This window comes from Cetorhinus maximus, unplaced genomic scaffold (genome assembly GCF_964194155.1).
Source record: "Cetorhinus maximus unplaced genomic scaffold, sCetMax3.hap1.1 HAP1_SCAFFOLD_123, whole genome shotgun sequence".
Classification (NCBI taxonomy): domain Eukaryota; kingdom Metazoa; phylum Chordata; class Chondrichthyes; order Lamniformes; family Cetorhinidae; genus Cetorhinus; species Cetorhinus maximus.
The window spans coordinates 26,113-98,201 of NW_027596126.1; the positions used below are offsets into that span (position 1 = coordinate 26,113).

Sequence of the window (72,089 nt, forward strand, 5' to 3'; positions counted from 1 at the left end):
TGGGGAGATGGTTATTGCCTAGGCACTTAAGTAGCAAATGACATTCGTGCCACACAGACCAAACCTGAATGTTGTCCCGGTCTTGCTGCATTTGGACATGGGCTGCTTCAGTATCTGAGGTGTTACGAGTGGTGCTGAACATTGTGCAATCATCAGTGAACATCCCCACTTCTAACCTTATGATGGAGGGAAGGTCATTGAAGCAGCTGAAGATAGTTGAGCCTAGTACACTACACTGAGGAACTCCTGCAGTAATGTCCTGGGGCTGAGATGATTGGCCTTGAGCAACCATCTTCCTTTGTGCTGGGTATGACTTCAACCAGTTGTTATGGACAGGTGGAGAGTTAATTTAAACAGCACTAATTCCTCCTCTCACCACCTGCTTGTAAACAGGTGTTTTGATTTGTTTCCCTCTTTATAAGCAGTAGCATATTCGCTAACCCCTTCGTCTTGCTGTGGCCCAATTTTCTATGAATAACCGCACAGTAAGCTTGAGTACTTAAAGGGTTAATTTATTTGCACACGTTCAAAATGTGGGAGGAGGGTCACAGTGTTGTCCCCTTTACACTCATACAGTAAAAGAGGGATAGAGAAAAGAAAGATTTACAGTGCAGAGACCACAGAGAAAATAAATATCGTTTCATTTGGTTTTCAGAGCCCAGAATCAAAGTCCAATGAGGCATTCCATCATGGAGGTCAGTGAGCTGAAAACTGATGCTGTGTAATTCACATTTCCGGCGGTGTTGACTTCACATGATGAGATAGGCACATAGAGATGCATCAGTATTGTAGGCTATGACACAGAATTTCCAGCAGAAGCAGTGCAGATGGGGCCAGGTGTCCAATTTGGGCCAGAGCTCCTTGTCTGTTAATCAGATGGTAAAACAGCAGACTGAGACTTTGCAGTTCAGCAAGGCAATATTACTAGTTCCACAAGCCAGAGGCCCATTTCACATGACTCCCACCTCCCCATACTGTCTTTGACAGTATCCCTCGACTGGATCCTTGAGATTGTTGAATGTCTAAACCATTAAGAATTGAAAGGAAGGTTTCAGGGTTCTTAGTCTTAGCAGACGAGTAGACTCCTGTTGACCAACCTGGGTTATGAAATGCAGGTGGCCTTTGTATAGCTCTCTTTGAATTTGGTCTGTGCAGCCCACAGAGGATCATTAGTGACCCTTCAGGTATAATAATGTGTGAGTTTCCCTGACGCTGCCAAGTAGATTTTTTGCGGGGGTGGTCACAGACAGACATAGGTTCAGTCCTTTTTAGGTCTTTGTCCAGTTTGGCATTCTTAGAGATAACAATGAGCATATCTCTACATATTTTACATATAAAAAAAACAGGGTGAGGTCTTAGTCCTTTACACAGTGAAGAGTTTCCCCCTCCCTGATTCCCATGGACTTCTATTTTGCTAGGGCTTCTTGATGTCATACTCTGTCAAATGTAGCCTTGATGTGAGGAGCAGTCAGTCTCACTTCCCCTTGAGTGGAGGTACTAGAGCAGATGCAGATAGATTTACAAGGATGATGACAGACTGAAATGTTATACTTACCCTGAAAGGTTAACCAGGGTGAGACTCTTTTCACTAAAAAGCAACACACTGGGATGCGACTTGATAAAGATCTTTAAAATTATGAAGGGTGTGGAGGGACAGACCCTGGAGAAGATGTTCCCGAATGTGGGTGACCCCAAACAAAAGTGGTCATAACTATTAAACAGTCACTAACAAATCCAATAGGGAATTCACAAGGAGCCTTTTTACCCAGAGAGTGATTAAAATATGAAGCTCGCTACAGTGGGTGGTTGAGTGAAATGCGGAGATGTGTTTAAGGGAAGTTATCTAAACACTAAATAAATACAAAACAAAAACAGAATTACCTGGAAAAACTCAGCAGGTCTGGCAGCATCGGCGGAGAAGAAAAGAGTTGACGTAGGAAAAAGAGTTGACGTTTTGAGTCCTCATGACCCTTATGAAGGGTCATGAGGACTGAAAACGTCAACTCTTTTCTTCTCCGCCGATGCTGCCAGACCTGCTGAGTTTTTCCAGGTAATTCTGTTTTTGTTTTGGATTTCCAGCATCCGCAGTAGTTTTTTGTTTTTAACTAAATAAATACATGAAGGAGAAAGGAATAGAAGGTTATACTGATAACGAAGAGAAGTGGGAGGAAGCTTATGTGGATCACAAATGCCGTAAATTACCTGCGTGAATATGAGCTATGCATCTTTTATCTTTAGATCAATGTATATGTGAAAGGTATTGAATGCTGTACAAAACGTACTTGTCAGTTCCTGCTTGCTGTCTCACGATCGTTGCAGTCACTGCTATTGTCTAAACAAGATAGTTGTGACGTGCCAGATTTGCCAGGGTCACATGAAGTGCGCCAGTGAGGAATGGCTCCACCCTCGTTACTCACAAGATAGAAGAGCAGCGAAAGCCTTAACGGAACCCATCCAGGCCCAGTTGACTATTTCTAAGCATGCATCAACCCTAAGAAAACATTGGCAGCAGATGGAGCCAAGGATTGGACAACTTCAGTCAATGCTGTGACACTTGGTGAGGGGGTGAGATATGTCTTAAAGGCAATGCCAGAACCCATTTATAACCACTTGTCAATAGTTTGCTAAAGAAGGACTTGCGTTTATAAAATACCTTTCACCACCTCAGGGCGTCCCAAAGCATTTTATAACTAATAAGGGACTTCTGAAATGTTGTAATGTTGGAAATGTGGCAGCCGATTTGTGCACAGCAAGATCCCCACCACCAGCATTGTGGTGACGACCAGACTTTGATGTTGATTGAGGGACAAATGTTGTTGAGGATTCTGGGGAGCTCTGCCCTGCTGCTCTTCGCATAGTGCTGTGGGATCATTTAGATCACCTGATGATGGGGCCTCGGGTTCACCTCTCACCTGAAAGATGACACCCCTGACAGTGCACGTTCCTGCAACGCCACCTCAAATTTTGTGCAGAAGTCACTGGAGTGGGACTCAAAGCCACTGCCTCTGATCCGAGGTGAGTTGCGACCAACTGAGCCAAATTCAAGTTGTGGCCAACTGAAGCAGCAGACTGAAACCTCAAAGTCAGCACAGAGACCCACTGTCCTCCTCTATTGTGTCCCTCTTTATGTGAAGGCGACTGGAATAGGCCTTGCCAAAGAAGATGTTGGTGAATCTTCCTACTGGACATGTGTTTTATCACAAGCCATCCAAAATCTTAACGTACTGAATCAGGGGATCCAGTAGATCCATTCTACTGGATCTCTTATAAAACACTGTAGCCCGTCTTGCCTAGCTGTGGGTTAGTTAGCAGCGTTGTTGCCTGAGTCACAAAGTTCTGAGTTCAGGACCCACTCCAGAACTTCAGCTAAAAAAAAAATCAAGGCTGACACTTCAGTGCAGTACACTGTAGGAGTGCTGCACTGTAGGAGGTACCGTCTTTCAGATGAGATGTTAAACTGAGGCCCCGTTTGCTCCCTGGGGTGGATCCCAGAGCACTATTTTGAAGGAGAGCCAGGGGAGTTCTCCCCTCTGTAATGGGCAATATTAATCGCTCAATTAACATCACTAAAACAGATTATCTGGTCATTGTCACGTTGCTGTTTGTGGGAGCTTGCTGTGTGCAAATTGGGTGCCACATTACTTACATTTCAGCAGTGCACTTCACGATGTACTTCACTGGCTGTAAAGAACTTTACAATGTACTGAAAATATTAATATTTTAAAATTCTGAAGCATTATTGACAACAGAAGAAACCTTGTTCTACACAAAGACCATAGCAACTGTATTCTAATCTATTATATGTAACATGTGGCTCTTCCCTCTGCTGTGCCTACCAAAGTCATGGGTTTTTCTGTTTTGTGTCAAGCTTGGTGGTACCTTGTCCCAGCACTTCTGTTACTTAGAAGCAGGATCAGGAAAGATATGTCTATTTACCAGTGGAAATAGTTGGTGTGTCGACCATGTGATGGCCGAAAAAACTTGTATTTTGCTGTAAATTTTGGGACATTCTTAGAGATCGTATCTCTTAAACTGATGCGATGTTATACGATTTATTCCTTCTAGATGGTTGGCGTAACGAGTGGGACTATAATAGTTGAAGAGCTGGCGGCTGGCCTATAAAAGCTGCTGTCGATGAACAACTTTTGCGCCCAACGTTAAGTCAGATAGTCCCGGGAACTATGGCAGCCCAGAGAATTCGCTCCACCACCACGAGTGGACTTCCCCGGTGTAAATCCGAAGGGACATTGATCGACTTGAGCGACGGTTTCACTGATCTCGGGATGAGCGATGTCAAAGGTGAGCATTTGCGATTCAGGTTTCGTTAATTGTCACGATGTGATCCCTCGCTGTAGGACAAGTCCGTAGGTTTCTCAGGTTTCTGTGGGTCGCTTGGTTTATTAAAGTATCGTCCTTTTACTCTTGTGGAGTAGGAGTTTGTTTTAATCCTGGTCTCCTTGGCAGCTGTCAGTCTCTGATGGTTAAACCCGATGCCCTGGACAAGTTCGGCTTCAGGGTTTGAGTTGAAAAGGCTTCTTCGTGGGCTTGAATCATAGAGATCGACTTGGCAACAGTGGAAGAACTATGATGACCACCTCCCTTGCTTAGTAACCACACGATTAACGCCAAGAGAGTGGTTTAGCTTTCCGCTACATCCTAAAAGGTTAGCTTTTCACCAACGGCAGTGGTCTCCACCTTCAACACGCCACACGGAAGAAGCTGCTGTAAAGTAGCTGTAGTTTCTTCCGCTTGTTCAGCGATTAACCCATGAGTAATTGTTCTTAAAAACAAATACTGACTGCACCAAGAAAGCCCCACATTTGACCTGCTGACTTGGCTGGTCGGAGGCAGCAAAAACTTCAAGACAAGTGGTCGCTGTGACCTCAGGTTAGGGAGGGACAAGCATATTCTCTCCCCACCTGCCCTATTCTGTCATCGCTTGTGGTTCAGAATCTTTCTAGTTGTTGTCGGATGAGCTCCTATAGGGTGACCCGTACCTCAGAATCACAGAATTGTTACAGCACAGGAGGAGGCCATTTGGCCCGTCCTGTCTGTGCCGGCTCTCCAAAGGAGCAATTCACCGAGTGCCACTCCCCCGCCCTCCCCCATTAGCTCTGCACATTCTTCCTTTTCAGGTAATAATCCATTTCTTGTTTGAAAGCCTCAATTGATCCTGCCTCCACCACACTCTCAGGTGGTGCATTCCAGATCTTAACCACTTGCTGTATGAAAAAGCTTTTCCTTATGCCTCCATTGCACGTTCTTCCAATTACCTTAAGCCTGTGCCCCCTGGTTCTTGATCCTTCCACCAGTGGGGACAGTTTCCCTCTATCTGCTGTGCCCAGACCCCTCATACTTTTGAACACCTCTATCAAATCTCCTCTCAATCTTCTCTTCTCCGAGGAAAACAGTCCCAGCTTCTCCAATCTATCGATGTAACTGAAGTTCCTCACTCCTGGGACCATTCTTGTGAAATTATCTGCACCCTTCACATCTTTCCTAAAGTGCAGTGCCCAGAATTGGACACACTACTCCAGTAGAGGTCAAATCTGTAGGTCCTCCTTTGACAGCACCTTCCAAACCTGTGACCTCTACCACCTAGAAGGACAAGAGCAGCAGATAGATGGGAGCACCACCACCTGGACGTTCCCCTCCAAGTCACTCACCATCCTGACTTGGAAACATATCGGCCGTTCCTTCACTGTCACTGGGTCAAAATCCTGGAACTCCCTCCCTAACAGCGCTGTGGGTGTACCTACACCACATGGGACTGTAACGGTTCAAGAAGGCAGCTCACCACCACCTTCTCAAGGGCAACTAGGCTTGGGCAATAAATGCTGGGCCCAGCCAGCGGCGCCCACACCCCATGAAAGAATAAAAAGCAACTTTTCAGTACCTTCTGGAGAAGAGAAATAATTGGAGGACAGGGAAGGAAAAGCTTCAGTTATTTTTTTCTCTGAACAGCCAAACGGGTTAATGTGGAATGAGTGAGTACTGGTCGTCTTAAAATAAACATGGAGAGGCCCGAAATGGTTCATAAGTTACTCGCTGCTGAAAAGCAGTTCTTTTTTTAATACGTAATGAATCACCTTCAGGTATTGAAAGCAGGCATTCAGCAACCAATAAATGTTTAACCAGTTTAGTTATAATGGTTTTGTCACCCACTGAACTAATTTAGGCAGGCTCAAATATTGCAGTGCCCCAGGCTTGCATGTCATAGCCTGTTCTGCCTTGGAACAGCGTGCCAAGAAAGATCAAGATGCAGAAATCAGGAAGGCTCTCATTAAATAGATGGAAAGAATGAATTCCCTGTAGGTTGGTTGACGTGCAAACAGTGCTGTAATCGACCTAGGACATCTCCTCTGTCTGAAAAGGCAGTCGATCTCTGTTTCTTAATTTGTTCCCTGGCAGTTCATTAATTTAACAATTTTATTTTTGTACACAGGAATGAGGGTCAGAGTTGAATTGCAGACGTCTGGAGAGTGTCTCGTTGGCTTTGGGCCAGCACGTTGTTCATGCGTTCGCGATACCAGACTGAAGCCAGCTCTGCAATTCACCTCTTTTATCTTTGACAAGCATTATTGTTGATAGCTAATAACGCACTCTCCTGCTTGAATGCATGAGCTCGTTCAGGTGATCAGCCCTTGCTTTAATGGTATGGCAGACTGAAAAAAAAATCAACAGTTCCGGGGACAAAACCTGAAAACACCAGGTGATTTGTCACACTTGACTCATGTTACGTGTGTGGCTCTTCTACACGTTTTATTGTCTTTCAGTGATGATTCTCACTAATCCGCCCAGTGTTCTTTCTCTTTGTTCACCCCCCCTGCCCCCCCCGGGGCTGGTTGTTATTTTTGGCTCCTTACTCCCCTTTTAATTGCAGGTGAAGCCGGGACCTTGCGTCTCACAAAAGATGACTTTTTTTTTCTGGCTGCCTCCTCCCCAGTTGATGGCTTGTGGTCCCCGGTCATGGGACTTGGAATGACTCCTGTTGTAAGGCCTTATCTCTGAGAACACATTGTATGTTGGGTTGTGGCTGGCTAAGAAACGAATGCAGACGCATCTATACGTCTGAGCAATAGCTGGTTTATTGGGTGAACACAACTGTGTACAAGATTAGATATTACTCAATCCAAGCCATGAGCTTTTTCCTTTCTCCTCGACTCTCAGTCATGTGTCTCTCTCTCTCTTACAACATCATGGGGGCGATACTGGTTCTCCAGCCCCACACATTAACCCTTTCGGCCCTGAACACCCTAATACTACCCTCCCGACTGGGTCTGACATTGCGGCCCCATTGAAACGATATGAATGGGGAGGCAGCTCTCTGAAGCAGATAGCATCATAGAGTGGCTTTGACTGGGCCATCAAGCCATATATCTCTTCAGGAACATAGGAAAAGGAGGAAGCCATTCGGCACACCGAGCCTGTTCCGCCATTCACTTTGATCATGGCTGCCCTGTATTTTGACTTGGCCTGCCTTGATTCTGTAAGCTCTAACACTCTTGCCTGGCAAAAATTTGGAAATTGGCAGTTGACGTCCAGCTTCTACTGCTCGTTGGGCGGAGAGAGTTCCGGATCTCCACTCCCCTTTGCGTGAAGAAGTACTTGCTGATGTCACCCCTGAACGGCCTGGCTGTTTTAATGTTCTGCCTCCTTGCTCTGGACTCCCCTCCTCCAAAAGGAAACCGCTTCACTCTGTGGACCCTATCAAGTCCTTTAATCATCTTAAACACTTCAGTGGGTTGACTCTTTAATCTTCTACGATCAGAGGAACACAAGCTTATCGCAAAACTTAAAATATACGTTGAAAATATAAAGCCCCCTGCTGTTTCCTGTTGAGTGAATTTGTGAGGAAATTTTGTTTGACACATATGTGCACTGTTTTACAAAATAGATAAAAGGGTTGAACAAGAACATTTTTCAGCATAGATTTTGGAGGAACGCTTCAGTTCTTCAAGTTAAAAGCTCCCTCCTTAGACTTCTCTCCAAACTGAAACCAGTTGCATCGCCTGTTACCCAAGTTGCAGGCTCAGGAGATACCCAAAGTTGCTTCCAGTCAGTGACAGCTGTAAGCTTTAGCAAACAGCCTAGTTTTAGGTGAGAAAGGAAGGTGCAGGAACCGTTTCCATGCTCGAGGCTCTTCAGGTTTGTACGGCCCAGCTTGCTAGGACATAGAGACGTGAGAGAATCGCTGGACAAAAGGTCAATCCAGATTGCCATCTATCACCCTGGTAGTTGTGTGATACCGAATAATGGAGTTGTTGACTAATCATAGCAATCAATCTCTTATCAATTAATCAATAATAGAGCCAGACAATGTCAGAAGAAGAATGTCAGTGGTGGAGGGGAGAGGGGCTACTCGGTGATTACGTTTGCTGAGCCTCTCTGGTAGCGCACCGTTCGCTACACATGGACGCTGGCTCACTCGCACACACCCGAAAATTGGGTGTTGCTCTTGCCTGAGTTGAAAAAGATCCCATCCTTGAGTTTCTCTTGTTGCAATCAACAATATTGGAGAAGGTGAAGTTATTTATTGATGCTGATATCGTACGGTTGTCATTTGTAGAGTTGGTAAATTGGTTACAGCACAGTAACAGAAACAAGGAATAATATCTAGAAACCATTAACAAAGTTTGTGTAACAATTTGAATCAAGTTTCGATTTTAGGACAATCGTCTATTCAGAATGCACAGCTTTTGTTCTCTATTTCCCAGCATTTTTGATAAGTACAACACCAAATATCTGTATGCTGGGCAGATGCATAATTGCTAATATGTTTGTCTATATTTTAGCTCCTTGAAAGAGCCGGCATAGTAATGATGGGCAGAATGGCCTCATCCTATTTGCAACACTATTGCTGCAAATTAATCAGTTTGCAAAAGCCTCAGTGTTCATGATATGTTATAGCTTATTGAACTGTTGTTAAATTTGGGGAAGATGTTTGTTTGAAATGATTAAAAGAATTCTAATGTCAAAAGGCATAATCCTGGTCTGTGAACTAAACCTGCTTGAATTAATGTTCCTCTTCTCTAAAATCTGCAGGGCCTTCTCCTAGCACCTTGAGGCTGAATACATCTACATCTTTTGGCGATGCACGTGAAGTCGTGGCTATCAAGGATTACTGTCCTACTAATTTTACCACACTCAAATTTAACAAGGGGGATCTTCTGTATGTCCTGGACACCTCTGGAGCTGAATGGTGGTATGCCCACAACAACACTGAAATGGGTTACATCCCTGCTTCCTACGTTCAACCTGTTGGCAGAAGTTCCTCCCTTCGGGATAGTGGAATGGTGGACAACATTGGGGACAGTTCTGATGAAGGTGCCAAAGAGATGGACTTACTTGGAGAGTGGGGAGATACCTTTGAAAAAATGTCTGCAAAGCCCCAGCATAATAACCCATTTTTGAACGGCTTTGCATCCTCCAATCCATTCTTAGATGGAAACGTACAGAGCCTCAGTTCCAACAGTGAACAGGCAGCCAAATCGGAGGTGGATCTACTTCTATTTGACCCCGTAACGCCACCTTTCACAGGTTCCAAAACACTAACAGCCAACAGCGTAAGCAATGGTGCTTTTGAGGAAGACCCGTTAATTGGCTCAAAGGCTGAATTTGATCCACTCCTGGGTAGGAACAATCCGTTCTTCAGGAGCAAGCGATCGTACAGTATGTCTGAGCTTTCGGTCTTGCAAGCCAAGTCTGATGGACCTCCCTTATCTGGATTTTTCAGCGGTATGCAGTCTCCAGACCCTGAACAGTTCAAGAGCAGGGAGGACTTCCGAACGGCATGGCTCAACCACAGGAAAATGGCACGCTCATGCCACGATCTAAATTCTCTTGGGCAAAACCCTGGCTGGGGTCAGACCCAACCTGTGGAGACGAATATTGCGTGCAAGCTGGACAGCACAGGCGGGGCAGTTCAACTTCCAGACACCAGCATCAGTATTCACGTGCCGGAAGGACATGTCTCTCCCGGGGAAACCCAGCAAATCTCAATGAAAGCCTTGCTGGACCCTCCCATCGAGTTGAACAATGACAAATGTACCACCATTAGCCCCGTGGTTGAGATCAAATTAAGCAACATGGAAGTCAAGACCTTCCTTACCCTGGAAATGAAGATCTCTGCTGAGCTAAAGGACGACGTAGCAAGCAAGAAGGACGCCGAGATCACCTGCTTGTGTAGCGACAGCAAAGACGGGCCATTCTCACCAATGCCTCAGGTTTATCACTATGGCGATACAGTACAGGTGCAGCTGGACAACCTGGAGCCTTGCATGTACGTTGTCGTGGTGTCTCAGGCCAGGGCTCTGCAATACCCTGACACCGTGTGGGATTGCATTAACAAAAACGTCACGGTCGGGGTTTATGGGCCCAAACATATCCACCCTTCATTCAAGGCAGTGGTGGCCGTTTTTGGCCATAACAGCGCGCCCAAGTCTTTGCTGGTCAGCGAGGTAGGCCGAGAAGTTTTGGCCGCACCCCCAGTGGCATTACAGCTGTGGGGTAAGCACCAGTTTGTGTTAGCCAAGCCCCAGGACCTGAAGATCAGCATCCATCCCAATATTTCTAACTACGAGGTCAAACCTCCCGACCAAGTCAAGGTCGTCCGCGGGTTTCAGGTGAAGCTGGGGAAGGTCAGCCGCCTCATCTTCCCCGTCCACTCGCGCATCCCGGATGAGCTTTCCGACTTCACGCTCCGGATCCAGGTGAAGAATGACCAGGAGGCGATGATCACCCAGTTCTGCGTGAGGACACCGCAGCCGCCCCCAAAGCCCGGGGCCCGAAACAGCGGGCAGCGGAGGTTCCTGAAGAAGAAAGAGGTCGGCAAGATCGTCCTCTCCCCCTTGGCCGTCACTAGCAAATACCCCATTTTTCACGACCGCAGAGTAAACAACCTCAAGTATGGCAAACTGCTGAAGACTGTGGTAAGGCAGAGCAAAAACTATTATCTCCTGGAGTATAAGAAGGGAGATGTGATTGCATTGCTGAGTGAAGAGAAGATTAAGTTGAAAGGGCAGCTGCGAACAAAGGAATGGTACACGGGCTATTACCAAGGGAAAATCGGCCTCGTGCACGCCAAAAATGTGCTCGTGGTCGGAAAAATTAAGCCGAGCTTCTTCCTTGGGCCTGACCTCACCACCTCCGCGCTCTTGGACCAGATCCTGCGTCCCAGCAAGTTTCTGACCTACATCTACGCCTCTGTAAGGATGACACTGATGGAAAATATCAGCAGCTGGCGGGCGTTTGCCGATGCCCTGGGTTACAAAAACATGCCGCTGGTGCACTTTTGCCGGACAGAGATAGACAGCGAGCCGGAGCGGGTGGCGTCGGTGCTGGAGAAGCTCAAGGAGGACTGCAACGACTCTGAGAACACGGAGAAGAAGTCCTTTCAGAAGGAGCTGATGGCTGTGAGTACCCCATTGGCCGGAACTGCGTCATCCCTGCCGTGTCTTTAAGTTGCTAAGTTACATATCTGGCTTTGTGGTACAGGGGTTGAAAAGTTGCTGCCCCTTTAATAAGCTGCAGTCTTAATATTCTTCGTGGGTGTGAGCCAGGGTGAGACAGGGTCCCCTCTGAACCTTGCCAAAAAAATAAGCGTGCTTTGCGATATAGTTTATAACGAGCCCCTGACTTTAATGACCTCAATGGCAGGAGATTTTTTTTTATGTTTTCACTAGCAATCAGACCAACTACAATGTATTTCAAAGCAGCAGTGACCTGTATTTTTCAACTAAAACTGCAGAGTAGCTGTCCCAGGGCCAAGATGACAGATGGATGGACAAAAAAACGTGCCAAAAAGGAATGGGCTTGCATATCTCGCGAAAAACATGCTTCCTTCCCCCACTTTTTAGCTTGGCCTCGGGGTGCCTAAACAAGGGAGCAAGTGTCAAACCAGTGAAAGAACCGTGATCGGACATCTGTGTGTTTGCACCAGCCCAACGAAAGTGCTTTCTAAAAAAAAAATTACTTTAGATTTCTTAATGAACTAGAAGTAAAATTTGAGAAGCAGTTCCTGAAATTTATATCTTTTGGGTGAGAGGACCCCGCTGGGACCGGTCCTTTAAATAGCCATAAATAACGGTGTTTAGGCTATTTTGCCACGAGTAGGCCTCAACTGGAATATTGCGGACAATTCAAGGCACCACACTTCAGGGAAGGTTTGCGTATCTTAGGAAAGGAAGGAGGAGGTTTACCAGAATGTTACCATGGATGGTGGGGTGTGGGGATGGGGGGTCCTTCAGTTATGAGGAGTAGTTAGAAAAGTTCGGACTGTTATCCTTGGAATGTGGAGAGTTAAAAGGTGACTGAATAAGAAGTTTTCAAGATGATGAGAGGTTTTGTGGATAAAGAAAAACTATTCCCTCTTGCGAGTGGGTCAATAGCCAGAGATCACGGATTCAAAATCATTGGGTAAAGATCGCAAGGGGAGATGAGGAGAGATGTTTTCACTCCGGAGGGCCATCGGGATCTGGAATGTTCTTACCGAGAAGGTGATGAAAGCTGATTCCATCAATAACTTTAGAAGTGAGTTGGACAGTTTGCTTGGGGTTGAAGAGTCTGCAGGATTACAGAAAAAAAGGGAGGAGGGGGGTTTGTGGGACTAAGTAAGGCTATTCTTTCAAAGAGATAGCACAGATAGGTTAGACCAAATGGACACCTTGTGTGCTGTAATACTCGATGGTATGGGGACCTGTCAGAATGGTTGTTGGTGATGCTGAGCGCCTCAAATTTGCCGTAGGTTGGAACAGATCGTATCTTTGTGCCCCTTTAGGTAGCCTCAACATGCACACCTGAAGTGAATTTAGTATTTGTATGATGAGTACAATATCGGGAAATAGGGAGCATTTTCTTTTCAGAATGACCTGTTAGAATCATAGAATAATAGGAACGGTTACCAACACAGAAGGAAGCCATAAGACATAGGAGCAGAAATTAGGCCATTCGGCCCATCGAGTCTGCTCTGCCATTCAATCATGGCTGATAAGTTTCTCAACCCTATTCTCCCGCCTTCTCCCCTTTGATCCCCTTACCAATCAAGAACCGATCTATCTCCGTCTTAAATACACTCAATGACCTGACCTTCTGTGGCAATGAATTCCATAGATTCACCACTCTCTGGCTAAAGAAGTTTTTCCTCATCTCTGTTCTAAAAGGTCTTCCCTTTACTCTGAGGCTGTGCCCTCGGGTCCTAGTCTCTCCTACTAATGGAAACATCTTCCCCACGTCCACTCTATCCAGGCCTTTCAGTATTCTGTAAGTTTCAATCAGATCCCCCCTCATCCTTCTAAACTCCATCGAGTATAGACCCAGAGTCCTCAAACGTTCCTCATATGTTAAGCCTTTCATTCCTGGGATCGTTCTCATGAACCTCCTCTGGACCCTCTCCAGGGCCAGCACATCCTTCCCGAGATACGGGGCCCAAAATTGATCACAATATTCTAAATATGGTCTGACCAGAGCCTTATAAAGCCTCAGCAGCACATCCCTGCTTTTATATTCTAGTCCTCTCGAAATAAATGCCAACATTGCATTTGCCTTCTTAACTACCGACTCAACCTGCAAGTTAACCTTAAGCCATTTGTCCCATCATGTCTGTGCTGGCTGTCTGCATAGAAAGGAGGAACAGACTCGAGGGGCTCAGTGCCCTTCTCCTGTTCCTATGTCCATACCTGATATATCTGCCAGCCAAAATGGTTCTGGTTTCTAAGGACTCGTTGGACAGGTACTTGGTCTCTCCACGTAGAACAGGAAGATTCGGTTCCTAACTGACCCAGGTAGCTCATCTCGGCTATGGTGGTGTTAGGGAAGCTGCAGTTGGCCTCAGTGCCCTGAGCTAAGGAGGAGGGACAGTAAGGCTGAGTTTCTGCATCCTGTCACTCACTGCTGTGCGTGGACACAGGGTGAGGACAGGACAGTGCCTATGGTGATGCCTCTGGAATCAACTCTCAAGATCCACCCTGACAAAGTGATTATTTAGTGAAGGGGGGGTGGGTGGGTATACAGCAGGGGTGTCACCAGAGCCTGTGGAGAGCTTTCAGCTAGCTAGGCGAAGAGGGATAAGGAGGAAAATTGTAATAAAAAAGGCTAAAGGTAACTTACTGTTAGGTTGGACATGATCAGAAACATAGAGAGCTCCTTCAGGAACCTCCGTTTGCAGTTGAGTTTGCTGTCTGTTTGACCACATGTAATGCAACTATAACTGTGGAAAATCTGCATCTGAAATCCCGCTAAACCAACCCCTTTAAACTGTCTCCAGCTAGTGTAGGAGGGGTACGTTTTTGTCCTCTTTTTCTATTGATGTTTTGCTCCAAGGAAGGGAGAGAGAGAGAAAGAGAAATAATGTTGAGTTTTGTTCAGGTTAAATGGCAGGGAGAGTCAGAGGAAACCGCTGTATATACTAACACATTGAGCAGGGGTTGTTCATGATAAATGGAAGATTCTCACTTTGTCAGTGGGACTCAACACTGGTGACTAGACAGCAATAGAGATCTCACATCTCTGAGACTTGCCATTGGGCTTATTCAATGGCGCCCCCGCTCAATATAACCCGGGAGGGTGGCTACAAGGAGGATGTGGCTGCCCATTTCATTGCTGTCCCCCCCCGGGAACACATTGTAAATGTGAACACCAGTGGGTGATATAGAATCATAGATTCGCTACAGCTCAGAAGGAGGCTATTCGACCTGTTGTGTCTGTGCTGGCCCCCTGGAGGAGTAATTAACCTAGTGCCATTCTCCTGCCTTTTCCCCATAGCCCTTCAAGTGTTTCCTTTTCAGATAATGATCCAGTTCCCTTGTGGAAGCCTCAATTAACCCTGCCTCCAGCACACTCAGACAGCCCATTCCAGAGCCTAACCACTCACTGCGTCAAAAAGCTTTTCATCATGTCTCCACTGCTTCTTTTGCCAATTAACTTAAACTAGTGCCACCTTGTTCTCAATCCTTCCGCCAATGGGAACAGTTTCTCCCTTTCCACTCTGTCCAGGCCCCTCGTGATTTTGAACATCTCTATCAAATCTCCTCTTGCTCTTCTTTTCTCTCAGGAAAACAGTCCCAGTTTCTCCAGCCTTTAGGTAACTGAAGTTCCTCATCCCTGGAACCATTCTCATGAATCTTTTCTGGACGTCCCCTTAATGCTTTGGAAGGTGTGGCACCCAGAACTGGACACAGTACTCCAGTTGTGGCCAAGCAGTGTTTTGTGCAGTTTTAACACAACTTCCTTACGTTTGTAATCTCTGCCCCTATTGATAAAGCCCAGGATGCCGTATGCTTTATTAACCGCGCTCTCAACCTGTCCCCTCCACCTTCAATGATGTATGTACATGTAAACCCAGGTCCCTCTGCTCTTGCACTCCCTTTAGAACTGTACCCTCAATTTTATATTGTCTCTGTGTTCTTCTGACCAAAATTAATCACTTCACACTTTTCTGCATTAAATCTCATCTGCCATTTGCCCGCCCATTCCACCAACCTCTCTGTCCTTTTGAAGTTCTACACTATCCTGATAGTCTATAGTCCTATTAAATACCAATATATGACTTGTATTTTATAGGACTATGTATAACCTGCTAGGTTCTGTGCAACAAATGCTGTCCCCATGTGAGATGAACTGGGTTTAATGGTTCAGTGCTCTCCTTTCTGGTTTTGCTCTCATACTGAATTGGGACAGTGTATGATCCCTTCAAAGGTTTAAGATGAAGAACTGTTCCTGTAGGTGATTGCCATAAAATATGCAAACTAGTTAATGGATTTGAAGGGGAAGATGGCAAAGCAAATAATTATATGGAACTATGTTGTTAGATCAATCAAGCGTAAATCAGAGGCACCAAGATATTCAGGGCATCAAAACAATGCAGAAATGCACAACCAGTCTATTCCCTGTTGCATCATCTCACCAAGGCTCCTTCAACAGCGTCTCCAGACCCACGACCTCTGCCACCTAGGAAGGACATGGGCAGCAGGCACATGGGGACACCACCACCTGGAAGTTCCCCTCCAAGCCACTCACCATCCTGACTTGGAAATATATCGGCCGTTCCTTCACCGTCGCTGGGTCAAAATCCTGGAACTCCCTCCCTAACGGCACCGTGGGTGTACCTACACCGCAGCGGTTCAAGAAGGCAGCTCACCACCACCTTGAGGGCAATTGGAGATGGGCGATAAATGCTGGCCTAGCCAGCGATGCCCACATCCCAATGAATTAATTAAGAGAAAAGAGCAAGGAGTCGGGTTGCTTGACCCTGTTGGTCCTTGTTTCCATCTATTCTCCATGTCGACAATAATCTTTTTGTGCATCCTGATGTAGTTTTTGCCTTAGTTGCTAATGTTGGTGTAGTATGCCGTGACAAAGAAGCCTGGGTTCAATCTGTCTGAAGTGAGTTTTGGGTTAATGTCTGGACACTTCATATTGAAAGGTGTTTCTACATTGCTAATTTTCCACTGTTCCTGCCCAGAGAGAAAAATCCCTGTGCGCTGATTTCCATCGTTTTGCTGTGATACAATGCAAGGACCTTACTGCCCATAGAAACACGACTTTGGGGACCAACCCCATGCGTTTACGGAGAGTGGCCCCTTTAACCTGAGCGCCCAGGTATTTGTACAACGGGCGATGGTGGATAGAAAGAGAAGGCCATGTCGGCCTTGACTGGGCCTCTAAAATGAAAGGACTTAGAACGCGATCAACATGCGACTGACGTCCGTGGGGTAATTATGCAAAAGTCTTGGTTTTGTTGGTACTGTAGCGCGCACACACATCCTCTGCCAGCTGCATTAGAAAAGGGTTGAGACCTGAGCAGCCTCGTTCTGAACGCAGTGAGGAGAGATTGTTATTGATTTGTATAGGTCCCAGCCCACTGGTGAATGGTGTCAGGCAGAAATGTGAAGGGGCGGCATTGCCAGGAGACCTGTTAATTGGTAGTTGAACTAAGATTGGAGCAGCAATGTAGAAATGGCTACATGGCCATTCAGGGCAATTGTGTCTGTCATTTCTGATCGAATAAGTTGAATCAGATGTATGATACCTTTAGGGAAATTTTCACAGAATCATGGAATAGTACATCACAGGAGGACTCCATTTGGCCCATCGAGTCTGCACTGGCTCTTACAAAAAGCAATCCAGTTAGACCCATTCCCCCTTGACTTACCCCATACTCCTTCAAGTTTTTCTTCAAGTATGTATCTAGTTTCCATTTGGGGACAGCTATTGAATCTGTATCGGACAAAAAGCCAACCACTCATTGCGTTCAAATAAGCTTTCCTCGGGTCGCCTGTGGTTTTTTTTTTCCCAATCACCTTGAATCAGTGCCCTCTGCTTATTGATCCATCAACCATTGGAAATAGTTTGTCTTGATTTAACTTAATCTAAACCCTTTGACATTTTAAACACCTCGATCAAAGCTCCCCAGCCACCTTTGTGTAAACCTGTGGGTTTTGAACGCAAGGCTGACCCCATGCCCCCAGACTTAACATTCATGTGTTAACATTCAATGTGCATTTAATAGACACTGTGGTCTGTTTACCTGGGAAATATTCACCTCTTAATTACTGGTCTAGCGTCACTTTAAACATCTCAAGTACGGGCGGTAGCAATGAACAGTGAAGCCCTGAGCATCGAAAACAGGAAAGTCTAGTTAATATGGAGAGGCTTCCTTTAATTTACAGTAAATTCTTTCCGCCCTTTTCGTTCCATTATTAAACCTCTAGTCAACTTTTGAAAAATAATTAACTAATAAATCATAAGCCCATGTGACAGATCAGTCGTCTGGCCTGTTCAAACTGATACTCTTTAACTTACTACCTTGGGGAAGGATCATTATAGCTGTGCTGGTATTATATTATTACACAGAATGACCTGTCGCGATACAATAGGCAATAACCTGGCCAGGTTCCTCCATCTTTGGCTCATAATCATGCATAACATTGTTAGTTACATAAGAATGTAAAAATAAGAGGCCATTCATAGAAACATGGGAAATAGGAGCAGGAATGGGTCATTCAGCCCTTCGAGTCTGCTCCGCCATTCAATATGATCATGGCTGATCTTTTATCTCAGCACCATACTCCCGCTCTCTCCCCATACCCCTTGATGCCTTTAGGGTCCAGAAATTTATCTGTTTCCTTCTTAAATATGTTCAGTGACTTGGCCTCCACAACCCTCTGTGGTAGAGAATTCCACAGGTTCACCACTCTCTGAGTGAAGAGGTTTCTCCTCATCTCAGTCCTAAATGGTCTACCCCATATCCTGCGACTGTGACCCCAAGTTCTAGACCCCCCCAGCCAGGGGAAACATCATCCCTGCATCCAGTCTGTCCAGCCCTGTCAGAATTTTATGCATTTCAATGAGATCCCCTCTCACTCTTCTAAACTCCAGTGAATACAGACCTAGTCGGCTCAATCTCTCCTCATACGACAACCCTGCCATCCCAGGAATCAGTCTGGTGAACCTTCACTGCACTCCCTCTATGGTAAGCATGTCCTTAGGTAAGGGGACCTAAACTGCACACAATACCCCAGGTGTGGTCTCACCAAGGCCCTGTACAGCTGCAGTAAGACATCCTTGCTCCTGTACTCAAGTCCTCTCACAATGAAGGCCAACATACCATTTGCCTTCCTAACTGCTTGCTGCACCTGCATGCTTGTTTTCAGTGGCTGGTGTACAAGGACACCCAGGTCCCTTTGTACATCAACATTTCCCAATCTACCACCATTTAAGTAATATTCCGTCATTCTCTTTTTCTTACTGAAGTGGATAACTTTACACTTGTACACATTGTACTGCATCTGCCATGTATTTGCCCACTCACTTATCATTCAGTCCCATAAGCTCGTACTATTATTTAATTAGATCATGGCTGATCCTTGTCTTAGCTCCATTTACCCAACCTTGGTTCTGTAACCCTTCATACCCTTGCCTAAAACTCATCTATCAATCTCCATTATGAAATCTGCAACTGAACCCCATCCTCAATAGTGTTTTGGGGGAGAGAGAGCTCCAGATTTCCATTACCCTTTATTGTGAAGGAGTGCTTCCCTACATCGCCCCTGAATGGCCTGAATTTAAGTTTAAGATTACGCCTCCTTGTTCTGGACTCCCCACCAAAGGAAGTAGTTTTGTTTCTCTCTCTTCTTACCCTCAGCTCCTTCGTTCATCTTAAACATCTCAATTATATCAACTCTTAACCATCTATGCTCAAAGGAATGCAAGCCTACTCTACCTAGCATGTCCCCACTTAGCCCTAGTGTCATTCTGGTAAACCTTGTACTGCGCCCCCTCCAAGGCAAATATATTCTTCCTGAGGTGAGGTGCTTAGAGCTAACTGCAGCACTCGAAATGGGGACTAACCAGAGCTCTCTATGTCTGTAATATAACATCCAGCCCTTTGTATTCCAGTTCTTGAGATATTTTTATACAATTTTTTTTTGTACAGTTCCAGTAGTTCTCAGTAATTTCTGTACTTGGATCGCTAAATCTCTCTGTTCCTCCACTGTTCCTAGCTTCGCCCCATTTGGAAAATATTCTGATCTATTTATCTCATTTGTCCTTATTGTCTCCATCTGCTACAGTTTTGCCCATTCACTTAATCTATGTGTCCCTTTACAACCTTCTGCTCCTGTCTACACTACCTACTGTGTCACCCAAATTGGTGGAGTCAGCAAACTTGAATACACGACTCTCTCTATCTCTTCATTTATAAATATGGTGAAAAACTAAGGCCCCAGTACAAATCTCTTGAGTGACGCCATCAGTCACATCTTGCCAATTGGAGCCCATGCCCATTATCTCTACTCCCTGTTTCCTAGTCCGCCAATTGCCTCTATTTCTATGCACTCCCTTTTTTGTTCACCCTGAGCTCCTTATCTGCTACATTTGAAAAACTATTCAAGACTGGGGGCCAGCTGTGTAAAATGGGAGCTCTTCTCACAGCTGGATAGGAACAATTATTATGTACCTTAGAGCTGTGAGCTTTCCATATTTAGTCCTTCAATTCACTTCACTTCACTGTCGCTGGGTCAAAATCCTGGAACTCCCTTCCTAACAGCACTGTGGGTGTATTTGCAACACATGGACTGAGTGGTTCAAGAAGGCGGCTCACCACCACCTTCTCGAGGGCAATTAGGGATGGGCAATAAATGCTGGCCTAGTCAGCGACACCCACCTCGCATGGAAGAATGAAATAAAACTTGCTGCTCTACCAGGCCGTTGCAGAGACTGGAGCTGGGATGCTGGTTCATGGGGAGTTCTTGTTTACTACTCCACAGCTCTGTTTCAACTCATCTTGGGGGATGGGTGGTTGGCTGGAGACCAACTTCTGAAGGGGAGAGGGGTAGCCACGGTACTTTGGAAGTGGATTTTGATTTACAATTCTGCAGCTAGGAGCTGCATGTAGTTGAGAGTCAAGGTCTTTGCTTGTTCATCGATTGTCACCTTGCTATACCACTGCGTGCACAGTCGGAGCTTAACGAATTGTCTTCCTCAGTATAAGCATCTTACCCTGGTTGCGGGCTATTTCAGGAATTGCTAAAGGCTTCCTGACTTCTGTTATGAAAAAAATGTGTTGGGAGTTCTCTTTGAGCTGCTAAATCCAACAGATTCTTCCATTTGCTTCAATCTTGTTTCTGTTAACCTCGTTCATTAATAAACTAGAGAGAGATATTTTCAGACTTGAAATAGGATCTGTCAGTGAGAAACAAAAACAGAAATACCTGGAAAAACTCAGCAGGTCTGGCAGCATCGGTGGAGAAGAGCACAGTTGACGTTTCGAGTCCTCATGACCCTTGAAGGGTCATGAGGACTCGAAACGTCAACTGTGCTCTTCTCCACCGATGCTGCCAGACCTGCTGAGTTTTTCCAGGTATTTCTGTTTTTGTTTTTGTTTTGGATTTCCAGCATCCGCAGTTCTTTGCTTTTATCTCTGTCAGTGAGAGTTGTCCACCAGTTGGGAAACATAGACTGTGTGTTGTGGTGCCAGTGCACATTTTCAAAATGAAGAGGTTTCATTGTTCTTCACCCAGTCTGCTGCTTCAGACTACTTTACAAATAACGCTGGGAAGCAAGAACTTGTCTATGGCGGCCATCAAAGATGAGGCAAAAATGATCTGTGCCCATCTCGAATCATGAGGGCACTCTTTTTAAATCAAGCCATGAAAATTCACATCCCACCACTGCTCAATGACTGGTGTCCAAAATCTCTGACCCGTGGCTCACCCACCACACTGTCTAGCTAGCAGGACCAACGTATGTTAAAGGTGGGATTCAACACATATAGTTTAAAAGACAAAGTCAGGAATTCGCATTAGCGCGCATTTTAAAAGCTGGGAGACTTACTTTAACATTAATCCATCACACAAAATGGAATTGACAGTTCCTGACTCAAACTAAATCCACTGTTCAAATTAATTACAATTTCAGTATTTCAGCCCAAGTTTCGTTTTTGGTGTGGAAATATAATGCCTGCTTTCCCTGCTGTTTGAGAGTTGTTATTCTGGGATCAAATTGGTTCCCACTATCCACACAGTCCATACACGGCAAGTCCAATTGGGTTGGAGTGTTACATACATACACGCGCCAAAAAGTGTTGTTGCCTAAATAGGTGGCAATCCAACCCCTAACCAAAGTGCCGTAAAGTCAAACGTCCACGTGCTCCCGTATAAGGCGAGAGGCTTTGCAAGCTGCAGTCCCTGGCAATCTGATTCTGAAGCCCTGCTATATTTGAGCTTGTATTTTATAATCTTACTCTTCGAAAATCTCCAAGATCCAACAAAAATTCAAAGGACTGTTGTTAAATTGGGGCACCAAGATGCATTATTAACAATATTGAATGCAAATTAAAGCAAACAGTTAATTTTAAACTAATTAGTTTGAGAGGTTCAATATGCAGACCTGTCAGAAGTACAGATGCTTTGATAACCCTGCTGTAGATGGTTGTGAACATACGAAATAGGTGCAGGAGTAGGCCATTCGGCCCCTCGAGCCTACTCCGCCATTCAATAAGATCATGGCTGATCTGTTTGTGTTTCGAATCCCACATTCCCATCTACCCCTGATAACCTTTGATTCCCTTGCCCAACAAGAGTCTATCTACCTCTGCCTTACAAATATTCAATGACCCCGCCCCCACCACCTTCTGAGGCAGAGTGTTCCAAAGTCGCACAGCCCTCAGAGAAAAATTTACCCTTATCTCCGCCTAAAAGGGCGGCCCCTAATTTTAAAACAGTGCCCCCCTAGTTCACCCACAAGAGGAAACATCCTTTCCACGTCCACCTTGTCAAGACAGTTCTGGATCTTGAGTTTTGATTGAATGCTCTCAGTTGATGAGAAAGAGTTGTTATTAAGTAACTGCTGAAAACTAACCTGTGTCGTTGACAATGCAGGTGCCACCCTTGACTCAGTGGCAGGATTCAGAGTTTGAATATCACGGACTAAAGCCCCAGCTCCTGCGACTTGAGCACGTGATCTAGTTTAGCAATTGTGTACAGTACTGACGGAGTGCTACACTGTCAAAGGTGCCATCTTTTGAATGAGATGTTAAACCAAAGACTGCCCCCTCAGGTGGATGTAAAAGACCCCATGGTGCTATTTGAATAAGTGCAGGAGTTTGCAGTGAGGGGGAGGGAGAGGGGGTGGTTGGGAGGTGAGGATTCTCCCAATATCCCTCGGATAACATTAAGCATATTATCTGATTAGTTATCTGACCACGGTTTGTGGGGGGGTTGTTATCCACACATTAGCTACCATACCTCTCAACATTGCAGCAGTGACAATGCTACAAATATACTTGATTGGCTGTAGGGCGCTTTGGGATGTCCTGAGGTTACGAAAGGTGCTATAGAGATGCAAGTCTTTTGTTAATGGAGTGGCCAGTAATGTTGCCAATTGCACAGAGCCATTCTAACGCATTCATGGTGCCAGATCCCCTCGTGCCTGTTCTAACTGCAGGAGCTGTTGCACTAAAGCCATAAATCCGATCCTCAAGTTTTGTCTCTTGTCCACACGGTTCACTCCTGAATGACAGGACTTTCGATTGACTGACTGGATTTGAGGGAAGAGAACCAACCCTCAGTGCTCTCTCGTGCCATTTGTCAGCAGTGGAAATGACAACAACGGAAATAGGTTGTTTTCAAGGAATTTTTGGCTTTGTTCCAGACAGGATGTGCTGCCTTGATTAATCACATTTTAAAACTGAAGACAGCCCTGTTGCTATTTTGCATGTCAAGGAGAGCGGATGCAAATTATGGAGGAATCTTGGAGAGGCACTGGCTGGACCCTGCAGCTGACCTCTCAATTGTTGCAAAAATGTCTTAAAGAGCCCCCAACTTCTTTAAATGTCCAATGGATCATTAGCTACCAAAATTGGGGAGGGGGGAGGAAATTGTCAATGATTTTGGATTAAGTCATTTTGTATAATGATTAAGCTATGGTGCAAATCAAAAACGACACTGCCTGATTTCATTATAACATTGGCAAAATACTTAACCAGATTCTGCTATTGCATCCATCTTATGGTCTTATCTGCTGCTGTTGGCAAATACTAAATGTTCTGCTACAGGCAACAGTTCAAACAATGAATCATTAAGGCCAACTTGCACCAGGGCAGCTACAGTTTCTTCACTTGCAGATGAGTACATGTATTTTTGTCAGTTTGCCATATCCTTGAACATTGCGTCAGAACCCATGAATACACTCACCCATATAGAACCATAGAAAAGTTACAGCACAGAAGGAGGTCATTTGGCCCATTTGTCCATGCCAGCCTGAGGACACTCTCTAATCCCATCTTCCTGCACCCAGCCCATAGCCCTGCAGCTTACAGCACTTTAGGTGCAGATCCAGGTACTTTTTAAAAGAGTTTAGAGTTTCTGCCTTTACCACCAACTTGGGCAGCGAATTCCAGACACCCACTACCCTCTGCATAAAAAAGTTCTTCTTCATGTCCCCCCTACACCTTCTGCCACTTATCTTGAATCTATGTCCCCTGGTTCTAGAATTCTCCACCAAGGGAAACAATTTTATCCTGTCCACTCTATCTATTCCCCTCATAATTTTGTAAACCTCAATCAAGTCACCTCTCAGCCTTCTTTGTTCTAAGGAAAATAACCCCAACCTATCCATATCTACCTGTCATCCATTTTCTGTTTAGAATTCTTGGCTAAAGGGAACATAGGAGCACCCATCTTGTGTTGAACTCCCCCTTATTAAATGTGGTATGTACAAGTCCTAACCTCGGGGATGTGTTCCAATACAGAGTTGACGTGGTCTTTGTGCCTCCAATGCCCTGTGATTTTCCCGTATTCGGCCATTGGCTGTCGAAAGCAACGCCCAGATATGTTTTTTTTTCTGGATGCTTACAGCTTCATGTTAGAGAGAGCTCACAAGCAGAAACTATGGACATAAGAAATAGGAGCAGGGGTGGGCTTGTCAATCCCTTGAGCTTGCTGCAGCATTCAAGAGGATCGTGATTGATCTTTTACCTCAACTCCACTTCCCCGTCCTATCTCTCGATTCCCTTAGTATTCAAAGATCCGTTGGCCCTGTCTTGAATATATTCGATGACTGAAAATCCACAGCTCCCTGGGACAGAAAATTTGAAAGATTCACCACTCTTTGAGTCAAGAAATTTCTCCTCAACTCAGTCCTAAATGGCTGACCCCTTCATCTTAGACTGTAACTTCCCGTTCTAGATTCCCAGCTAGGGGACACAACCTCCCTGCATCTTCCCTATTCCTTTACATGTTTCAATGAGATCAACTCTTATTCTACTGAACTCGAGGAAACATGGATCTAGCCCACTCTAGTTACCCCAGGAATCACCCTGGTGAGCCTTTGCATTCATTCTGAGGCAAGTATATCCTCCTGAGCTGGTCTATACTTCCCCATAATGGCTAGAAAGATGACGCGTAATGTAAATTCCGCCATCTATAACCTCCTTTGTATTTTTCTGCTTCTCTATGGATTTTACCAAGGTTTTTGATAAGTTCCCACACGGCACACTGATCAACAAAGTAAAAACCCTTGGGACTTAAGACAACTTGAATCCAAAATTGGCTTAGTGGCAGAAGGCAAAGGGTCATGGTTGAAGGGTGATTTTGTGACTGGAAGGTTGTTACCAATAGGGCTCAGTACTCAGCCCCTTGCTTTTTTTTTGGTAGTTTATGTTAATGGTTTTGACTCAAGTAGGGGACTTGATGACGAACTTTGCAGATGATACAAAAAAGTGGCCGTGAGGTTGACAGCGAGGGTGAAAGCTTTTGGCTGTGGGAAGATATAGATGAGCGAGGGCAGGAACGTGGAAAATGGAATTCAGTCTGGAGAAGTGTGAGCTAATGCATCTTTGGGAGGTGCATCAAGGCAAGGGAATACACAATAAATTGGAGGACACTGAGTAACGTGGAGGAACCTCGGAGTGTATGTCCACAAATCTTGAACGGTAGCATGCTGGGTCGATAAGGTGGTTAAGAAGGCACATGGCAAGCATTCCATTATCGGCTGAAACATAAAATATAAAAGCAAGAAGATCCTACTCTAACTGTTTACAACACTAGTTAGACCACAACTAGAGTATTGCATACAGTTCTGGTCACCACATAATCAGAAAGATGCAACTATACTGGAGAGGGTGCAGAGATGATGTACAGAGCACCTTGTCAGGACTGGAGAATTTTAGCCATGAGGAAAGATTGAATAGACCGAGGTTGTTTTCCTTGGATCAGAGAGGACCGAGGGGTAATGTAATTGAGGTGTATAAAATTATGTGGGGCCTAGGCAGAGTCAGTAGGGATGATCTATTGACTTTAGCAGAGGAATTGAGATCCTGGGGGCATAGATTTAAAGTATTCGGCGGAAGGATTAGAGGGGAGGTGAGAAAACATGTTTTCACCCAGAGGGTGGCGGGGAGCTGGAACTCGCTGCCTGAAAGGGTGATAGAGGCAGAAACCCTCATCACGCTTAAAAAGTCCTCGAACGTCCGCTTGTAGAGCCACGACCTCCTAGGCTATAAACCTACTGCAGGAAGGTGGGGATTAGCCTGGTTAGTACTTTGTTGACCAGCATGGACACGATGGGCTGAATGGCCTCCTGTGTTGTAAATGTTCTATGATTGTAAACAGAAAGTGCTGGAGTGAACTTGGCAGCATGTTCAGCATGAGTACGGAGAGCGGCCAATGTCTGCTCCAATCCATTCAGTGACTGTCCGAAACCTTGGTACATTCATGTAAAACTGTGACCAAATTGATGTCTTTGCTTCTCCTTTCTACAGCTTCCCGGTTGACCTGTTGAACGGAACAATTTTAAATGACAGTATGTGAATTGGGAGAAGCATAGTAGTGGAAATTGTAAGCAGTTGTCAGTTAAATTATCCTACATGGCCACTTCATAAATTTCAGCTCGGAGTAGTCTGCCCTGTAAACACCTTTCCGATCCTGAATTCTCAGTGATAAATGACTGTGGAGGCAGGCAGATATGATCAGGGCTATTTATTAGGCGACCCTAACTTGGGCCTTTTTCAGCTTTTATCTGATAAAACTTGTTCTGTCATTTCAAATCAACGCACAAGTTATTTCTATTCAACCAAAGCATGGGAATGTAGGAGCAGGAATAGGTCATTCAGCCCATCAAGCCCACTCTGCCATTCCATATGATCGTGACTTCCACTTCAATGCCTTTTCCCCCACACTATCCCCATATCCCTTTATGTCATTGGCATTTAGAAACCTGTCAATCTCTGCTTGAGACATACTCAGTGTCTGAGCATCCACAGCCCTCTGGGCTAGAGAATTCCAAAGATTCACAAATTGAGCACTTGTTGCTTGTGTCTTTACAGAGGCCATTGTGTGGGACGTAATTCTAGTTCAATGAATTTTAGACCGTTGTTGGGAGCATGGTCAGTTCGATGTGTGGTTAAAGTCAAGATCATCGAGGGACTTTATAATACCACAAATCACAACAGTGACTTCCATAAAACAAGATTCTAACGTTTAGGGAATGCTGGAGGTAAAGGTGTCGACATGTACTTTTTTTCTGTTGAGTGTGAATGCTCCTGTTTTCTGGAGGAATTCACACTGTTGGCAGGCCACCCAACGCATTATTTCCCAGGCACAGTGGGGGGAAATAAAATAAGCATCCAGAAAAGAGCTATGAAAGTTAAATACTGTTTTGGCGAAGGTGATAATGGGACAGTCCAGGGAAAGTTGAGATAGCTTAAGTTATGGTATACAACATACGCTATAATTTCCTTGGGTAATAGTATATGCCATTAGTGCCACTTCCTGGCTGCTGGAAGCTCAAAGCTGAGATGGTGCAAGTAGCTGATCAGCGTGGCTGGTGCTTCTTGAGCCGTAATGCTGAAACCATCCCATTAAGACACCGAGATAAAAAGCAAAATACTGCGGCTGCTGGAAATCTGAAACAAAAACAAAAATACCTGGAAAAACTCAGCAGGTCTGACAGCATCTGCGGAGAGGAACACAGTTAACGTTTCGAGTCCATATGACTCTTCATTAGAACTAAGAAATATAGAAATGAGGTGGAATATAAGCTGGTTTAAGGGGGGTGGTGGGACAGGTAGAGCTGGATAGAGGGCCAGTGATAGGTGGAGACAACAAAAAGATATCATAGACAAAAGAACAAAGAGGTGTTGACGGTGGTGATATTAGCTAAGAAATGTGCTAATGGGGACATTAAGGGTAGAAAGCAGGACGAGCAAGGTACAGATAGCCCGAGTGGGGCTGGGGTGAGGGGAAGGGATCAAAATAGGCTAAAAGGTTGAGATAAAACAATGGATGGAAATACATTTAAAAATAATGAAAATAGGTGGGAAAAGAAAAATCTATATAAATTATTGGAACAAAAAGGGGGGGATTGGAAAGGGGGTGGGGATGGAGGAGAGAGTTCATGGTCTAAAGTTGTTGAACTCAATATTCTGTCTGGAAGGCTGTAAAGTGCCTAGTCGGAAGATGAGGTGCTGTTCCTCCAGTTTGCGTTGAGCTTCACTGGAACAATGCAGCATGCCAAGGACGGACATGTGGGCATGAGAGCAGGGTGGAGTGTTGAAATGGCAAGCGACAGGGAGGTCTGGGTCATGCTTGCGGACAGACCAAAGGTGGGACACCAGCCTTTGTGTGTTTAGTAAAGCCCAAAGGTGCGATTCTCCGTCCCTCCGCGATCATGCTCAGTTATTGAAACAGTTGAGGCTCCTACTGCGTTGATGTCAGATCCACCAATTCAGCTTTCAAATGTTAAAAGAGGAAATGGCAACACACCGGTCAGCGCCTCATTAACTGTTTGGCTGCTTTATCAATTTAAGTCTGTTTAAAAGCAACCTGGAGGGATAGGTTTTGAGTCAAACTCTTGTCCCCGACCCGCATCATGAATGTGAAGCGCTGTAATGAACAGGGCCAGCGAGACAAATCATGGACCTTGGTGATTAGCACCGTCTGCATCGCCCTCTCCCAGGCCCTGGTAATGAGCTGTTGTTCTTTTTCACTTCAGTGATGTAGAACCCCAAAGATGGGTTGCCCTTTTCAAGATGCACAAGATGGTCATTTCAGGAGAATACCTCTATATTAGCAGTTTGTATATAAAGAAAGTGTAGTTCCCCTTGTATAAGTTGGCTAGAATAGTGAACTCTTTTAAACTGTCTCTCCAATTTGTCTTTAAACGTATCAAAAATGTTTTACACACACTGCCTAACGAGATGGCCATGTTCACCCAGCAAGACCCCAAGTGCTACGGCAAGTGAGTGGCTACTTAACCTTAGCTTAGGAATTACTAGACACAAAAAGACCGAGGTCCAACTCCTTCACCTTCGACCATTCTGATAGTGGCATGGTGCAATGACAATGAAATTGTTGATTAATTATATCACCCAATCTCCATCAATTAGTCCACAACCGATACAAGCATGATTGAAAGACTTGTATAAACAGGGTGTAATATAATCACTAGTATTGTAGCCCAGAATAATACACTCTGTGATTATTGGGGAAGGAACTTTAGTCATGACATGGGAAGAATCCATTACTCCTTGCGTAGAGCACAGGGATCTTTTAACATTTACTGGAACGGGTGGATGCGTCTTTGGATTGATGCCCCATCCAAAGGTTGGTGCTTCTGGCAGTGCAGCACCCTCTCGGTGAGTACTGCAGTAAAGTTTTGGCCTGAATTGGGCGCTGGAGTGGAGCTAGAGCTAAAGCAGTTTGAACTCTTGAGGTGAGAAAGCTACCATTTTATCTCCATTTCACGGTTTAAAAATTCTAACACAACCCCACTGCTTCGTCACTTGGTAAGTTTGAGATCAAGGTCTCAAACTTGGGCTGAATGATATTACACCAGTATTGATGACACTCATGTTGGCAACTCTGACAGAAAGGGCAGTTCCTGCATGAGCTGGTGCCATGTTTGATGCCATTTTAGCAATTATGCAGATGGTAAGTTGTGATTGAGAAAATGTAAGACCATGTCAGTTGCTGTTTAGAATTGGATTGCTGATTAGTCTAGACATGAATCTGGATGAGAAATGAGGGCAGTTTAAAGATTCTGAAATGATTAGTTGTATCATTGTATCAGATGGAAGTTCTTTATAAAAAAGACCCTTTCCTACATGTATGGAAGTCCCATCAATAAGTGAATAAGGTTGATCTATCTCTTCCTCCCACCCCAGCAGTCCTGACATGCATCCTACATGCAGGCCACTTATGAACTACCTGTGCAGGTAGAGAGACCGATTCAGGTCAAAAACCAGGATTGGGACTCGCACCTTGCTGTAACGTATCTGTACTGTCCTTGGCTGTAACGTACTGTAATGCCCCTCGCTCGGACGCACCACACCGCCCGCCCCTGGCTGCAGATCACCCCCTGGCTGCAGATCACCCCCTGGCTGCAGATCACCCCCTGGCTGCAGATCACCCCCTGGCTGCAGATCACCCCCTGGCTGCAGATCACCCCCTGGCTGCAGATCACCCCCTGGCTGCAGATCACCCCCTGGCTGCAGATCACCCCCTGGCTGCAGATCACCCCCTGTCTGAAGCAAGTTGCATATTGTTGAACACTTATTGCTGTACGGAACAGAGATGATGAAAGCAGAGATTTTAATTGTTGTGTCTATGGCACATTGAGCTCCTCAGAATGTATAATAGCACAAATCCAGAACTTGTCCACAAAGGTTATTTTATCCTTTTAGCAGTCTGGTTGCTTACAACTGCGTTTAAGTGATGAATGAGAAACTGCTTTTGATCCATTGGCATTTTGCAAGTTGGCCACAGTGCACGAGGAGCTCACCATGTAACACTGCCCATCGAACAGGAGTTGCATTTCAAGCATTTACTTGTGTGAAACACATTTTATTATCTCGTAAAGCACCGTGTTACGCAAGTGCAAAGATCACTAAATTTCTGTCCCAGACGCTGCAGCTAGGTCGTATTTCATGGGAGAGAAAAAAAAGAATGATTTGGGTAAGTTTCTCTTATTGTCCTGCAGTTTTGTTTTCCTTGTGTGGTTGGCATAGTGCCAGCGACCCAGCTGCTTCAGCATGCCTTATCTCCGTGTATCTTCACTGAACTACAATTCAGCTTGGGAACTGAGGAGGAGGGGGAGGAGTGCTCAGACTGATTTGTCTTCTCACTCCCATGCACACCGTGTTCTTACACATGTTCCACGAAACGAAACTGCCGATGCTTCTTGAGAAGGACACAGCTGGCGTTTCTCTCTCTCTCAGGGCTCTATGCGTTGGCAGTGTGTTCACAGTGCGGAGAACTGAATAGATGTATTATCTCCGCTGATTGAATTACTCAATGTCATCTTAGTATTAATCTTCCCCCGAGCTGCTTCGTTTTAGCTTTTTTTTCAGTTTGATCTCTGTTTGTAGTACTCATTTTATTTTTGAAAATTTGTTTGATCAGTGTTCCACGTCAGCTTACCGATTGTTGACTCATGCACTAAAATGAGCTGCTTGGACCAGTCTTCATTAGCTCTGTACTGTGCAGTGTTTACAGCTGTTTTCCCCCCCCACACTACCTCCCCGCCCCACCCGACACCCCTGCCAAGTGGAACAAAAACACTTTCTCCAAGGGCATTTAAACACTGCTATAAGGAGGCCATTCGGCCGATCAAGTCACCGCTGGCCCTCTGTAGAGCAATCCAGTCCGTCCCGTATCCCTGTTCTATCCCCCTAACCCTGCAAGTTTAATTCCCTTAAGTGCCCCCACCCAGTTTCCTTTTGAAATCGTTGATCATTTCCACTCCGGTCACCATAACTAAAAGGATAAACTAACCATCAATCTTTGGGTTGCCACTATTGTACACTCTGAAGAAACCCTAGAACCAAGAATTAAGTCCCCTGCTTCCGTTACCTTTGATTCCTCATTGTGGAGACACTTGAGATTATTCAACCCCTTTCAGAGGGGAGTTGTGTTGCAGTTAGGGGAAAGACCACCCCAATTCCTGATCTCAACAGAACCTGTCTGCTCTTTCCTCTGTTATTTGGAGGTAGGTTCCATGCAGACTATGTATCAAAACTGCTGTGAGTGAGTTGGTGGGGGCAGAAGAGAGGAGAATATAGAGGAGTTCACTATTGGTCCTGAAGAATCCTGCTCCGGACACTATGAAGTAGGCTTCGTAGTCTTCAGTATGTAACAGCAAGTCTATTATAAGCTCATAACTATATACGTATATACCAGACCCTACTACAACGGCCCCTCTCCAAATTATTGAACATTATCTTCATTAGGGTCGGGAACTTCATTGTTGGAACACCCACTGGTAACTAACTGATGTCTCTCCTTTTCTACTCTGAAGGCGGTGGCTTATCCTGTGCCAGCATTCCCCCTGTGATACCCTGTCCAGGCAGAATCACCCCTGTGATACCCTGTCAAAGTAGGGTCACTCTCTGTGATACCCTGTCCAGGCAGAATCACCCCTGTGCTACCCTGTCCAGGTAGGGTCACTCCCTGTGCTACCCTGTCCAGGTAGGGTCACTCCCTGTGCTACCCTGTCCAGGTAGGGTCACTCCCTGTGCTACCCTGTCCAGGTAGGGTCACTCCCTGTGCTACCCTGTCCAGGTAGGGTCACTCCCTGTGCTACCCTGTCCAGGTAGGGTCACTCCCTCTGATACCCTGTCCAGGTAGGGTCACTTCCTCTGATACCCTGTCCAGGTAGGGTCACTCCCTCTGATACCCTGTCCAGGTAGGGTCACTCCCTCTGATACCCTGTCCAGGTAGGGTCACTCCCTCTGATACCCTGTCCAGGTAGGGTCACTCCTCCTGTCTGAACGTCGGTACGTTTTCTCCCCAGGGAGGGGTAGAGCGACAGGAAGAAGGAGCATCACTTCTCAACAAACAGAACTGAAAACGATTGCAATACTTTTACCTTTGTTGTGTTAGTAATCCTCCAGCTATTCCTCTCTCCCTTTGCACTGATGAGTAGAAACAGTTAGGGCTGATTGGGGCAGTGAGAGGGCCACATTGAGCAACTGGGGCCCCGCTGCATTTGCAGTGCATTATTTGAGTACATTTTTATCTATTATTTTGGAACAATCTTCTTTGGAGGGGAGTGGTTGTGAATGGGCGTTGAGTGAAATAATTAAGGCACACTGAGCCAGTATCGGCCGGGTCAGTGGTCACTCACTTGGTAAGATGATGCCTCTGAGCCACAAGGATTCAGGTTCAAGACAAAAATCAAGGCTGACACTCCAGTGCGGTACTGAGGGAGTGCTGCCTCCTGGAGGCGCTGTCTTTTGGATGAGATGCTAAACTGAGACCCCACTTGCTCGGGTGGATGGAAAAGATCCCATAGCCACTATTTGGAAGAAGATCAGGGAGTTCTACCTGGTGGCCTGATCAATACTTATCACTAAATCAGCATCACAAGAATCAGAATATCTAGATTTTTCAAAATTCATTAACAGGGTGTGGGCTTCACTGGCTGGGCCAGCATTTATTGCCCATCCCTAATTGCCCTTGAGAAGGTGATGGTGAGCAGCCTTCTTGAGCCACTGCAGTCCATGTGGTGTAGGTACACCCACAGTGCTGTTAGGGAGGGAGTTCCAGGATTTTGACCCAGCGACAGTGAAGGAACGGCGATATATTTCCAAGTCAGGGTGGTGAGTGGCTTGGAGAGGAACTTCCAGGTGGTGGTGTTCCCATGTGTCTGCTGCCCCTGTCCTTCTAGATGGTGGTGGTCGTGGGTTTGGAAGATGCTGTCTAAGGAGCCTTAGTGAGTTGCTGCAGTGCATCTTGTCGATGGTACACACTGCTGCTACTGTGCGTCAGTGGTGGAGCGAGTGAATGTTTGTGGATGTGGTGCCAATCAAGCGGGCTGCTTTGTCCTGGATGGTGTCCAGCTTCTTGAATGTTGTTGGAGCTGCACTCACCCAGGCATTACTGTTTGTGGGAGCTTGCTGTGTGCAAATTGGCTGCCGTGTTTGCTCCAACACTGCAGTGACTACACTTCAAAGGTACTTCATTAGCTGAAGTGGGCTTTGAGATGCCCCGAGGTCATGAAAGGTGCTATATAAATGCAGGTCGTTCTTTATTTGGGACTACAGTGATAGAATAGAAGGGAAATCCTAAATTGAAGGATACTGAAGAGGGGAAATGACAGGCTGCCTTGTGAATGAGATGTAAACAATTGTTGACAGAATCGATTCAGTTCTGAATTCCATCTTCGTTGGCTATTTACTTCCAAGTTATTTTTAGCAGTGAAGTGTTTAAAAGAATTTCATGCCATTTTTAAAAAATAATTCCCTTCCATGCGGCGCTTGGTCTTTTGACGCAGCTCTAGAATTCCTGCTACATAGAAAGAAATAATGTGCATTTATACAGTGCCTTTCACAACCTCAGAACACCCTAAAGTAGAATGGGACATTACGATGTAGTCACTGTTGCACTGTAGAGAAAACCACAGCCAATTTGCACACAGCAAGCTCCCACACAGGACGTGATAATGAGCAGATAATCTGTTTTATTTGTTGGTTGAGGGATAAATGATGACCAGGACATTGTGGGAACCCCCCCCGCCCCCTCCACCACCCCCCCCCCCAAAACCCGGCCTCACCTTCTGTAAAATAGTTCATCCGAGAGGGCAGGCTAGAAGCTCGACTTAACGTCCATTTGAAAGATGGCACCTCTGACCATGCAGGCACTCCCTCAGTACTGCATCGACAATACCTGCATGGATTGTGTGTTTGGGTATCTAGAGTGGGAATTGACCCCACAGCCCGCTGATGCCAAGGTGAATGTGCTACCACTGAGCCAAGTCTCACACCTTTGGAGTCCGTATTTCATCTGCCGACCCCACGCGTTGCCTGGCTCCTGCAGTACTGTAGCACTTCCGCAAGGTGAACGGTACATGTTAAATGCAGAAATGTCGGAAGTATGTCACCAAGTATCCTGAATGGGGAAAAAGCCAAGGAGTAGGACTAACTGGATTGCTCTTGGAAAGAGCTGGCACAGACTCGATGGGTCAAGTGGCCTCCTCAAGTGTACTGCGTGATTCTATAATTCTACAAATACCATTGAGGAACTAAAAAGACATAATTTGTAATACTCAAGACGGTTTCATTATATCCTGGTGCAGTGCAATCTCTCTAATTCAGTTGCAATGGTGCCCACAATGGATGCCACACGTGCTCAGTTGATTGAAAGCCTTGTGTGGTAATTATGTTGTTGCCATTGGCCTTCCCCGGCAGCAGGTTACTGATGCTGTTCTTTCTGGAACAGCCTGAGGGGGCTGGTTCATAAGGTGTTTCTCTCCTCCAAAAGCAGCAGAACTTGAGCTAACGGGAGTATGAAGGTCCTTTGTGTGCCCCTTTGCTCCCACTCAAATTAGTAACTAACCCTAAGTGTTTGACAGATTTTTTACATTTCAACCTTGTGGCATCGATAGAAATGTGTAATGCTGGAATGAAAATTGTCTCCTGATCTGCAGCCCAAAAGATACAATTAACAGATTAGTTTCATCCTGGAGGTTTATTACTAGCGGTGTTCTCCCAAGGAATTGGGTCTGAAACCAGCTACCATCTTCATCAATGACCTGAGCACTGTTGTTGGCAGCTAATGTGAAAATCTGTGCAAGGGTGAAGAGTGTATAGGAGCGCAGTCAAACGCAAAGAGGTTTAGTTATGCAAGGGGGGGGTGTGGTGTGCCACTTAATGACAAAGGGTATTTAATTTCGATAAATAATCATGCATGTTGGTCGGGCCACACAATATATATGTTTCCTTTGTAGGGAACAATACTGAGAGAGGTTGAGAGGGGAAAAGATCTTAGTGCGCATGACTCATGACCAGCGTAGAGAAACTGTAGCCAAAGCTGCCTGTATTAGGTTATTGGATTCTGTGAATGGAGCTTTTCAGTATAAATTAAAGGACACCATTTTGACATTGTACAAGTTACTTAATGATCCCCACGATGTTGTGGGTGATATATTAACTCGGGGAAGGGCCAAGAGGAGAGCGACAAGAATGATTCCTAGCTTAAAGAGCCTCAGCCACTCAGGCTCAAGGACCTTGCTGTGTTTCCAGGGAAGAAGCAGACTTAGAGGTGACCCTTATTGAGGCCTATAAAATAAAGTGCTGGGTAGTGCCTCTATTGGCAGATTATTCCGGTTTAAAAGGTTGAGGAGGACCAGAAGAGTTTAAACTGCGTGAGTGCAGGAGTCGGCTGAATGTTAGGCGGCCCTTTTCCCAGAGAGCGGCGAGTCTCTGGAATGTGCTGCCGGCTGGTGTGATGGACCTCAACTCTCTCAATCCCTTTGATCTGCCCCTTGCTCGTCCTGCTTTCTACCCTTAATGCCCCCATTAGCACATCCTTTAGCTAATATCACCACCGTCAACACCCCTTTGTCCTTTTGTTTATGACATCTTTGGCCCCCACCTATCACTGGCCCTCTATCCAGCTCTACCTGTCCCACCCCCCTTCTACCAGCTTATATTTCATCTCATTTCTATATTTTTTAGTTCTGATGAAGAGTCATACGGACTCGAAATGTCAACTGTATCCCTCTCCGCAGATGCTGTCAGACCTGCTGAGTTTTTCCAGCTTTTTTTGGTTTTGCCCTTTGAGAGGGAGTTGGGCTGATTCCCAACGGAGACAGAGGCTGCCCCGTGGAGGTCAGTGTCTTTATACATTAACATTTGGTCCGTGTGTATCTCCCAGACTGCTTTCAATCACTTGAGGAATTTTCCAGAGCCTCTTTCGTTCGTTAGCCTTGGATTTTTTTTCTCTCTCTCTTTGTTGCCTCTCCCAGGAGACTAAGCGGCTGCAGGGAGTGGGGAGGAAATATTTTAAGTCACGACGCTCCAGACATTGAGTGTGATGAGGCTGGATGGATCGGTTGGCCTTTCCCTGCCCATCTATTTGTTTTTTTTGTATCTCATTTACAGCTTCTGAATTTTTCCCTTTTCTATTGTCCACAGGCCTTGTTAAAACTGGACTGCCAGGGTTTGGTCGCCAGGCTCATCCAGGATTTTGTACTGCTCACCACTGCGGTCGAAGTGGCCCCGAGATGGAGAGAACTCGCCGAGAAACTGGCCAAAGTTTCCAGGCAACAAATGGAAGCTTATGAAGGCCCCCACAGGGACAAGAACGGGGCCATCGAAAATGAGGTGAGGTTATTCGGCCTGTGCCAGTTTCGCACAGCTCAGGTCAGCGCGCGCACAATCTGGAGCTGGGGTTTGTAGCGCTGTATCAATCCACATCCCGTCTTAATCGCTGTTGTAGGTCCAAATGTCTGTTCCTGGTAGAGCGTTTTATGCTCAAACAATCTACATCTTTCTCTTTAAATCGTCTAACCTCATCCTGTGAACCATCTTAGCTGCATATTGTTTAATTATCAAATCGTCAGTGGAAATATTGTCTTTTAATTTGGTTCATTAAAAACCCTTTTATAATTTATCTCCAATGCTCTGACCAGTTGTCTTCCCAGAATCACTGTTTCCTCCACACTTAAACAAGCTCTCCCTAATTTGGCATTTTCAGCAGTTTTCAGGACAGTGTTGCCTCTCCCCAACTCCAGATGATAGAATGGTTGCAACTCGGGAGGAGGCCATTTGGCCCGTCATGTATATGCTAGCTCCTTGCAAGAGCGACACAGCTAGTTGCCCTCCCCTGCCCTTTCCCTGTAGCCTGCGGATTGTATAATCATCTGAAGAGAAACAATCTCCTTTTGAAAGCCAGGATCGAACCTACCTCCGCTACAGTCCGACAGAGCATACCAGACCCTAACCAGTCTCTGTGTAATAAAGCTTTTCCTCATCTTGCCATTGATTCTTTCACCATTCACCTGAAATTAGTGCCCTCTGGTTCTTGACACTTCCGTCAACAGGAGCAGTTCCTCCCCACTTGTTTTGTCCCTTTATGGTTTTGAGCACCTCTGTCAAACTTCTCAATCTTCTCTCCTGTAAGGAGAACAGCCCCAGCTTCTCCAATCCATCCGCATAACTGAAGTTCCTCATCCCTAGAACCAGTCTCGTGAATCTTTTCTGCAGCCTCTTAAAGTCCGGACTCAGAATTGCATACGATACTCCAGTTGAGGCCAAGTGATTTATAAAAAGTTCATCATACATTCCTTGCTTTTCTTCTCACTGCTTCCATGTACAATGCTCAAGATCCCATTTTCACTGCCTGGTCTGCCATCTTCGATGATTTGTGTGCGTATACTCCCAGTTTACTCTGCTCCTAGAATTTCACCCTTCCGCTTATATTGTCTGCCCTTGTTCTTCCTACTGAAAGGTATAACTTCACACTGCTCTGCACTAAATTTCATCTGCCACATGTTCGCCCATTCCACGAACCCGCTCACCTCCTCTTGGAAGTCTATCACAATCCTTCTCACAGTTCACAATGCATCCACCTTTTGTGTCATCTGCACAGTTTGACATTGTGCCCCGCACACCTCAGTCCATAGGCGTTATCATCTGTCGAGAAGAGTTATTGGTCTCAAAATTCGCCATTTCTCTACTTCCGTTTTAGAAGCTGGAGGCTGATTTTTTTCAGCCGTCCTGCCCAGTAGAAACTGCCAAAAAAGAGTGGGCGATGACCCATTGTCACTGTGGGTGCAGCGTTGTTCTCCTGGGCCTATTGTTGGGGGTAACTGCAGCAGCTTCAGAGTTGGTCAGTGGGCCAGTTTAAAATGGAGGTCAGGGCCCAATGACACCTATAGGACCCCCCCCCCCCCCCCCCCCCCGTTGTCAATTCAGGGTGCCGTGCATGCTCGTAACCAGCTGCGGGTGCATTTCCATCAGAGGCCAGGAGAAGGAAGCAGGAGCGCTCCTCAAGACTTCATAAACCCCGCCCGGGATGCTTCAGCTCCAGTTTTCCAAACACCCCGCCACCCCCCCCCACCATTATCCATTTCTCAGGTTGTGCCCCTTCCCCCTATGCGGACTGGGGGCAGCAGCCTGATCTGAGCCGGTTGGGCTATCCCAGGGTGTTATCTCTTTCCAGTGACAATGAGGCTTGCGAAGGTCCCCGATGTGGACCGAGCTTCGTCGCTTTGGGAGGAGCTTCACCCGTGTGTGTGTTGCGTTATCAGGGACTGTCAGGACTTGAGATTTAAAGCTTTTCACCATTGAGTGGGAGACCCCCCAATTTGAATGCATCCTCTCTTCAGCCATTGTTTCCTGCTCCCCTCACTCCTCCTCTCCCCTGCTTTCCCCACCTTCTTTCCTTCGTCCCCTTCGCTCCCAGCCTGGCACAAGCCTCCCTTTTCGGGCTTCCGCCCGGCATCGAAAGCAGGCCACCCTGTCTCAGAGTAGGAAGCAGAGACGCCCGCGCAAACGGAGGCAGATCAGACCTCACGTCACCCTCCCTAAGGCGATGAGGAGTGGTATGTGACTGAGAGAAAAGGAATGAAACGCTGCCAAAGTGGAACGCTTGAAGATGCGCTTATTTCCTTGAAGATTGCGGCAGTCGCACAGGCGAATTTTAACGCTCTCGCGTTGCCCTGTTTCACACACGCTCTTTGCCGCCCTCTCTGATGCGGCTGTTTTTAGTCTCGCTAAGCAGCAATAAGCAGGCAGCCATTCCCAGACTCCATCCAGCTGTTGCCTGGACGAATGGCGTGAGGCACACCAGAGGTGCCGCTTTGCTGCCGATCTGACTATCGGCCCTCTCTTCAGCCCAAGGCCGCCCCCCAAACGCGGCTAAAATAAGCTGTGCCTGTGCGACACCGTCCGTCACTGGATAGCTCGACTTGCGAATAACAAGATCCCCAATGTCAGCCAAACCTTCCCTATTTCTCCTTGTTAAAGTGCAGGAATTCCTTAGGCCTTGAATGGTGGGGCGTCACAAACTGGTTCATGGCCAACGATGCACTGATAGGTGGGAAAGTGCGGTGGCCAATTTGTACATAGAGTTAAGGCCAGTTAATCTGTCTTTTGTGGCCTTGGTTGCAACATTGCACCTTAACCTAACCCTCGGAGGAGCACTCTTACTGCACCAGTGTGACACCGAGAAACTTTGGAGCCGACTTAAGGGTGCTGTTGCGTCTGGCATTATATCTCGTGTGCTTGAGTAATTTCTGTTTCACCCGGAGCTATCGTGTCGCTTTCAAGAAACCTGATTGTATGTGTTTTCTAATCTAACAGGTACACCGTGACATTACACCCTGTGCTAAACCTATCTATGGTATAGGGATGAGAGGAACACGGTGTGCCGTGCCAGGAAAAAATAAATATGCTCCGGTTGCTTGAAGAGTTTAGATTCAACAATCAGTTTAACTCAAAAAATGCAAGGGTTGAATACTGAGAGAATGGAAATATGTTTGTTAAACATTACATTCGGCAGAATAGTTTCCTTCCCACCCTCCTATTCCCACAGGCATGGAATGGGATGTTTGGACTTAATGCTGGTCTAGCAGTGCTCCAAGAATCATAGAATGGTTACAGCACAGGAGGAGACCATTTGGCCCCTTGTGTCTATGCTGGCCCTCTGCAAGAGTAGTTCACCTAGCGCCACTCCCCTGCCTTTTCTCCGCTGCCCTGCAAAATCTCCCTCTCCTTCAAATAATGACCCCGTTCTCTTTTGGAAGCCACCATTGAACCTGCCTCCATCGCGCTCTCAGGCGAAGTGCGTGCCAGATCACCACTTGCTACGTGAAAAAGGTCTTTCCCCCATGTCTCCATTGCCTTGCAGTTGCCTCGAACCTGTGCACTCTGGTTCTCAACCCTTCCGCCAGTAGAAGCAGTTCCTGTTAATCTACTCCACCCAGACCCCCTCAAACTCGCTGGTATCTGAGCCGGTTTCTGGAGTGGTCCAGCCCGCTAAGCGCTGAATCGTGTAGATTTAGGATGGGGTAAATATTCTGGAGTTTCCTCTTGTGTCCCTTTGAGGAGTATTTAAATGAAACTTCTGCTCGGGGAGATTAAAGGGAGGGGCTGAAGCCCATGACCGGGTAGATTGTGCGAGGAAAGTGTGGTGGGGGTTGGGGGGTGGGTGGGGGATGTTTTCAACAAGAAGCACTTCCAACCTCCATTCTCTGATTCCCGCCTTGGGACGTTCCAGTGCATTAAAGACGCTATATAAATGCAAATTGTTGTTGAGGGGATCGCAGTCAAACTGATCCCGTCATTATTCAAGAGTAACACAAGCATTGCCTTGGGGGCCTCACATTAATAATGCTTAAGAGCAAGAACCCTATGTTGCCTTGTATCTCCCTCCTTCCCTCTATCCCCAGTAACCTAGGAAATGGTGGGTTGGATTTCAGAGTCATTAAGTTTCAGTACAGCTGGGCTACCCAATGTGAGCTTGTGACAAGTGGCAGAACTTCCAAAGTCTGGAGCTTCTCCCGTTGGTAAATGATTTGCTTTGGTGGTTTCCAGCCTGATGGGATTGGAAGCTTCCCAGCTGTTTCTTTCCAGGGCTGCACCCGAGACACGGGCCATTGTGAGTTTGCTTTATTATTATAGAATTATGCAGTCCGAAGTGTCTTTCCGCAGAGCTTAATTGAGATTGGGGGAAAGGGTGCAGTCAGTGTTGGGAGGCAGGCATCCTGTTGTTACTTAGCGAAACATGGCTGGCAGCAAGGTTAGACCCAACTCAAACTTAAACTCCGCAGTTAGTATCTCACTGACTCCTCCCTTTGTCTGCGGTCTGGTCTCTTGCAAGTGATCAGACTCCAGTTTGGCTAGGTAAGTCTCATACAGCCTCTCAGCTGTCAATAGATCAGAAGGGTGCAGCAAAGATGACGAAATGGAAACACCCTTTGCCGGTAGGAGGACTGGTGTGTTTTACCATCCTAAATGGCGCTGTCTAGATGCAAGTTGTTGTTGTTGTTGTTGTACACGGCGTCAGGACTAATTGACTTGTGCTCTTCCAGGCTATGTGGAAACCAGCCTACGACTTCCTGCTGACCTGGAGCGCCCAGATTGGAGACAGCTACAGGGATGTGATTCAGGAGCTGCACCTGGGACTGGATAAAATGAAGCACCCCATCACCAAGCGCTGGAAACATTTGACGGGGACCCTCATCTTGGTTCACGCCCTGGAGATTCTCAGAGCAGCAGCATTCAGGCCCCCTGACCAGGACGACATTGCTATTTAACCTGGATGTCCCCCCGAACTTGTCACGGGGAAGACGTAGAGTGAAGTCCAGCAAGAGTGGGGATGAGGGGTGAGGGAGTGGGGGGGAAGAGTGACTGAAAGATTTTTTGCCTTGAACGACTCGAGCTGTTTGGACCCAGTTTCTCGAGACTTTTGCCAGCCGGACTTAACAGACCCTCAACTGAGGCATTTTCCAAGTTGCAAAGAGACTCGGTTGTTGGTTTTATCTTCGCTGATGGTTCAAACTGTCACTGTCAAAGGCAAAAGCCAGCCTGGCCCCCCTCATCCATGACTTTTTAAGAAGCCCCACCTCGTTTTGTGACTCAGAAGCGAACCCTGATAGCTTGTTTTGCACAAAGGAATCAATCAAATTATATATATATATATATGGGGGAGGGTGGGTATGGGTGAATTCACCATTGGGTTATTAACGAACAAAATTCCAACTAAATCCTGTTAATGTCTCTGAATTGTCCTTTAGTGTAAAGAGACGCTAACCTTTCCATTGCATGGTTTCTGCCTTTTGAATAGCACTATTTTTTGGGGTACTATTTTTAACTGTGTCAAAGGTCTGAGCAATGTCCCGGAATTGTTCTGCAGCCCACGTCTTAAGAAATTGACTGAATGTAGTTTTTTTTAAGCTTTGTAAATACAGCAGGATTCCTAACTACCTCAGGTACACCGCTTTGCCCTGGTCTGCTTTTAATCATGAAAGTTCTCCCCTTAACCCCCTTCCCCTTGTACCAGAAAATCTCTGTGTGGTGGGGTCGTGGTCAGCTCAGCTCTGTGCTGATCCCCAGCTGTCTGCCTGGTGTTCTGCCTTTTCAGGCTGAGGGCTGAAAGGTTTGCGAAGTTGAAGCTGGACGTGTCGAGACAGGTCCGCACTCTGAGCGAGGGAGCTGGTCCCAGCCATCGCATTCTGGAATGCTGAGCGGTGCCACTCGGGTTATTCAGCAGTTGCCAAGCTCAGGCAGTGTTTTCCCTCCCGGTTTCAAGCGGCGTAGCTTCGGGTCTTTGCAAAGCAATGGAAAATGCTGCTGGGCAGGGGTAGAATGAGGAGGAGGAGGGGGAGGATTCAACACAGTTTTTGAAAGGTGGAAATGCTGTGAGAATACATAGTCAGCCAGGATTCTCCACCATGCATTTAAAACAAAGAGGTCCTTGTGCATCTCCTGCCTCTCTCTCTCTCTCTCTCTCCCTCTCCCTCGGTGTGATCTGTTAGCCCAATTCATTGCACACTTCACCTTTCTTTAACCCGCTCACAACTGCCAGGGGTGTATTTCATTTGGATGTTCTGGTTTGGAGGACCCAGTTTCTTAAGTGAGGCGCGGGATGGGGGTTACACCGAAACGCGGTGGGACTGTGACAGCTTTGTTGGATTTAAATGTGAAGATTTAGAAAACTGTGCGCGCTTGTGTTTTCCTCTTCACTAACTGAAATTGGGCTAAGTAATGCAATGTAATCATTCCAAGCCCCCCTCCCCACCCCCTGTTATAGGGCCGGGTTAATCGGTCACAGTGAGGCTGCCTGTAACGCATGGTATGTATGGTAAACACTTGGCCATGTTCAGTGGGGAAGGTGAAACAGCAGATTCCTAACAAGGATTCTCAAATTCATTGGCCAAAATGGTTATGCTTTTGAAGCAGACAGTGTTAACTGGGAATAACTGGGGTGTGTTAGACTGTACCATACCCCACTCCAGTCTTCGCTTTAGTATGTAGTCACTCATTTCAGAAACTTTTATTATCAAATATTCTGAATAAAATGGCACATTTTTTAATATATATATAAATATACCCTTTCCTCTTCATTACTCTGTCCTAAGAAACTACTTGCCTCAAACGTGCCCCCCTCTCTCTCTCTCAGTTGGTGGAATAAGGGAATCTTGCCCACTTAACGCTGATTTTGCGCTCCTCTTGGAACGTGAAAGTTTGGCGCGGTCTGAATTTCTGTCAGTGGTCTTCTCTTTGCATCGCTTGACTTGGGGGGGGGTCACGGAGGTTGCTTGTCTGCTCGTACATCCGACGTTATTCCCTCGCACGGTGTTTTGTGGAACGTGTAAGAATACAGAGTTCAAAATGCATTTCCCAAACTGCACAAGCCGCTACCGTTTGTTCAAATCAGTGGCTGTACCTCTGGTTTCCATCGATGGGTCATCAGCACGGGGCTGCCTGCATCGACCTCCTCAAAACTCGAGAGCTCCCTAACTCCTCCAGCTGTCGCCTGTCTGAATGTATTTGCTAGTGGGTGGGCGCAGCTTCAAGAACCGGCGTCTAGAAATTGTACAATAGTTTTTTTGTCATCTTCATTGGCGAAGCTATTAATATGAGAGGGACGGACTCCTAGAATAGTCCTGAATATTGATGTAGGCGAAGCGATTCTCATTTTGGTGTGACAAAAGCTGACGATGATCTTTCCTCTTGCTGCAGAGATTTAATTCAGCCCTAGTGCTTTCACCGAGTCCGGGTGAATGGGAGCCTTGCTGCATATATCTGAACACTAAATGTCGATTTTCTAAGAGAGCCAATTTTCTTTTCTTTTTTGGAATTAAAACAAAGTATTGACAAGGAACACTTCACAGTCTGATTTGTAAAGGGAATTTGTACATTTATAAATGTAGATATTTAAATAACATACAGCATACTTCTAGAATTGCAGTAACAATTAAAATAGTGAATAGTCCAGGATAGAAATGCCAATTTACCCCATCCAGCTCATCACTCTGCTGCTTCTCAAATAACCCACTCTTAGTGCCCGTCCATGTCGTGAATCCCCCGAACTGTTCGAGTGCGTAGCACTACTTGGTGGAACATTAACTTAAAGCGTGATAAACATCTACAAAGCCTTTTCTTTCCCTGGGGCCCTGCTTTTAAAGCACTTTTTTTAATTTAAGGTTGTGCCCTCTTGGCCCACTGGACTGACCGACCAAGTAACATCGCCCCGGGGCTCACTCCGTCACTGTTGTAAGATGCTTCAAGACTCCTCAGTTGAGGCCACCCTTTAAACTTTATCCAGACCAAACCTCATGTTTTGTTTTTTGTCTTTAAACCCGCGCTTAGAGTTTGCTGAACCTTTGAATTATTGGTAAATGCGCTTCAGGAAATTGGAATCAAAGTGCATGCTCCCACTAACCACAGGATTGTTTCAAGTGCAGGAGGAGGTCGTTCAGACCGTCACGTCTAATAAGCCTATGGAAAAGTTATTCCTTTGACATTTTGACAATGTGAAATGCTGTCGATTTTTTGATCCAACGGGCGTCTCCCGCTAGCTTGGCCAAGCGAACTCTGAAACTGGACAACCCCATCAGCCAGTTTTACTGGAATATTTTGCAATGTTGGACTTGGGAGGGAGCATTATCAAGTGAACTTATCGTTTCTCTAAACGCCATGGCCCACGCGAAGACGTCCTCGAAAGGAATAGATGGCTCTGAAAGTTAACAGGACTGTTTCATCGAGACAGTTCGATTAAGTTTCTGCCCCTTTGTGAAATCTTTCGTCTGGCGGCGATTGGGGGAATTCATTGACATCATTCCCCACCCTCTCCTCATTCTTGCGCAGCCAGTGTCCCTTCCAAAACTACCTTTTGAGCCTGAGATGTCACTCAACGTTTGACGTCTTTAACCCTGTGATTCATTTGCCTGCAGGTTGTAAATTAATGTAAATTTGCTGCTTTTGTAACCTATCTGCTGTTCTGGCCACGTTTTCGCTATTTGGCTTGATTTCTGCATTTTCTTTTGCTGTTCTAGATAAGGTACAATGGCTGAAGTCGCTTCAGAAGTTGTGTATCATCCATGGAGAGCATCCTGGTGCCTGGTCTAACTGGTGTAAGATTCTGACTTTAAAAAAAATAAATGACTAACTTTAATTTCACCAACTCAGGCCTGATGGCCATAATCTCGACATGTATTCCCCGCCGCCTCATGTCACATAGTACAGGCCGTCACAGTCTAACTTGTCTTAGAATGGTATTCTGTTCACCACCAGGATGCGTGATTATGCTTGGTTGCTCACTGTTCTTGCTCTAGTAACCTGTTAACTGATCACACTAATGGTAGCCTCTGGGTATGCATACCAAAAAAAAAATACCTTAACCCAGAACTGATCAACCTTATGCAAACCCTTTCTTTATTTCTGTGTGTGTGCACACACATCTCTTCAGAGTTCAATGTCACTACACATTCTACAACTTTCCCAAATTTAAAATATGTATTTTGGAAATTATTGTACAAACATAGCCTTGATTTTTTTTACTATTTGCGCTTCTAAAGTAGGATTGATTTATTTTTTTCCCTCTGGTGTTGGGTTGAGAGAGCACACCGGTTTTCCATTGTTTGAAGATTAACCTCCTGGAATTCCCTCCCTAACAGCCCTATGGGTGTGTACCTACACCACGTGGACTGCATGGGTCGAGAGGATGTGGGCTCACCACCACCTTTGTCAAGGAATGGGCACCAAATGCTGGCCTTTGCCAGCGATGCCCACATCCCATGAACGAATTTTTAAAAAAATGTTTAAAGATATGTACGCCAATCTGAGGTGGTAAGTAATTTGGAACGAACTGATGAATTCGCAACGAATTCTCGGTTTTCTCATTCCCACCACCCACGTCGTGTCATCTTGATTCAGTCTTAAGAAAAGTGATGCCCCCCATTCTCCTTTCCGTCCACCTTGTTACATCACCAAATAAATGCCAGTCAATAAGCTAATCTTCGGCTCAGTGCACTTTCTGCCCCACGCTCTCGTGCGTAAGTTGCTGCCATATTACCCCACACACTCGCTTTCTGACACACACACACACAAGGCAAAACTGTTGTTATGCTGACTGGTATTGTAGGCTGCTGTTTGACGATTATGGATTGCCTTAGATCGGTGTCTTTTTTTTAAAACCACTGCTTTCCATTTGCTCTGTGTATTTATAAAAAAAAAGTAATTCCTAGTTATATTGACACTTCCTGTCTGGTTTTAACCATCATTTTTCAATAAAAACCATCTTGTATTTTTGCGTTTCTCACTTTCGTGAACTTTTGTTACTACGCAAGCCCGCTTAATGGCGTCTCTCCTTGGCTAAGTACTTTGGTGTTGTGCTGTTTTAGAACGATTCTGATGTTGCATTAAAATGCTCCTGAAGTTCTAAAACACTTTTGTCTAATCCCAGTTCAGTAGTCTTCAATGTCGAAGAAAGGTGTTTCACTGTGCCTCACACCTGTCCAAAAAAAAGCAACTTTGATGTGTCCCCTTATTTTGCAACTATTTTTTTGTAGACTCGACCCCACGAGGTTGATATGTTGAATGAGGGAGGAATGTTGGCCAGGACTGCTCTTTTACAGAAACTCTTCATATCCAACTCTCCCACCAAAGCAAGGGAAGGGGACTTTTATGGTACACGCCTCCCCCAGCAGTTTAGCCTTGGGGTTCACCACCAAAAGAAAAATTGATTTGCATAAGCTCGAGTTTCTGTGGTGAGAAAGCGGAGTCCTTTATAAGTGCTGTGCTTAGGATATTTACCCAGGCTCAACAATGAATGTATCACCCAACAGTGGATATCATGCAAGGCGCTCACCATCCACCCTTTCTTCCAAAAGATCGAAAAATACCATGCCAGTGGGTCACTGCGTACAAAGCCGAACACTCGCCTCAGGTTTACTTGGAGATTTTAAAATGCACACGTTTAATTATTACCTTGGTTCGACATTCAGCCGATAAAGAGCAAGATAACCAAATGAACAGTTGCTTTGAAATTTTTTTTTAAAAGCTGGAACTGGTCTATGAAGAGAGAAAATACACTCCTATTTATTGCAACACCTGAAACACGGAGCTTGGAATAAGCCAGGATTTCCTAGACTTTCACATATCAAGGTTTTATGTGGATGATGCAACTTTAAGCACATGTAGGGTAGACTATTGTTCTCATTGGGCAGAACCTGGAGAGCTGGATTGCGCCCACTGGAGAATCCACCCGAGTTTCATTCCATTGTATCCATTGCTGGAATTAAATAGAGGATAGAAACCCCAGTGGTAAAATACCAAGGCAATACTGTTCAGAAAGCAAGCTAACTGAGGAGTTGAAAGTTATTAACTTGTGGTCCTCCTAATGTATGATGAACATGTTTTCCTGTGTCTCCAAACTGCTAAGAAATTAATACAATGACCTCCGACTGCTCAGTCGTTCTGACAGGCTTCAATCCTTCCTATCAGACTAATCTGATTGATTTTTTAAAAATGCCAGTGTGGCTGGGGTGGGGGTGGGGTGGTGGGGGGAGAGGAGAAGAGAGAAAGAGTTTTTTTTTTAAATTGAGACTCTAACCAATTGACACATGGATTAAAACAAGACACTGTCAAAAGTGATGGTTAACAAGTATGCTTCACTGAAACCCTAGCAACGAGCCTAAGCTTGTTTGATTTGTATATCTGCAGCTGATTGGCACAGTAGCTTTTCCGATTAGCAGATTAATGTTACAGAATTGTTACAACACAGTCTGCTCCGGCTCTCCCAATGAGCAATTTACCTAGTGCCATTCTCCCGCCTTCTCCCTGTAACCCTGCACATTCTTCCTTTATGAGATATTCCAATTCCCTTTTGAATGCCTCGATTGAATCTGCCCCCACAGCATTCGAGCAGTGCATTGCAGGTGTAACCATGCGCTGCGTGAAAAAGTTTTTCCTCATGTCTGCATTGCTTCTTTTGTCACCCTTTGTTCCATGTGTTACTCTCTTGGTTTCTCAGTTTGGGGGTGGGGGGTTTCAACTCCTAATACAGAGACTTGAGCACAAAATCGAAGTTGGTGTTCCAGTGCAGTACAGAGGGAGTGCTGCATTGTCAGGAGGTAGTGTCTTTTGAATAAGATGTTAAACTGAGGCCCTGTTTGCCTCCTCAGGCCAATTTCTTTTCACCCTCAACAAATAATGCAGATAATCTGATCATCATCGCATTGCTGTATGCAAATTGACTGCTGCGTTTCATACATTGGAACAGTGTTCCACTTCAGAAGTGCCTCATTAGTTTTGGAATGTCCTCTGGTCATGAGCGCTATAGGAATGCAAATCATTCCTTACCTTTTTACAAAGCCCCCTGAGCCTGAGATTCTCACCGTGGCTTACACCAGGTTCACATTGGGCTCCTGCTCTGAATTCACACTGCAAGTTTAACATCAACAAGAAATGGAAACTGGCTTTGGCTAATGGCAAACCTGTTGTGTAACTGTCCCCTTAGAGAACATCATAAACTAGATCGATGAAAGGTGCAGTTCTGCTACCAGACAACTGGCATCCTACCAATGTATTAGATTATGAACAAATTTATCCAAATATGGACTTGGAGTTACTTCAGTAACTATATTAGTTTTATATGGCAGTAGGAGATGTACTTTGTCAGAATTGTTAATTGAGCTAGCAAGATGGTGGCCATCGCCGTCATGTCTTCAATCTGCTAACGTGGCTTATCCAATTTTATTCTCACTTAATTATTACAAAGTTGGCTTTAACACGGATTAGATTCCCATCAGTGGTCGAATGAATTTCACACTCTTCCCCGGCTATTTTATAAAGCCTGTTTTAATATTTTCTGACCTGTCCCACTATGGCCCTGTAAGTTGGTAGCTCCCTTGCCTCTGAGTCGGAGGATGTGGACTCAAGTCCCACTGCAGCACTTGAGCACAAAAATCAAGGCTGACGATCCGGTGCAGCACTGAGGGAGCGCTGCACTGCCAGGGGTGCTGTCTTTCAGATGAGGCACTAAACCAGGCCCCCATCTGCCCTTCTGGGTGGAGGTCAAAAGCCCCGCAGCCACTCTTTTGAAGAAGATACAAGGGAGTTCTCCCTAATGTTCTGGCCAATATTCATCCCTCAATCGACATCACTAAACATAAGTCCAAAAGTAAAACACTGCAGATGCTGGAAATCTGAAATAAAAACAGACAATGTTGGAAATGCTCAACTAGTCTGGCAGCGTCTGTGGAGAGAGAAACAGAGTTAATGTTTCAGAATCGAAACCAAAACAGACTCTCTGGCCAGCATCACATTGCTGTTTGTGGGAGTATGCTATTTGTAAATTGGCTGCCACATTCCCTACATTCGGAAGTGACCACACTTGGTTGGAAAATGCTTTGACAGGTCCAGTAATCGTGAAAGCACTTTAGGAATACAGGTCTCTCTCTTTCACAAAGATTTTCCTTTGTGTATAATCATGTTAAAGTTAAAAAAAGCAGTGGAATATATTACTCTATCCTGAAGACGGGGGCTAGGTCAATCATCCTCCAGGATTTGCCCAAGTGATTATCCTTGCAGAGTGAGGCTCTATTGCATGTTAGTCAAGGAGAATTAAAGAAAGAGGTTTTTGTTTATATAGCGCCTTTCACAACCAGAGGATGGTCCAATGTGCTTCAGAATCCATCAAGTCTTCCTGAAATGCTGTTGTCACTGTTGTAGCCAATAGCAAGTTCTCAATAGCCATGGGGTAAATGACCAGATAACATGTGTTTGGCTGAGGGGTAAATATTGTCCAAGACAGCTCCTCCTCAAATAGTGCCGTGGGATCTTCCTATCCACTGGTTGGGAGGGGCCTCGGTTTAATGTCTCATTCGAAAGACAGCGCCTCTGGTACTGTAGCATGACCTCAGCACTGAAGTGCAATATGAGCCACTGCAGCGCAGTGTTAACCCACCTCCGTCTTGTTCAGAGTGCTGCCACTGTGGGAACACCGACCACCAACGTTGGGGCTGTTTAATAATTGCACCGTCAGAGGTGAGCCTGCTCCTGCTGGGGCATTTGCACTCGCTTCCAGCAGAGTTACTGGGTAGTGAGCGGGAGCCCTGATTATTAGCCTTTTCTTCCCCACTCCACCTGGACCAGGAAACCAATGCCCGTACACATTGCAGCCGCCCAGCCAACAAAGCGCTGACTGCGCGGGGACTGAACCTGGCTCTTGTTGGTGCTGATGCTTCAGTGCTGCACAATCTTGCGGCTTTTAGATTTGTTTTCCCACGTTCATTTTAATTTCCTGTGTGTAATTTTGAAAAGTTGATGGCCTTTTGTGAGTCGTTCTACCTTTCTGATCACCTATTGTGACTATTGCACCAATGGGCATTCCCAGTCAGCCAATGGCGCTGCTGAGTGTGGCGTTGAGATGTACGGAGGAGAAATGTCCCATCCTTCATCTGTATCCAAACCGTTGATCTCAATTCTTTCATAGCTGGGGAACTACGATTGGGCAAAGGAGGTGAAAGTCAGCCAGAATTTCCACTTCTGATCATGAGTCATAGCAGAATAATACCTGGGATGGGTGGGTTGTCTTCTGAGGAAAGTTTGGACAGGCTAGGCTTGTACCCATTGGAGTTTAGAAGAGTACAGGGCAACTTGATATAAGATCCTGACGGGTCTGGACTGGGTGGATGTGGAGAGGATGTTTCCTCTTGTGGGAGAATCTAGAACTAGGGGTAAAAGCAAAATACTGCAGATGCTGGAAATCTGAAACAAAAACAAAAATAGCTGGAAAAACTCAGCAGGTCTGACAGCATCTGCGGAGAGAAACACAGTTAATGTTTCGAGTCCGTATGGATCTTCATCAGAACTGAAATAGGGGTCACTGTTTAAAAATAAGGGGTCGTCCATTTAAAACAGAGATGAGGAGAAATCTTTTCTCTCAGAGGGTCGATAGTCTTTGGAACTCTCTTCCTCAAAAGCTGGTGGACGTAGAGCCCTCGAATATTTTTTAAGGCAGAGTTAGATAGATTCCTGATTAACAAGGGGGTGAAAGGTTATCAGGAATAGGCAGGAACGTGGGGTTGAGGTTACAATCAGATCAGCCATGATGTTACTGAATGGGTGGAGCAGGCTCGAGGGGCCTACTCCTGCTCCTAATTCGTATGTTCGTAGGCACATCTGTCCTGGAAAGTGAATGTGTTCTAGATGCTGGAAGTGCCCAGAATCAGACTTGTCTGTCATGTCCTTTCGTAATGGTTCAGTTGGCAGACACTCAGTTGCCTCATTAGAAGCTGCTGTTTATCTGAGTGTTTCTGGGACATGCTAAACTGCATCTCATTCAGCAGTGGTGAGGGAAACCATTGCAATGACTGCTTGAGCCATTACCACTCTAGCTGTGTGTATCTCCTGAATGTGAGATGGCTGCATCAGAGCACTTTGCTTCTCATGCGGGACAATTCTCCCCAAGTGATTGCCAGGAATGTAATAGGCCTTGCTTCAAGCCTCAATAGGCCCACACATGTAGATAGGTATGTGTTGTGGAAAGACTGTGCCTCTCTCTCACACACCTACACGTTTTGTGTAAGAGTTGTCAAACCTATGTCAGCGAGTGAGTAAAGCCAGATGTACCAAGCTCACCTCTCTTTTAACTGGATCGACACCGTTCTTAAGTGCATAGGTTAAGTAAGGAAAAGCCAGTAAAACTCGAAAGTGACTGGTACTGGTCTGAACTGGAGTTCCATTTTAAAGTATACAAAACCAGTCTGGACCAGTACCAGTCATTTCCCAAGTTTTACTGTTTTTTTTTAACCTTCTGGACAGTTATATAACAGAATCGAAAATGGTAGCTGTGCTGGAGATTCTAAACTAGAAAGATAAGTGAACAGTTCAACGTGACTTTCGCCTTCTCAATGACATGTTTCGTTTTTCACTTCAGCATTTTGTGCTTTTTTTAAAAAAAAAATTCCACTCACCTCAGAATAAACTCAGTAGGAGATGAAATTTTTGTGACAATCCAATTGTGGTTGTATGACTGGAATAAGCCTGTTATTGCCCTGTCGCTTGCGTTTACATAGTGCCTTCAACATGGTAAAACATCCTGAGTTGCTTCACATGAGCGGTGTCAAACAAAATTTGACGTTAAGCCGCATAAGGAGATATTAGTTATTAAGGAGCGCCTTAAAGAAAGAGAGAAATGGAAAGACTGAGACATTTAGGGAGGGAATTCCAGAGTTTAGGGCCCAGCAACTGAAGACATGACCACCAACGGTGGGGCGATTAAAATTGGGGAAAGGCAAGAGACCAGGATTAGAGGAGCGCAGGTATCTCGGAGGTCTGCGGGGCTGGAGGAGGTTACAGGTACAGGAAAGGGCGAGGCCTGGGACGAATTTGAGTTGAAGGGTGAGAATTTTGAAATAAAGTGTTGCTTAACCGGCAGCCAGCGTGAGTCACCGTGTACAGCGGTGATGGGTGAACAAGGCTTGGAGCAAGTTGGGACAGATGTCAGAGTTTTCGATGAACGTATCTCTTCAGGTGGTAGAAGACTGGAGACCAGCCAGGAGGTGGTTAGAATAGTCAAACCCCGAGGTGACAAAGGCATGAATGAGGGTTTCAACAGCAGATGAGCTGAGGCAGGGATGGAGTAGGACAATGTTATGGATGTGGAAACAGGTGGTCTTAGTGATGATGCAGGCATGTGGCCAGAAGCTCATCTCGACACCAAGGTCGGAGCAGAATGGTTCAGCCTCAGACAGTTGCTAGGGAGAGGGAAAGAAGCAGGTGACTGGGGAGTGGAGCTTGTGTTGAGGACCCAAGACAATGGCTTCAATCTTCCCAATATTTAATTGGAGGAAGTTTCTGCTCAAACAGCACTGGTTGTTGCATAAGCAGTGGCAGTTTAGAGATGGTGGAGGAGTCGAGGGAGGAAATGGTGAGGCAGAGCTGGGTGGCGTCAGCGTGTACATGTAGAACCTGATGCAATGTTTTTGGGTGATGCCACCAAGAGGCAGCATGTAGGTGCAGTCTGCATGCAGGAATATTTGGCATTGATTTCTGAACAACCACAAGATTGGCGCGGCAGGATACTCCCCCCAAGTGTATGCAGGGCGTATCTAGAAAGTTGGACTCATCAGAGCCAGACTGTATTCATTAAAAGTGAGAATAGCCATTGAATTATTTGCCCATAATGAGATGAACATGACCAAGGTGAAATTCTTCCCTCAGAGAGGTTTGTATTTGATTATTTCTGACTCTGGTGCCAATGAAAGACGAATGATAGCATCTCAAGCTCTTATTGGTGGCTTGGCGTTTGGGTGTCTTAGTCATTGTGAATAACAAACTATAGTTCCTCTGCTGAGACATCCTTCCGTTTTAGAGGAAGTCACCAAGCGTTTGATCGTTACTCCTTGGCTACTTTTGATAGGTACAGTGTGCCAACTGAGGCAAGTCCCGTTGTGGCACTAGTGAGAGCTGGGTGAGTCAGGAGGACCATCGACTCGCAGATAACCACAGCCGGGTGGTAGCGTCAAGTGAATTGAAGGAACTGGGGCAGGATTTTCCAGCCTGGATTGTCCAGTGCCGCCTAAATTCAATGGAATTTTGGCGGGGCTTCCGCATTCCCCGGTGGTAGACCCCCACCACAGCGGCTCCGGACAATCCCAGCCCTAGTCTCGTGTGTTAAATCCAGCTTCAACATTAGGCAGGCGAGGAACATTAAAATGCACTGTTGCACCAGACCCGAAGATTAACAACATTGGCAGGTCCTTGGCATTTTTTTCCCATTCTCATTATACTTTAATGAGGCGTGGGCGTCGCTGGCAAGGCCAGCATTTATTGCCCATCCCTAACTGCCCTTGAACTGAGTGTCTTGCTTGACCATTTCAGAGGGCAGTTAAGAGTCAACCCCATTGCTGTGGGTCTGGAGTCACATGTAGGCCAGACCGGGTAAGAAGGGCAGATTTCCTTCCCTAAAGGGCATTAGTGAACCAGATGAGTTTTTACAATTAATGGTAGTTGCCATGGTCACCATTACTAAGACTAGCTTTACATTCCAGATTTATTAATTGAATTTTAATTCCACCAGATGCCGTGGTGGGATTTGAACCCATGTCTCCAGGTCATTAGCCTGGGCCTCTGGATCACTAGCCCAGTGACATTACCCCTTCCGCCATCCCCTAACTCCATTATGTTGGAGAGTAGCACGGTAAACATGTCAAGCTGCACCATTAGCCATGTGCCAACCTTAACCAGGCTTTAAGGGAAAGAATAACAGAGCCTGCAAAGTGATCTCGGGCCCAGTTTTTTCAACTCAGGAACAGACGTTTGATGTAGGGAGAACCAAAGTAACGGGGGGGGAGGAAAACCATTTGCTGATAAATGTAGACTGTCGTGGGGTAAACACGACACCCCTTTCATGGTGTATATTTCTCCAGATTAATGCCATTTTTAGAATAGGGAGGATACCATTCCATGGGTTGTACCATGAATAGATAGAGGTGAAGGAAGGTATGACCTTTTCACTGAGGTGCCAGGGGGGATTACACCTTATCCATCAACATTCTTGGCTGTGTACAGACTCATAGGTGGGTGAGGTTGGTTGAGCTGCAGGAATGTTCCTTTACTTGGAAGGAACTGTTGAGGAGTCATACGGACTCGAAACGTTAACTGTGTTCCTCTCCGCAGATGCTGCCAGACCTGCTGAGTTTTTCCAGGTGTTTTTATTCTTGTTTTGGATTTCCAGCATCCGCAGTTTTTTTGCTTTTAACCATTTCTCTTTGATTGGGAGTCTAGGACTAGTCTAAAAAAAATGCCAGGCCTTTCAAGAATGAAATTAGGAAACACTTCTCTATGCTACAGTATCTTTGTAGTGCTTGGAGTTGAAAGTATCCAACTGGAAAACGAATTTATTCCGGTTTGACTATATATAGATACGTACACAAATGGCCACAAAGAGCTGTATTAATTTGGAACTCTCTTCCACAAATACCAGTTCATGCTGGGTCAATTGTTAGTTTTAAATCTGAGATTTTTGTTGACTAGGGTTATTGTGGGATAAGGGGCAAAGGTGGCTAGATAGAGCTAGGCCACAGGGCAGCCATGATCTCACCAAATGGCACAACAGGCTTGAGGGGCTGAATGGCCTCCCCCTGTCCCTGTATTCCTCAGCAGTTGCAATGTCAATAGTTGGGGAATGATGCTTGATCGAGAAAACCTGACCGGACAAGCGCAGCAGCCCCCGAGGCAGATAGACGAGGAAGGTATTGGGCTTCACTCCTGGCCTGAAGGGTGAGCTGGAGTGCCATTGCACTGAGGAAGATCAAATCAAAAGCAGTCAGGGTTTTAAATCCAGGTCAAAAATCCCATAGCCTCAGGCACAAAGTGTACACTGGGCTTTGGGTAAGGACAGAATCCAACATGGCTTTGAAACCTCACCCCACCACCCCCCACCCTCCCCCCCGTGGCTCAGTTACTCCAGCAGCACTTAGGTCAGAGTTCGATTTTGTGGCTTTTGCATCATTGCAAAAAATGTGACCCTGGTGGGGGTTGTGGGAAACTGAGGAATGAAATGGGGGCTCACGTTAAACTTTCAGAGCCACCGAAAACGCCAATGGCAGCCAAAGAAAACGTGTCTGGGAGGTGCCAGAAGCAAGTGGTGACAATGGAGTGCCCTGTCTCTTTCAGTAAAGAATCTATAGAGTGTAGCCAGCTCCATAAGACTCTCACAGGTTGGGTGCTCCTGTTGAGGGGGTGGGGAACAATATGCAACAGGAGCAGCAAACCCCCTCTACCAGCTGTGAATATGATCCCAGGGGCTGTCGTGAACAAGCAGAATCCAAATTGGTTCATATTAAAGCATTGGTTCAGCACTTTCTAAAATCGAAGAGGTTTTTATCCTGGCTTTTTGCCTAATGCGTTTTGGTGAATTTGCATTAATTTTGCATAAATTGTTCGGTAGCAGGTGTCAGTTCTTATTGGCTAATAACCCGTGACAATATTTTATTGCTTTTCAATAAAAAGCGACCTGATAAAGCTTTTCGTCATCTACAACAATAACTTGTGTTTACATAGCACTTTATCATGGGACAAAATGTCCCAAGGGAGTGTTTTCAGATACAATTTGGAGAGGTCAGAATTGGAGGAACGCAGTGATCTCGAGGAGGGATTGTGGAGTTGGAGGAGCTACTTTAGTGCTGGAGATGGGATGGTGAAGCGTTTTGCCACTCCTTAACAATTAAGAATGCACGCACAGCTATCTGCTTCCGAACTCCAACTTCCTGTATGAAAAACAGAAAGTTCCTTTAGTCCTTATTCTCCACCAGAGGGTAATACATCTGGGATTTAGCACACCCTGCTGTCAGCCAGGTTTTATATTACAACGTTTTTTAACCAAAATGTCCTTTTACAAAAAAGCGTAAACATTAAACACAAATATCACAGATGGGAAATGGGACCTATGATCTGTAGTGTTGCAGTCAGTTCAATGTACTCAGTACTATAGAGATCAGATCAGATCTTGGTTCTCTGCTGATTGAGAGTCTGGAGGAATTGCTAGCAATATTGAAAAATGGGTTTGGTGAGCACAGAGATGAGTGACTATGAATAGTTCATTGATAGACAACTACTGTTGGACTCAATGGTGGAGTTGGGGGAGGGGGATGTCAAACTTCTCCTCCTTAATCATTGAGATTGGCCAAAGGAAGACCTCCACCCCCCGCCCCATCTCACTTCCAAGAGCTGGTCACCTTCGGCCTGTGAGACTTGGCTAAGTGTGGCTTTGCTATGAGCTGAACTTACTGAATGAGACAACCGGCAAAGTGAACTAGTAGCAGGCTTCTGTTAGGGAAATTATATAACCGAGGGGATCAACAGAGAGGCAGGAATAAGAGTGTCGGGTGTCTTACAGGGCATTGAAGTTTGAACAGTTTCCAGGTAACGGAGGGTGCTAAAAATGTTGCTGAGGAGCAGAGGGCAAAGTTAATGAGGAAAATTACTGTTTGATTGGCACCCTATAAACCACCTCGAACATTCACTCCCTCCACCACCGACACACAGTAGCAGCAGAGTGTACCATCTACAAGATGCACTGCAGGAACTCACCAAGGCTCCTTAGACAGCACCTTCCAAACCCATGACCACTACCATCCAGATGGACAAAGGCAGCAGATAGATGGGAACACCACCACCTGGAAATTCCCCTCCAAGTCACCCACCATCCTGACTTGGAAATATATCGCCGTCCCTTCACTGTCGCTGGGTTAAAATCTCTTGAGACTCCTGTTGGAAAGGTCCTGATGTAATAGCAGTGTGGGAGCACTTTGACCATTGTAGTAGTCGAAGAAGAATGTCCAACACCATCTTCTCAAAGGCAATAAATGGTGGCTTTATCGCTGACACCCGCTACCTGAGAATGAAATGTAAGGAATGATTGAATTAAAAAGTGAACTGTTCAGTTAGGGTTAACAGGAACTGGGAGGAGAGTAAGTGATGGTTTACACCCGTGCTATAGAGAAATGACCTTAATATGTTCCATTCAAAAACACAGTGATATTTCCCGTGAGCATATTATTCAGCTGACACAACCACCAAAGCATCAATCTGTGATTGACGTCCCAACTGTTAACCCCCACACCACCCTGAAGCTTTTATTTCAGGAGCCTGTGCAGGTCAACCCTCACTGGGAGCTGAATACAAGCACTTGCACAGTTTCCAGCTTAAATGGATCCCTCGTTATGGTCTTACAGGCTGGACTTACAAAGCACCCAGGACACCGAAGTCAACTGTGGACCTTACATGGTCACCACACCACCCTGCAACCACCCCCACCACCCAGCTGAGATCAGCCAACTCAAGGCAAGCAGTTGGGATTGAGGAGCCTGTATGGCCCACTAACCCACTGAGCAGGACATTAACCCTCCCCAGCTACTGTAGGCTTTCTCTGAATGGTCAGTCACACCAAGGAATGTGGCTTTCGGAAGTTAAACATACCGCAGCTGGCTGCTGTGACAGAGCAGGGAGAAGGCTGACAAATGCCTTCCCTGGGTATAAATCTCTCTATTCTGCAATGCACAGTAGAGTAGAGTGCCAGCCTCCTGTGGTGACATAGAAATACATCATTATCATGGGATTCTTTACTCTGAATAAACCCCGAGTGTTGTGTGCAGACTACAATGTCAACATTAGCTTCTGAATATTCACTAAGGCAAAGCAAATATTGTTTCTCTGCTATTCTTTCACCCACAGTAGACACAGTGACTGAGAACCTTTCCTTCCTGTGAGTGAAGCTGGGGGAGGGGGACGAGAGGGGACAAGTTGGTGAGTGGGGGGGGGTGAGATCTACCCCCATATCTCCCCCACCCCCACCCCCCACCCGACACAGCTTCTCAGCCAGTCACAAAGAGGTGCACAGCACAATCTCATCTTAACCACAGTCAACAACATCCTTGATTCTCTGGCAAATTCTCAGTCAATACTTTAATTTTCACAATTTAATGGGAGATATTAAAACTGGTAGTTACTTTCTACCAGGCAAAGGAAATAAACTCCATTCCTCTCTGCTACCCCGGGGTGGTATTTGGGATGCCTGAGCCTTCACATCGGTCTGCGGAATTGAGTAAGTATTGGAGAGACGCAAGTGCTGTCAACATTGCACTGGAGAAGATGGACTCTCCCTCTGACTGACCCCTTTGCCCCTCTTTGACACTCTCCTATAGTGACCCTCCTCTGCTTGATGTTTTAATGTGTGAGAGTCATTGATCATCAGTCCACACAAGCTCCATGCTGTATTGGTATAGAACTGTGACCACCGATAGGATGGAGTCTCGGGGTCAATTGAAAGTTTCGAAGCTGAGATTGATAGATTTCTGTTGTAGAAGGTAAGGGACCAGGGCGGATAGATATAGTTAAGATTGGGGTCAGCCAGGATCTGATGCAATAGCGGAACAGGACGTGAGGTGCCGAATGGCTCCTTCTGCTCCTATGTTTAATGTAAAATGCAAACTACCATTCTGATCCTTTGTATAAAAGATTGAAATGCGTATTGCTTGACAAAAGACATTTTGTTGAAGCTTTTTGTCTTGCACTCACCAGGACAATCACAAGAATGCCAATGTTAGGGGAAGCAACAACTTTATACTGTATGAGAAGAGAGTGCTGATTGGTTGGCAAGTGGAGTCTGATTGATAGAAATGTTGCCATGGAGAATGCACCAGTTGATAGTGACTGACGGTTAACTGTCAAGCATTGTTTGAAAGTTAAACTGGACAGCTTGACCCTGGATTGGTCAAGGAATTGCCCTGAGGAATGGACCAGTGAATGGCTGTCACTTATTTTGTTTAGCTGAAACAGGCACAATGTGTGTACATGTTCTTTCTGTCTGCAAAGAACAGGGCCCTGTGCATTAATATAGGTAGCTTTCCAATACATGCAAATGCGCCATATTGCGAGTCCGACTGACATCTTAAATTGGTTGTCAGGGTAATTGTTAGCACACTGAGGTTTATTTGTCCAATGTTGTCCAATCGCAAAATGACATTTAATTTTGGACACCTTGTTTGGAGTTTTGCAAGTACGGGCTGGTTGGGTACGGCCTGTATGCTGCCTGTTGCGAGCAGCAGAAGGGACATGTGGTTTGATACGATATTTTTTGAAACGGACAAGAGTATAACTGCATGACTTGCGAGTAATCGTATTAACTTTATATTTGTTCTCAGAACGTGGGCCGTGCAGCAAGGCAATATTTCTGGCCTCCTCCTGTTGTTACAACTGGCCCCTGGAGGAGGTTCCCCCAATTTTTTAACTTCCTGAGTAGGACCCCAGTTTTGTTAAGCTCCCGGGTGAGGAGGAATGAGCCGCCTCCCCTTCTTTATTTAACCCCCCTCAGCTGGCCGCAACAAGGTTAATTTAAAAGGGATCCCTTCCCCACATGGATACCTTTTCCCATTCCAAATGTATTAAATTTAGAAGGAGAAAATTTAACCAGGCTTTCTTGAGTCAAAGAAAGAGTAAGTTTATTAGCTACTAACACATGGTAAAAATAATAAAAATGCAACACACATGCACACAGATCAGAAACGTGGAGTTAAGAATCCAAATAAAAGCTAAAAAAGATATACAAATCAATCTTTGGCTTGTCCGTGAGGCATAGATGGCGGTACATTGTGGCTGTTAAGTTGAGTGATTCCAGTAGAGCTGACTTTGGCAGTTTAGCAGTTGGTTTGGAGGCACTTGGTTCTGCAGGGTAGCTGAAGAGGCTGTCCTATTCCCTTTTTGATTGTGGCTTCTGCTGATCAATGCCTCCAGCAACAGGGAGAGACAGAGAAACTTTGCCTACAACTGCAGGGGTGACTAGTTGGTCTTGTTGTGCTGTCACTCTCACAGCGCACCGGCACACACTGCACTGCCCTGCAGCGAGTTTTATAACCCATTCATTTTCTGTGTATTCCAGAAGAGGAATGCAAGAATGCAAGGGACCGGAAGATCCCGCCGCTGGAGTGCGACTCAAACCCAGAGCTTCTGGCTCAGAGGGAGGGATGCTATCCGCTGCACCATAAGACCCCCTCACTCCGTCAGGCTACAATGAGGTGAGGGAACCTCTAGCAGTGGGAAGCTTTGGGAACTAGAGGATCCAAATTATATGATCCTCCCGAGCACGTTGCGCCTGGCCTTAAAAAGAATTTCTGCTTTGCTTTACCGCATCAAGCGATGCCCTCGTAACACCCGGAATGGAGGCAAATAGTCTCTTTTCAAGAAGTTCATTTGTTGAAGAGTTTTAAAGGGAAAGCTCCACATTCAAAAGCTTTCTACTTCATTTGCAAGGTGTTTCCAAACCTTTTCTGTTGGCTTCCCAAACACTCTGAAAATGTCTCAAAATGACTGAACTTTAATCTCCTGTGGTTGTGGAGACAAAAGGCTGATTTGTATGTCTCAGCAGACACCCAAAAATCCATCTCCTACTGATTTACATCTCAGAATGTGTAAATAGTTCTGATATGAATGCAAGACGACCATTTCCTCTTCTGGAATACACAGAAAATGAATGGGTTATAAATAGTGGTGTAAAGGCACTGTTACATTACTGGGCGGCTTGGTGACAATGATGCAGGGCTGTATCTTTGGATTGTTCTCCAGACACCAGTGCAATCGGCTGTGGGTTCCCCAGCTCAAATTCATTCACCTCATTTCACCCACCTAGGTAAAGCTGCACAAATTTCTCCCACACTGATTGACACATCAGTCAGAGTCGCAATGTTTTTAGGCTCCAGATGTTGGTGACGATTGCAGGCGTGTCTCCGATCTGGCTTTATGCTTCCCAATTTCAATGAGTTGGGTCGTCATAGAACCATGGTATGGTTCAGCACAGGAAGAAGCCATGCTGACTGTCGTGTCTGTTCCAGCTCTCTATAACAGCTGCTCAGCTAGTCCCGCTCTCTTGCCTTTTCCCCAAAGCCAAGCAAATGTTTCCTGTTTAGATAGTTAACTAACTTCCTTTCGAAAGCCTCGATTGGATCTGTCTCCACTACACTCTCAGGCAGTGCAGTCTCAAGTCACTTCCAAATAATTCTGTGATTGAACACGAATTGGTATTTCAATTCCCAAGAGAGCAGGAGGTGTGGGAAATGTTGGTGTTTCAGCAGGATCTTTGTCAGGGTTAGGGTGCAATGTTGGGCAGAGTTGATGGAGATGAGCCCCACACTCAGCCAGAGTCAACAACCTGGTACTCAGCACTGACATGTCTTAGTGCGGTAAGACGTAGAACTGATCCTGTAACAAAAATGATCCCTTATGGAGAGCTCTGTGATAATGTGTACCTGATACACTGTGAGAAAGGATAGAAAGAAGCTAAACTCCTGCCTGTTGTTGCCCCCAACTGATGAGATGTAGCAAGTACATTTCCGTGTGCTGGCACTTATTAATCCACACTTCAGATATATGAACTAAAGTACCCTTTGGAAATTGTGATACATACCTCTCAGGTGATCTGATGTAGAAACATGGGCCATTGTACCTTAGAATTCAGGTCTGACTATCAGCTACTAACCGTTTTTGACAGCTGAACTATCTGGGGACTGCAGTTCTCCTCATGAGCACACACGGCACTTTCTGAACCAGGTGCTTGAACCGGTGTGAGTGACAGTTCCAGCAGCTCTCGAACCACTTACTTTGACTTCCAAATCAAAGGACAGGCTTTAAGCTCAGCCAATGTGACAGCTGGACATTCCAACAACCACTGGCGTAAGTCTCAGATGATATGGGGTTGTCTTCCTGCAGGTGTGGCAAGTGATTAGGAAGGCAAATGGAATGTTGTTTATTCCAGGGGGAACGGAATATAAAAGTAGGGATGTTTTGCTACAGTTGTATAGGATGTTGGTGAGACCACAGTTGGAATAGTGTGTACAGTTTTGGCCTCCTTATTTAAGAAAGGATATAAATGCGTTAGAAGCAGTTCAGAGAAGATTCACTCCACTGATTCCTGGAATGGTGGGGAGTTATCTAATGAGGAAGGCTTGGACAGATTATGTCTGTATCCATTGGAGTTTAGAAGAATGAGAGGTGATCTTATTGAAGCATATGAGATCCTGAGGGGACTTGACAGGGTGGATGCTGAGAGGATGTTTCCCCTAGTGGGAGAGACTAGAACAGGCGACACAGTTTAAAAATAAGGGGTCCCCCATTTAAGACAGAGATGAGGAGAAATTTTTTTTTCAGACGGTCCTGACTCTGTGGAACTCTCTTCCCCAGAGAGCAGTGGAGGCTGGGTCAGCGAATATTTTTAAGACAGAGGTAGATGGATTCTCGACTAACAAGGGAGACAAAGGTTATCGGGGGCAGGCAGGAAAGTGGAGCTCAGAGCCACAGTCAGATCAGCCACGACCTTATCAAATGGCGGAGCAGGCTTGAGGGGCTGAATGGCCTACTCCTGCTCCTAATTCGTACGTTTGTACGTTCATATAATCTGTCAGCTTCAGCGCCCCCCCCAATAAATTTAAATAGCTGCCAAAATCTAAGGGACACAGCCTCATTTAAATATTATAATTAGTGGCCGGCCCTCTCCGGAGCGGGTTACTGGGACGACACCAAACCTGAACTGGAAGTAGCCGTGTTGGGGGTGGTGTCGAGCATCACATATTTACCAAATTTAAAGCCTTGGTGCTTTCCAATTCATCCTCAGGGGAGTTCAAGTTACTCAGGTAGAATACGTAAGCAAGGAAGTTACCTTAAGCCTTTACAAGACACTGGTTAGGCCTGGGCTGCAACACCCTTTACTAGGATGGTACCGGGGATGAGGGACCTCAGCCAGATAGAGAGCCCAGAGTCGCTGGGATTGTTCTCCTCCGAGCAGAGCAGGATATGGGGAAATTTAACAGGGAGTTCAAAACGATGAGGGTTTTTATAAAACAGGCAGGGAGAGATTGTTAACAGCAGCTTGAAGGGTCAGTGATCAAAGGACGCAGATTGAAAATAATTGGCAAAAAAGCCAGGGGCAGGTGAGGATTGTTTTTTCACGCTGCCAGTTGTTGTAATCTGGAGCGTGCTGCCTGAAAGGGCGGGGGAAGCAGATTCGGTCGCAACTTTCAAAAGGGGAGTTGGGTAAATAAACACTTTAAAAGGGAAAAAAAATGCCGGGGCTACGGGGGAACGAGCATTGGGACCGGGACTAATTAGGGAACTCTTTCAGAGAGCCAGCAGAGGGATGATGGGCTGAATGGCCCCCCCCCCTTCCTGTGCTGGCCGATTGCTGTGGAGCTGATTGCCGCCCTGTCTTAACACCCTGTGCAAGACCCCACCAGCCTTTCCTGCTGCTGCCGTCAATTGGTCAGATTGCCTCTGTAAGCGAAGTCAACGTTAGCTGTGACGACTGGGAGCTTTCGTAACCGAGAGACCGATAAAGAGTTTTGTGAGGCTAGGGGTATGGAGCAAAGAGTGGTGAATGGAACTGAGGTCACGGGTCAGTCTTGACCCAATCAAAATGGTGGAACAGGCCCAAAGGCCTATCCCTAATGTTCCTACGTTAACATCCTTTGCACAACTTCCCAGTGCTTCTGTTGGGATATTGTTATTTCATTAACCAGCCCACGCATGCTGGGAGTCTAGATTATGCGTTGTTGGTGGAAGTGTGGTGTTCTTTATTCATTTTTTAAACAAAATCTCAGGTCCTCTCACATCGGGACCTTTTACTCAGCCTGGAAATGTGCCCACTGCGCGGACAGGACCGCTGTGTCTCCTGCCAGCGCGAGGTGGCCTCCCCACGACGGGCACCGCTACCTGTCTGCGCATGCGCGCCGCTCCACGCGGGAATGCCACCCCGCACTCCGCTACACCCAGCTCGCCGGAGAGCCTTCTAGTCCCGTCAGGTTGAGGGGTTTGCGTAAGCCAGTCGGGGAGCTGCGGGCGTGGGGCTCAATGAGTCATGGGAGGTCGTAGCCGCTCCACGTCGATTGAATGAGTTACCAGCCAAGGCCCAGAGTGAGGCGGTAAGCAGCTTCTTAAACCACCGAATCTCTGCCCGGGGCAATGTCCAACTCCTTCTTTCGGCGGCCTCCTCCGGCTTGAGGAGCTGAGGGGCGGGCGTTGTTGGGCGCAGTGTGAGCTCTCGAAATGGTCTGGCGCCAGGGTCTCGTCTGGTGTTTTCTTCCTGCACATGCTTAAAACATCTCTCAAAATTCACGGGAAAGTGTCTTTAATAACTGTTCGATAAGCACCCCGGCTGGCCCTTGGCCGCTGCCTAATCTGTCGCTCGCAATGATGTCAGGGAGTAAAACGCTAGAACTGCGCAGGAACGGGATTGGCAACGAAGGCGGCCTGACAAGAAGCCTTTGTTCATACACAGCAGCAAGTCACCTCACACCGGAGTAGCCTTGACTAAACACAAGAGCACAGCAACACTGCCATCAAGAGGACGAATTGTGGAAGCAGACATTGTGCCCTCTGCAGATATGTCCTCAGCTCCCAAATACCACAAACCTCCCGGCAACTGACAAATATAGAATCATATCGCACTGAGGAGGCCATTTGGCCCATCATGTCTGGGTCAGACCATGTTCCTACCACCCAATGAAACGTGCTGGGAAAGGTCAGCATTGCCCAGGGACCAGATTCATTAGAATAATTGGACAGGTTGCTATGTGCCCACAGTGCTGACAGAGAAGGCTGTCTGTGCTCTCTCGATCTACGCTCGTGCATCACCTAGATGCAACCTGAGCGGCAGCCGTATTTGGGAAGCTCCTCTCATCCCAAAACCGATAGCTGAGATCCCCAGTTGCGATCCACATCTTCCACTGCTGCTTTTGTCTGGCTCGTGGCTGGATGTCCTCTGCTGTGGTCCTTGCCTGTGGGAATCTGTCTGAAATCGAACCCCATTCCTGTGTTCCATTTCCGCCATTGGAATTACCATGGCCCCTCATGGGAACAGACAGGAAATAGCAACAACTCATATTTATATAGCACTTTTAACATGATCAAACATCTCCAGGTGATTCACAGGAGCATTCGAATGCAAAATTTGACAACCAGCCACATAAATTCAGGCTGATGGCCAAAAGCTCGGTCAAAGGAGTAAGTTTCCAAGAGAGTCTTCAAGGGAGAAAGACAGAGAGGCACAGAGAGGTTTAGAGAGGAAATTCCAGAGTTTAGAGTCCAGGCAGCTGAAGTACAGCCACCGATGGTGGAAGGATTAATATCAGGGATCAAGCAACAGGAGTTAGGGGAGCAGAGATATCTCAGAGGGCTGTGGGGCTGGAGGGGATTACAGACATGGGGGGGACGAGGGATTTGAAAACTAGGATATATTGATGCGTTGGTTAACAAGGAGCTAATGTAGGTCAGCGGGGACAGGGGTGGACAGGGTTTGGTGTGAATAAGGACACGGGAGCTGAATTTTGGATGAGCTCTAGGGTCGACTGTGGGAGGTCAGGCAGGATTGTGTTGGAATAGCCAAGTCCAGAGGTGACAAAGGCATTGGCAGACTGAACCGCTCGCAGATGTGCTGGCAAAAAGAGAAGTGCCGTGTCACAAAACCACAGGGTCTGTCCCTTTAAGATATTGCCGTCCTCTATCTCCAGCACACGGTTTCTCACACCGGGATAGGATTTTCCATACAGGGAACTCTCCGCTGATCCTGGAAATCTGCACACTGGCTCAGGAAGGTGGTCCTCTTGGCTGTAAAGTGCTTCGGGCCATCCTTCGTGACTCTCCCACGGTAAATTTCCTCTTGAGACTATGTCAGTCGTGTCCAGTTTTCTGGCTTCCCAGACTCTTTTCCACCTTCCCCTCTAAATTCAGCATTATTAAACTCAATCTAGTCCTGAGACAGCGTTTCAATAATAACTCCGCAGGTGTGACACCTGTTGTTGTGTGAGGGGTGGTCCTGTAATGAAAAAGGAAGCAGGCTAGTTTGGTTGCTAAGGTTGCTAACCAGTTAGATTTTTCATGCCTGTCTTGAATATTTGAACCGCCCTTTTGGCCAGTCTGTTTGAGGAAGGGGGGTACGGTGCAGTTTTCACATGAGTGGATTGAGGCTGATAAACAGTTGAATCTCAACACTCGTAAATGCCGTGCTGTTATCAGAAACGATTACTTCTGGTAATGTGTGAATGGCAAAACTCTGACGTAGTTTCTCAATTGTAGCAGCCGATGTTGGTGACTTCACCTCATAAACGTCCAACCATTTGGAATGGGCATCGACAATGAGCAGAAACATTGTTCCCAGGAAAGGTCCAACATAGTCAATGTGTAACCGCACCCAGGGTCTACCTGGCCATTCCCATGGGTGTAATGGAGCTGTCACTGGCAACTTTTGCAGTTGCTGACATTACACACAGTGCTTTACTAAACTCTCTATTTCACCATCCATCCCAGGCCACTATAGATAGCTGTGTGCTATGGTCTTCATTCGGGAAATTCCTGGATGGGCACTGTGTAGTTCAATTAAAAGTGGCTCCCTTCCCTTTGGAGGAACTATCACTCGTGCTCCCCACAATAAGGTGCCATCCTGGCTGGTTATTTCATGTCTTCTGTTGAAGTGCAGTTTCATTTCATCAGATACGGGCTCCTGTGACCAACCATGTAGCACTTGTTCTCGAACCTGAGATAGGACTGGGTCCTGACTTGTCCAGTCTCTGATCTGTTAAGCACAGACCGGCGAGGAATCTAAGAAAGTTAACAGTAAAACAAGTTCCTGTGGAACTGGGACGCGCTCATCATTTCCTTGTAAAGACAAACGACTAAGGGCATTAGTGTTTGCGATTTGATTGCCAGGTCTGTGTACGAAAGTGTATTCGTAAGTTGCCAGAATTAAAGCCCATCGTTGTATTCTTGCTGAGGCTATGGGTGGTATAGCCTTGTCCTCACTAAACAATCCTAGCAATGGTTTGTGCTCTGAAACGATTGTAAAATGATGACCGTGTATTTATTGGTGAAATTTCTTGACAGCAAAGATGATGGACAGGCCTTTTTCTATCCGTGAGTTTCCCTTTTCCGCTGTGGTGAACGTTCTTGATATGTAACCTATTGGCCGTTCCGTGCTGTCGTCCATCCGATGGGATAGCACCGCTCCCACTCCGTGGGGAGATGTGTCACATGTCAGCACCAATCCTTTCCTCTGGTCATAATGCACTAATAGATTGGACGAGTGTAACAATTGTTTCACCTTTATAAAAGCTTCTTTCTGGGGCCCCTCCCAAGGCGAATGTTGGTTCTTTTTGAGTAGAGAATGCAGGGCGGGGGACAGCACTGTAGACAAATTGGGTAAGAACCACCCATAATAGATCATCATTCCTAGGAATGATTTGAGCTCTGAGACGTTCTTTGGTGCAGGTGCCTCCCTTATGGTTCTCACTTTCTCCTCAACCGAGTGGAGGCCCTGTGAATCTACCCGGTGACCCAAATAGATTACCTCCCTCGCTTGGAACATGCACTTATCTTTTTTTAAATACACTCCAGCTTACAAGAAACGTTTTAAGACTTCTTCTAAGTTTGCCAAATGCTCCTTTTCAGTGAATCCTGTCACCAATACATCTTCTAAATAGACCACAACCTGGGGCAGTCCCTGCAGTAAGATTTCCATTGGTCTCTGAAAGATGGCACAAGCGGAGGAGACACCGAAAGGCAATCGTGTATATTGGTACAACCCTTTGTGGGCATTAATTGTGACAAATTCCCGGGAGGCATTATCCAACTCTAGTTATTGATAAGCATGACTCATGTCAGGCTTTGTGTACATTGTCCCTCCTGCCAGCTTGACATACAGGTCTTTGATTTTTGGAATGGGGTGCCTGTCTAGCTTAGCTACTTTATTAACTGTTAGTTTGTAGTCTCTACAAATTCAGACACTTTGTTTGGGTTTAAGGATGGGGACTATGGGTGCTGCCCATTCTGAGAACTGAACAGGTTGTATAACGCCCAGTTTCTCTAGTCTGTTCAGTTCAATGTCAATTTTTTCTCACAGGGCATGTGGCACCGGTCTCGCCTTCATGAAGCGCGGGGTTGATTCCGAATCCACATGAATCTCAGCCTGCAGCCCCTGGATTTTCCCCAGTTTGTCCTCGAAGACAATGGTATAATTTCTAAGTAGCTCTGGTAGCCCACTTGCTCTCAACTGGAAAATTTCAGCCCATTCTAATTTAATCTCCTTTAACCAATTTCACCCCAGGAGGCTTGGCCCTTCACCTGCTACCACCATCAAAGGTAACTGTGCCAATTGGCTTCCATAATGGACAGTTACTCTGCTTATGCCTTTTACTTGAATGTCTTCACCCGTTTATGTTTTTAGTTTGGTGGCTGTTTCTTCTAAACTTAATTGATGTTCCCCATTATTCAGATATCTGAAGGTCTGTTCCCCAATTACTGTAGTGGAAGTTCCCGTGTCCACTTCCATTCTAACAGGTTTACCATTTACTTTCACTGTGACAAATATCGATTCTGTCTTTCCAACTTTCAGATTAAACAATGAGTAAATGTCTGAATTTGTTGTTTCAGGCTCTTCTACATTGTAGATTTCATTGGGTTTCTTCTTTTGTTTACAAGCCGCTTGAATCTTTCCTTGCACTGTCTCATTATATGTCCATTTCTGTGACAATAGTAGCATGCGATTTTTTAAAACTAACAATTGCTATAAGACTGATTGTTTCCACCTCTATTAAAATTATTCCTCAATTTCACTGCTAAGTTATTTTTCTTTACTCTTCGGCCAACGGGGGCTGTTTCCCGCTTCTCGGCAGAGTCTCGCTTTCTCACGTCTCTTTCGGCTGAGGTTTCCCGCCCGATGTGGAGGATGGCGCCATTTTGCACACCCTGTATTGCTTTTGAATCTCTTACTGCACTTTCCATGGCCAGCGCTATCTCTAGCGCCTTATTGAAATCCAGATTCACTTCGGACAATAATCTTTTCTGAATAGTGTCCTCTTTCACACCACACACTAAACGCTCTCTGAGCATGTTGTTCAGAGTCACACTGAACTCACAATGTTCCGTTAGCTGCTTCAAATTTGCCACATAGCGTGCAATTGTCTCACTTGGGGTTTTATTTCGTGAAGTAATCCTGAACCTCTGCATTGTGACTGAGGGTTTGGGTTGAAAATGACCCTTCACGAGGTCCACTAATTCAACGAAATTCTTCAAACCTGGGGCACTGGGTGCCATCAAACTTCGAATCAAGTGGTTTTGCTCCCACAAGTACTCAAGAAGATCACTCACCTCTTCTCTTCCCCCGTAATCTCGCTCACTTGAAACAAGGATGTGAGGCATTCTATGTATTGAGACCAATCATCTGTGTCTGGTTCAAAGGGATCAATTCTCCTAAATTGTGGCATTTTGAGAGGGGATAACTTCTTCAATTCTAACGGAGTTTGCTACTTACAATCACTGGGTGAGGTACAGTGCTGATTTCTTTCTAACTTGATTCCTCCTGTTCAATCCTGTTTTATCCTCATCACCAGTTTGTTGTAAGGTGGCCAAGTTGTACTATTAGTGATAAGGCTGACCTGCAGACACTTCTTGGGTGGAAACATTAAGTTTATTTACAATATACTCAGCAGCAAGTATACGTGTGCTTTCAACTCCAACTCTATCTTTAACTGCTGAGGTAGCCCGTGCAACTCTCCTATTGGTTACTACAGATCATGTGATCTTGCCTAACAAGTATTATTCTTAAAGGTACATTACAGACTAAATAAAACCATAATTACTACAGAGTGCTGCACAGTTGTAGGCATGGTCCTTCTGGTAAGATTTAAACCAGGATCTACCAATTCAGGTGGATACAAAAAATTCACTGGAATTATTTGTGGGAGAGTGCGAATTCTATTGATGCCCTGGTCAACATTTCTCCCTCAAACATGTCAGCTGGTCATTCTTCTTTTGGGACAAGGCTGTGCCTAGACTACCCAGCAATAATGGCTGCGCTCCAATAAGTAACTCACCACTTGTAAAACACTCTGGGATGTCCTGGGGGATGTGCTGAAGCTCTACATAAATGCAAATTTTCTTTGTAAGGTTGTGAATTGATATTATGTGAACTGCCCTCGCCGAGAATCCGTTCTATATAATCACTACGAGATGTGTGGGTGGCATGGGAGGAGTCCTTCTCATCTCTAGTTTGCTTGATAGGTCATAAGCAATAACTGGGTAAGTGAGGGCGGTTTACCATGTCTCCTGATCATACAGATCTAAAACAGATCTAATGTCAGATTCTAGTAAGGATCACCGAAGGACGACGCTGCGGGCACTTCCCCCTGCCATACACCAATGTGCAAATGCTCTAACACCGGACATGCTAAGTTACGCTACTGCTGTTCCTCTCACTGAATCTGTTCATTGATGGAAAAAGTCACAAGAGCTGTGTTATGAAAGGATTTTGTGGCATTCATAGCCTCGCTTGCTTGGTTACAGTTAAAAACCTGGGTGGCACACTCAGTCCAGACAGAATGGATAAAAGGCTCCTCTTTATCTGAAAATAAAAGATTGTGTTATTGAGAAAAGCAGCAGCGTAGACAATATAAACATTGAAAGTACTGATAGTGGGGAAGGAGGAAGGAAGGATCAGGCGTCTATTGTCTTCACAAGGCATCTGCATGGTGCGCGCTCGAATGCCTCTAGTTCTTCCAGTCCCTCATTAGTCATAGTGCAGTCTACAGAGGGGCAGTCTGCCACGTGAGAGAGTTGGCAGGACTGGCAGCTGGCGAGACTGGCTCTTCCATCGTAAATCTGACATCCCTTGTTGCCTGTGGTAGTATCTGTACAGATAGAAACCATTGGCACTGCCCAAATACAAACCTATCAAGGTAACAGGCACATAGGCATTTTTTTTTCATTCACGGGATGTGAGCTTCACTGGCTGGGACAGCATTTATTGACCATCCCTAATTGCCCTTGAGAAGGTGGTGGTGAGCTGCCTTCTTGAGCTGCTGTAGTCCATGTGGTGTAGGTACACCCACAGTGCTGTCAGGGAGGGAGTTTCAGGATTTTGACCCAGCGACAGTGAAGGAACGGCCGATATATTTCCAAGTCAGGATGGTGAGTGACTTGGAGGGGAACTTCCAGGTGGTGGTGTTCCCATGTGCCTGCTGCCCTTGTCCTTCTAGATGGTAGTGGTTGGGGGTTTGGAAGGTGCTGTCGAAGGAGCCTTGGTGAGTTCCTGCAGTGCATCTTGTAGATGGTACACACTGCTGCTACTGTGTGTCGGTGGTGGAGGGAATGAATGTTTGTGGATGTGGTGCCAATCAAGCGGGGCTGCTTTGACCTGGACAGTGTCCAGCTTCTTCAGTGTTGTAGGAGCTGCACTCATCCAGGCAAGTGGGGAATATTGCAGCACACTCCAGACTTGTGCCCTGTAGATGGTGGACAAGCTTTGGGGAGTCAGGAGGTCAGT

The 72,089-nt window shown here is 45.9% G+C and overlaps 1 protein-coding gene across 1 annotated transcript; it reads left to right on the forward strand.

The window, feature by feature from the left end:
* The first annotated feature begins 4,066 nt into the window (after positions 1–4,066).
* Positions 4,067–42,266, forward strand: LOC144672860 (SH3 domain-binding protein 4-like). Its single transcript, XM_078534844.1, has 4 exons — positions 4,067–4,299; positions 9,046–11,414; positions 36,410–36,598; positions 41,311–42,266. The coding sequence occupies exons 1-4, from the start codon at positions 4,182–4,184 to the stop codon at positions 41,533–41,535; spliced, it is 2,901 nt and encodes a 966-aa protein (XP_078390970.1). The 5' UTR covers positions 4,067–4,181; the 3' UTR covers positions 41,536–42,266.
* The last annotated feature ends 29,823 nt before the right edge of the window (positions 42,267–72,089 follow it).

Coding starts and splice junctions, on each gene's coding strand:
- LOC144672860 (XM_078534844.1), top strand. CDS start 4,182: ATGGCAGCCCAGAGAATTCGCTCCACCACCACGAGTGGACTTCCCCGG. Junction 11,415..36,409: donor TTCAGAAGGAGCTGATGGCT/GTGAGTACCCCA, acceptor TATTGTCCACAG/GCCTTGTTAAAACTGGACTG. Junction 36,599..41,310: donor ACGGGGCCATCGAAAATGAG/GTGAGGTTATTC, acceptor GTGCTCTTCCAG/GCTATGTGGAAACCAGCCTA.